The sequence below is a fragment of the Pseudorca crassidens genome, chromosome 18, assembly GCF_039906515.1.
Source record: "Pseudorca crassidens isolate mPseCra1 chromosome 18, mPseCra1.hap1, whole genome shotgun sequence".
Taxonomy (NCBI): domain Eukaryota; kingdom Metazoa; phylum Chordata; class Mammalia; order Artiodactyla; family Delphinidae; genus Pseudorca; species Pseudorca crassidens.
In genome coordinates this window covers 1267499-1335726 of record NC_090313.1, presented here as the reverse complement: position 1 = coordinate 1335726, position 68228 = coordinate 1267499, and the positions used below count along the sequence as shown (strand labels likewise).

General features: G+C 56.8%; 1 protein-coding gene across 2 annotated transcripts; it reads right to left on the bottom strand.

Annotated features, from left to right (window-relative positions):
* Positions 1 to 10042: 10042 nt before the first annotated feature.
* GAS6 (growth arrest specific 6) lies at positions 10043 to 42694 on the bottom strand. Of its 2 annotated transcripts, none has more exons than XM_067713017.1 (15): positions 42467 to 42691; positions 42113 to 42279; positions 30036 to 30060; positions 28600 to 28662; positions 24295 to 24417; positions 23427 to 23549; positions 21098 to 21220; positions 20424 to 20545; positions 19677 to 19795; positions 19213 to 19402; positions 17304 to 17468; positions 16138 to 16306; positions 12733 to 12905; positions 11346 to 11574; positions 10043 to 10474 (listed from the first exon to the last, which is right to left on the bottom strand). In XM_067713017.1, the coding sequence occupies exons 1-15, from the start codon at positions 42537 to 42539 to the stop codon at positions 10323 to 10325; spliced, it is 2016 nt and encodes a 671-aa protein (XP_067569118.1). In that variant the 5' UTR covers positions 42540 to 42691; the 3' UTR covers positions 10043 to 10322. The 2 variants fall into 2 exon arrangements, with proteins under 2 accessions (XP_067569118.1, XP_067569119.1); XM_067713018.1 differs by lacking the exon at positions 10043 to 10474 and adding an exon at positions 10481 to 10774 and having other exon boundaries at positions 42467 to 42694.
* Between the last annotated feature and the right edge of the window lie 25534 nt (positions 42695 to 68228).

The following is a 68228-nucleotide window of genomic DNA, read 5'->3' as shown; positions in this document are numbered from 1 at the left end:
GTAGCATATGGCTAAAGAAACAACCCACGACCTTAAGTGAAAACACTTCATTCCTAAAAAATACCAAAACAGTAGGGGCTTCCCTGGTGGCACAGTGGTTGAGAGTCCGCCTGCCGATGCGGGGGACACGGGTTCGTGCCCCGGTCCGGGAAGATCCCACGTGCCGCGGACCGGCTGGGCCCGTGAGCCATGGCCGCTGAGCCTGCGCGTCCGGAGCCTGTGATCCGCAGCGGGAGAGGCCACAACAGTGAGAGGCCCGCGTACCGCAAAAAAACCCCCAAAAAACCCAAAACAGTGACAAGAGTAACATCAAAGACCACTGGTCACGAATCACCATGCAAATATAATAATAATGAAAGAGTCTGAAATATCATGAGAATTATGAAGATGTGACACAGAGACACGAAGTGAGCATACACTCCTGGGAAAATGTGCTAACAGACTTGTTTCGCACAGGGCTGCCCCAGACCTTAATTTGTAAAAAAAAAAAAAGCAGTATTTGTAAAGCAAGATGTGACTGTGTTTTGTTAAACGTGGGCTCGCAAGCCCAGTGTTTCCAGGCTGGCCTGATCCGATGGGCCCAGCGCAGCCCTGGCCTCTGTGGCCTCCGTGGCCAGGACGTGGCCCCACCTCCTGTTGTCCCGGAACTTCAGCTCCAAAAGCCACGAGCACAGCGAGGTCACTCCTCGTCGATTTGGAATTTTGGGTCAAACTCTTAAGTGGCCAATCCTCCCTAATTGTTTGACTTGCTTTGGGCATATCGTAAAAAATAGCAAAACTGGCAGAATTTAGGAGGAGTAATTCCATTGGCTGAGATGCAGCCCGTGGCCACACCGAGAAGCAGCGTGAAGTTAGTTTCTGAAGCATCCTTCGCCTCCCTTTTAGCCCGATTTTGACCCGATGGGCTTGCTGTCCCTCCGCCTGTCCGCCCCGTCACCAGACTCACTGGTCTGAGCCCCAGTTCCTCACGGCTTTGCTTGGTAGCCTCTGCGGCTAAGCTCTCCCTTTCAGGGCTTCGCCATCACAGTGGCAGGCCTGGGGGGCGCCTAGTGTGACCACAGGACCAGTGTCCCTGTGCCCAAAGCCAGCTCTTGCAGGACGAGTCCCACTCAGCTGTGCGACTTGGGGAGACCATCTTTCACCAAAGAAACCTAGTTTGAATGTCACGTAAAACAATGGTGTATGAAAGGAGAATTCACGCGACTGACTGTGCTCCCTGCCGGGATCGTGCGGAGAACAGGGAAGACGGTTCTTACTTCTGAGGCTCGTTAGACCCAGACGGTCTTGTTTTGCATAAGGAGGATGATCTCTTTCCTCCGGAGGCCCCTCTACAGCCCACTCGAGACCTCAGCTCTGCTAGAGGCCCAGCAGGCATCCCTGCGGCCTGGGTGTCAGGCAGGGGCAGGAAGGGGCCCCCCGGGCGGCAGCTGGAGCCGGGTAACGGGACGAGCTCCTGCACACTCCCCCTAAACACAGGCGGTCCTCTTCACAAAGGCAAACTCATTACTTTACAAAAGTTATGTGTATCAATGTAGGGACTTTCCATAAAATCTAAGAACTTACGAGTCACTGAGACGTTTACTTATGCTGAGAATCATGTTAGGATATTAGCACACAGATCACAAGCCATCAGGGACCAGAGTGGGGGGAGACCAGATCCCGGCTTCCCCCTTCCAGCCTGCCTGCCGGTGCGGCAAAGCCTGGGCCTGGCTTCAGGCCCATCCGGGTGAACTCCGCCAAGAGCTCCCTGTGTGGGCGCTCGACGCCAAACCTGCCTCTTCCCAGCCTCATCACATCATCATCTGTTCATTTTGCTGCATCCGATAAGGTCCTGCCAGTCCCGTTTCTCCCTCGCGGCGTCTGTTGGGAGATGCAAGCTCACTGGCACAGATGTTGTCAACATTTATTGGGGACACCTGCGTGGACCCTACAGGCACTTAGGGTTCCGCGTGTGAGGCGCCCAGCCCGGCCTGGTCGGGGCCAGCGCCTGCCCATCTGGCCGCCCTTCCCTGCATGCCCACCCCGAATGCGTCAAAAGATGACACGAGCCAAGCCGCACAGTATTGGATGGACAAGCGTCCCTTCCAGCCAGGGAAACCTCAGCCTAGTCTGATGGGCTCTAGGAGGGATTTTTCCTTCTCCGGGTGACTTTCCAGTGGATCCTTGGTTTTATGTTCTTGGTGTTTTCGGTTCAGTGGGCAAAGACACGTGACACTGAAATGCCCGCAGCCGTGTTGCTTGGGAACGACCTCCGGCAGCAGGGCCGTGGTTCTGACCGTGGGCTTTGCCCTCCGCCCGCAGCCACGTCAGCCCCCCTATCGCAGCATGGAAACACCTTCACTTGTTTTATTCTTTCCACCTTTGTTGCTCCTGGAAATGTCGGTCAAGGTGGAGATGCTGTCTGATCACAGGAGCCTCTGCGGCCCCTGGGCTGGAGCCTCGGGGGGAGGACGTGCCCTCCCCCGTGTCCGTGCCGGCTCTGCTGCTGCTCCGTGGGCTTCGGCGTCCTGCCCTGTAGGGGGCGTTTAACCCAGTGCAAACCGTACCAGGCAAAAGCAGGAGAGGAGAAAGGAACTGGGGCTGGGACTTGACCGGGGCGTAGGGGCTGAGCCCCAGAGCTGCTCGTGTGGGCACGCGGCTCGGAGCTACCAGCGGGAGGGGCTCCACGCTTGCCCAGAACCCCTGCCTCCACAAGGCTGGACCGTGCTCGGGAACAAGGAGGAAATCCTCTTTCCTCTACGTCTCTGGCGCCCCCTACGGTTTCTGCACTCAGATGCGAGCCCCGGGACGGGGCCGTCCTGGAGACAGAAGCCCCTTGTCCAGCAAAGGCTCGAGGTGCCCGGCCTCCGCTTTCCTCACGTGTCGGCAGGGCTCGAGGCTGCTGTCCGCTCGGTCCAAGGAGGGGAAACCAGACGCGGCCAGCAGGCACGAAGGGCCGACTGCACGCCCAACCCGCACCCCGGCCCACTGACCCGCCTGGGGTCCTGCAGCAAGTCCCTCTTCTGCCCAGAGTTTAAGAACCGTAGCGTCCAACCGAGCCAGGGGTCTGTGGTCCGAGACGTCGATCCCCTCGGTGGCTCCGGACCCACGAGCGCCCGGGTGGGGAGGGACCTTGGCTCCGGGCTGCAGGGAGTGAAGCCACAGTCCCTGGTCCCAGCAGGCCCGTGGCTGCCTTTGGAGCAAGTGGCAGGGAAGCCGGTCGCGGGCCTGGACGCGGGATGACTTTCGACCTCCGAGCACAACCCAGGGTGGGGTCTGCAGGGGCTCAGGGTTTCCCCGGACCGTCCACACCCGCGTGGCCCAACCCAGACTGTCTGCCCTGCCAGGTCGTTTCATCTCGCTGAGTGCCGGGAGTTGATAAAAAATGTTAGACTCCAAGGCCAGCAATTTTGCTCTTGCGCACAAAAATGTCTTTATCCCTCAGCCCAGCCACAAAGAATGTGAACGATTCAATTCCCAGACTGGTGGCGGCTTCCAGGCACCCCCATCCCCATCCCCAGGACCCCCCAAGTCCGGCTGGCCTCAGTGTGCTCTGGGCGCCGTTCCCTGGGGACCCCTCTCTGTCATGCCCTCCCCACGGCAGAACCCGGCCAGGCTCCGCCTGCGTCCTGACGTATGTGAGACCCGGCCCTGCAGCTCTGACGGGCACCACCAAGGGGTGGGGCTTGGTGGGGCCTCTCCCCTGGCCCCTCCCTCTGCTGAGCGGCCCCGCCTCTTCCTCAATCACAGACTGAGGCTGGTTGGGCGGAGGGGGTCAGGGAGGCTGCTGATGGGAACAGGGCTCCCTGCTGCCGTGGTGGAATGTTCTGGAACTGACAGTGGTGATGTTGCACAGCGCTGTGAAGGTGCTGAAACCCGCTGAGCTGCGCACTGTTAAGGGGTGAACGTTATGGTATGTTACTGGATCTCATTGGAAAAGCACTCAGGGCAGGGCCGGGCGATAGTACACGCTTGGTTAACAAGCACGACCTTCAGCAGCAGTCTGGTCCGGTCCGAGCAGCCTGTGGCCACCCGCACTGCCCCCCCCCCCCCACTCCTGGCTTCTCAGTCCTTCTGCATCCAATTCCGCCACCTCTGGGTGTAGGGAGAGAACACAAAGCCGGTGGGAGCACAGGCGCCCCCTGGATGAAGGGGACGTGCCCAGCCGAGCGTCGTCCAGCCCAGACGACAGGAGCAGGGCCAGGCCTCGCGCTGCCAGCGGCTCGTGCGTGGCACCATTACATGCCTACTTCCGTTTCCCATTTGCTAAAACTTTTTAGTTATGAAAGTTAATACACCTGCAGAAAGCCTGCTGGAGACCGAGGTGTAACGTGGTGACTCTTTGCAAAGCGAGGCAGTCACCTGGCCCCGGGGCTGGCCTTCCCTCCGCCCGGGGCCCACTCTCCCACTGTTCTGTCCTCTGTAGGGACAGGTGCCCAGCCTCCGCTGAGCTTCCTGCCTGTGAGATGCACGTGTGGGGTTCTGCCGCCGAGCCCAGGACCCGTGACAGCCCCTTTGGCTGTGGGCAGGCCTCGGCTGACCTCGGTGTCCCTGTGTGTATGCGGGGCCCCTGGCTTGGATTTGGGGCACATGGCAGACCTTGACTTTGGAGGACGACGCCCGGCCAGCGTCCGTGGGGTTGGCCCAGCGCAGTCTCAGCTGCGGACCTGGCGTCCTGACCCACCGAGATCTGGTCCTGCGCGATCCGGGAACCTTTCATAGCTGTGGGTGCGGGGGACACTCCTTGTAAGTTTCTTCTCGTGGTGTCTGTGACCCCATTTCCTCCTTGTTAATGAAGTGGGGCCCTTTGGACAGACAAACTGACCGCTGCTGTTTCCTGTTCTGTGCAGCGCCCGCCTGGTCTTCTGCCCGTTCTTCTGTTGGGTCGTTACTTTCTCTCACTGATCTGCAGGAAGAACTCGTTCTCCCTTCTGGGCTAGCCCACGTTAGCGGGTTCACGTGGTTCCCAGTATCTTCTGTTCGGAGCTGGTCTCGTCACCCTCTTTATGGTACCTCGGTGAACAGATGTTCTTGATGTATCTACTGACGGATATGCTTGTTTATTTTTAATAGACTTTACTTTTTATAGCAGGTGTAGATTCACAGCAAAATGGAGAGGAAGGGCCACAGAGTTCCCACAGGCCCCCTGCCCCACGCAGGCGCAGCCTCCCCCCCATCACCGTCCCCCACCCGAGGGGCCGGCCGTTACCATCCGTCCCCGTCACCCAGAGTCCGTCGGCTCTATTCGGGGTCACTCAGTGTTGTACATTGTGTGGATCTGGACAAATGTTTACCGTCCCGTGTCCGCCATTACCGTCTCATGTGGAGCACCTTCACTGCCCTAAAAACCCCCCATGCTCCACACTCTCACGCCTCCTCCCGTAACCCTCGTTAACCGCTGGTCTTTTTATCGTACTAGCTCCATAGTTTTGTCTTTGCCAGAGTGTCACGTAGCTGGAATCATACACTACGTAGCCTTTTCAGATTGGCTTCTTTCACTGAGCAAATGTGCATTTAAGTTTCTTCTACGTCTTTCCATGACTGGATAGCTCATTCTTTTTATCACTGACTAATGGTCCGTCGTCTGAGTGTAACACAGTTTGTTTATCCGTTCACCTACTGAAGGGCATCTTAGTTGCTTCCAAGTTTTGGTAATTATGAATAAAGTTGCTATAAACATTTGCGTGTACATTTTTATGTGGACATTAGTTTTCAGTGCCTTTGGGGAAGTACCCTGGAGCACGATTGCTGGATCACGTGGCGAGAGTATGTTTAGTTTTGTAAGAAACTGTCTCCCATGGTGGCTACACCATCCTGCGTTCCCACCAGCAGTGCTGAGAGTTCCTGCCGTCCCATGTCCTCACCAGCACTTGGTGTCTGTGTTCAGGATTCTGGCTGTTCTAATAGGTGTGCCGTGGCATCTTACTATTGTTTTAATTTGCGTTCGCCCTGATGACATATGACATATGAGCACGTTTTCATGTGCTTATTTGCTATCTGTGTATCTTTGGCAAGGTGTCTGTTAAGGTCTTTGATCCATTTTTTAATTAGGTTGTTTATTTTCTTATAGTTGAGTTTTAAGAGTTCTTTGTATATTTGGGGTAACAGTGCTTCATCAGATATGTCTTCTGCAAATTTCTTCTTCATCTGTGGCTTGTTTTTTCATCCCCTTGATGGTGTCTTTGCGGAGCAGAAAGTTTTCATTTTAATGAAGCCCAACTTATCCATTATTTCTTTCATGGATTTTGCCTTTGGTGTTGTATCTAAAAGGTTATCCCAAATCCAAGGCCATTTAGATTTTCTCCTGTGCCGTCTTCTAGTTTTATAGTTTTGTGTCTTACTTTAGATCTGTGATCCATTTTGAGTTGCCTTTGTGAAGGGTGTGAGGTCTGTGTCTAGACTCGTTTATTTGCACGTGGAGTCCAGGTGTTCCAGCCTTCTTTGTGAGGAGACTGTCTTTGCTCCATTGTGTTACCTTTGATCCTTTGTTGAAGATCAGGCGACTATTTTTGTGGGTCTGTTTCTGGGCTCTCTGTTCTGTTCATTTATCTCTTTGTTTATTCTTTTGGCAACACCAGGCTGTACTGACCGCTGGAGCTTCATAGCAAGACTTGAAGTCGGGTAGCTTCCTCCAACTTTGTTTTCTTGAAGTTCTTAATTTTAATGCAGCCCAATTTTTAAATATTTTTCTTTATCATGAGAGCATTTTGTTTTATTTTCTATTTTAAAGCAATATTTCTTTACCCTAGTTCATGAAAATACTCTTCTATCACAGGGGTCAGCAAAGTTTCTCTATGAAGGAACAGATAGTACATGGTTCAGGTTTTGAGGGTCCGTAGCTGTGAAGCTACCGCTCAGCCCTGCCATTGTAGCAGGAGAGAAGCTGTAGAGAATCATAAGTTAACGGGTGTGACCGTGTGTCAATAAAGCTTTATTAACAAGAACAGGGGTGCATCACCTTAGGCCCACAGCCTACAGTTTTACATTATCTTCTAAATGCTTTATAGATTACCTTTAGATTTAAATATATGCTCTACATAGAGTTAATTTTTTCTGTCATATGAGCTGGGGTCAAATTTCCTATTTCTTTAATGCAGAGATTTCAACAGGGATGATTTGCTCCAGGGGACGTGTGGCAGTGTCTGAAGATGTTTTGACTGTCTCAAGTGTGTGTGTCTATGTGTGTGTATTTGGGGGAGTACTGGCAGCAAGGACGGAGGTTGCAGGCATGCCGCCAAATACCCTAAGGGCACAGAACGGCCCTTCACACAAAAAGCCGTTATCAATCAATCGATAGTATCTGAAAAACAAACAAAAGAATGAAATACAAACAAATATTACAGCTCTTCTATTTAAAACAAAAAAAGCAAAACTCTGAGATCAATGCAGACCACAAGTGTCAGCAGCATAATCCACCTGAGTTCCTCCTTCCTGGCGCACAGTCAGACCCATCCCAGCTCCATCTCCATGGCGCACAGTCAGACCCATCCCGGCTCCACGTCCATGGCGCACAGTCAGACCCATCCCGGCTCCACCTCCATGGCGCACAGTCAGACCCATCCCGGCTCCACCTCCATGGCGCACAGTCAGACCCATCCCGGCTCCACCTCCATGGCGCACAGTCAGACCCATCCCGGCTCCATCTCCATGGCGCACAGTCAGACCCATCCCGGCTCCATCTCCATGGCGCACAGTCAGACTCATCCCGGCTCCATCTCCATGGCACATAGTCAGAAGACGTGCAACTCTCTGTCTGCCCCAGCCTCGTGTGCAGTCTGGCCCGGACTGGGTAGCAGCAAGGACGCCAATCTGGCCAGTACAGCTGGGGAATGTCTTGCAGATTTTGGCTCTCCACTGGCCATAAACTTTTTCTTGGCAGTAGTTAGAATAACCCCTGGCGCCCAGTGGAAGTCTATGGAAACCTCAGTAGGAAACAGATGTGGCCCTCGCTCTCCCCGGAGAGAAGATGAACCCAAGGTGGTCAGAAAGCCCCTGAGAGCTGGCCTCGGCTCCGTGTGTCTGTGAGGCCAGAGTTTCCAGTCCCAGAGCTCAGCATGTGTCTTGTCTGCTCTCTGGCCATCCTGGCCTTTGTGAGCGGGTGGGGGCTGGCCTGGGGAGCATTCCGTAAGAACATTCCAGAGCTGCCTCCGGAGTGGACAAAAACCAGAGAGGATGGCGGGAATGCTGTGGTGACTGGGCTGAGAGCAGGCCCCAGGGTGGCTTTGGGCTCCTGAGGCCACATGGGGCCAGAGGGTGGGCAGCAGGGGGTCTCCTGGGGTCGTGGGCGGGACTGCGTGCCCCCATTTCTCAGAGTGGTGCTCAGCGGCTCTGGGAGATCACGGGCAGCAGGGGAGACCCCTGCTCCCTGAGCTGATGGCAACCGTGCCTGGTCCTCCTGGTCAACATCAGAGTCCCCAGGAACTGGGCTCTCAAGCCCCCAACGGACAGTGTGAGGCACGTCCTACAGCTCCAGGCCGCAGCCTGACCAGTTCAGCCCACCAGGCCAGCCCCCAACCCGGAGCTGGCACAGGGGCCTGGGCTGGGGTCCACTTAGGCTGTGAGCCAGACCACACGTCCACTCCGGTCACGGATGGAGGAGGGGGCTCCACGGTGCTCTGGGAAGAGGCTGGCTGGAGGCGGACTTTGCACGAGGACCAGGGCTCGCCGAGTCCCCTGACTGACCTCCCTGCCAGCCCTTCTGTGCAAATCACTTGAAGAACTCTCGGGCTAGTTTCCTGAAGTCCTGAGTCAGCAGAACTCTCACCCACAGCCCAGTGAGGTTCAGGGACGCCTGAAGGAGTGCACCGAGCCCACGGCTGGCCTGGCAGAGGAGGGGCCCAGACACATACATGCACGCTCATGCACACACACACAGACACACACACAGAGACACACGGTTTGAGGCAGGCCGGGGAGCAGACAAGTGGGTTCAGGCTGGCAGGAGGACATGGGTGGCCCTGGGAGGGGCTGACCCTGGCTGCACGTGCCAGCCCTGCTGGGCCCTGGGGTCCGAGCGCCTCTGCCTCTGGGGTCCTGGCCGTCACCTTGTACCTTCGGGCCTCAGTCTGGTCGTCTTAGGTGAGCTCGGCCCACGGGTCCCGCCTGATGGGCATCTGTGGTTGCCAACCCCTCCCCTGTGTCATGGAGACCCCGTCCCTTCCAGGGCACGCCAGCTGCCTCTGCCCACGGTCCCCGGGGTCACTCCACTTGCCAGTCCCGCCAGCCAGGATCGAGAGGGAGCTTCTCCACCTGAGGTGCCGCGGCCACTCTGCGTCCCACGGGCTCCGCACGTGGCTGGGCTGGGGTCCTCGGCCCCCGCCCCTCCTTCCGCCCCTGCTTGTCTCTGGGTCAGGTTGTGACTGTAAACTCACGTTCAGCAGCGGGGTGGGGGGAAGGCGGGCGGGTGCAGAGACCCCGAAGCCGCTTTGAGGGATTAAAGCCATGAAGCTGAAATGGGGCCGTGGGACCCTGGGCTGCCTGCCTGAGAACACACTTCAGGGTTTAGTATTTAAAAAAATAGAACCTCAGTCTTGGGGTGGAGGGAAGCCCCACCGGATGCCGGAAACTCCCCTGGGACCCTCTGCTGCGACAGCGCCCACAGCCCCAGACGTGTCCGCAGCAGCTGCAAACGCTGGGCTTGCTCTCCCCCGTGACCTGGGCTGGCGTCGTGGTGTCGTTACTGCCCCCCATGCTCCTGGAGCCAGAGCGAAAGGCCCGTGCGCTCGACCCCCGGCAGACCCGGCTCGCTCTACAACGAGCAGGTGCCTTCCGGCACCGCGCACGGCCTCCCGAAACGAGAAGGTGGGAGAACCGAGGCTGCGGGTTTGCACGGGGAGCCGGCGGTGCTGACCTGTGGCGCCTGCCCGTGGCCGCGCAGGCAGGCGACCGGCACTGCCGCCTCCCGGAAAGCGGCTCATCCCCGTCTCGGGGACGCCGGCGGCAGGCGGAAGGGATGCCGCCTGGAGTTAAAGCCGATGGGCCTGGCGGACCGCTCTCGGCCTCGGACCCCACGACGGCTGCGCCGCTGAGTGCCAAGGGGCAGAAAGCGCCGACACAGAGCTCGGAAGTTTCCGTAAACGTTTTATTTTTCCATAGTTTTAGGTCAGAGAGAAGCATCTGGTAATAAAAATAACAGAATTCTCTTCCCGGGTCCGCTCGGGTGGTGCTGAGGTGAGTCCGCTATTTACACATATGTTACACACGGGCAGGGAGGCCGTGAGGGGAGCTGGCGGGCGAGGGATCAGTGTCTCGGGCAGGGGTGCGGGGGCCTCCCGCTGTCCTTCCTGGTCTGGGAAGAAAGCTAAGCGCACGTGGCTGTGCGGGAGTCCGGCGGCAGCAGAAGCCTAGGCGGCCGGCTCAGCTGGGGGGCAGGAGTGGGCCATGATGTCGCTGTGCTTGTAGATGGCCTCGTCCAGGTCCAGGACCTTCCGGTTGACCTCCAGCGTCATGCAGCCGCGGTAGAAGGCTGTGACCGGGGCCGAGGTCACTGGCACATCTGGGCCGCGGGGGAAGAACAAACACGTCTCAGGGGGCGAGATGCCCGGCGTCTGGGGCCTGGGCTCCCCGCTCTGCGTCTCCGGCCGCCTCGAGGGCACGGTTTCCCATCCCTGCGGAACCCCTCCGTCTGGCTCGGGCACACGCCCTAGGCAGGTGGTGAACCGCTGCCGCCAGGCTTGACGCCGCACCCCGGCCCCCAGGAGCGCACACAGATAGTCAGATCAATTAAATATTATCTTCTCGGCCCGAATGAGTCATGCCCAGGGCTTCCAGGCTTTCTCTCGTCCTCTTCAAAGCTCTGCTTATTAAAACCAAATGCACTCTGAGTCTGCCAGCCAAGATAGAGATGCCGCCGTCTGTGGCAAGTGGACACCCACCCTGAGGGGTGGGAGCGGACGGGGCCTTACGTGAGGCCCTGGCCTCATCCTCCTGCCACCACTTCGCCCCGATTCCTGGCTCCACCTGACCAGACCTGAGGCCCGGACGCAGGAGGGGCCGGGGTCACTCTGCCTGCTGCCATGGCAACTGGACACCAGGCCTCAGGGGCGAGGCTGGCTGGGGCGCTGGGGCACCCAGCCCCCAGCGTGGCCCAGTGGGCTGAACCCTCCTCACTAGCCTTGGCCGGAGCCACCGTCTGATGCCCATGGTTGGGGGTGGGGCTCCTGGAGGGTGCGGGAGCCGGGGAGGGGAAGCTTCAGGCTGCCACTTGGCCCTGCAAGCGTGTTCTTAGCCTGAACGCCACACACAATGGCAGGCCGGGGCCGACACCCAGCGAGCACCCGAAGCAGCCACGGGCCGGCTGCTTCCCTCCTCCTTTTAGTACAGAGCAGCCCAGTTCTGCTTGGGGCGAGCAAGTTGGGGCACCCTACCTGGCAGCCCCCCGACGAAGGTGAGCACGGAGCCCTGCAGGTGCCTCCCGAGGACGGCCAGCCTCTCCTGCAGCCCTGCTGGGCTCACTTCACTCTGGCCCTTCGTGCCGTCCACCTCCAGGGTGGCCTCGTCCTTGTTCACAGAAACGGTCACAACGTGCTCCTGGCCGTCACAGACCTTGATCTCCATCAGGACCAGGGTGACGCTCTCCACGGCCAGGACGACCAGCTGTGGGGAGAAGCACGCCTGAGCAGGGGCAGGGCAGGTGGGGTGGTGGCCAAGTGCCCGCGGGCCCTGTTGTCCTGCCCTGTCCTGCGGGCCTCCTGCGGGCAGGGTCGCCTGCGGCCGGGGTGTGACAGGGACTCAGTCTCTATTCGGGTGAAGGAGGGGGCCACCTGGACCCTGCAACGTGATGGAGGACGAACAAATAAAACCACACACCCTCGGGCGGGAGCTGGGGGGAAACACGCTCCAGAAACGGGAATGCACATGCATCGGCCTGGGCAGAGGTGACCCCAGTCACCAGCGTGTCCACAGCCGGGACACAGGCTAGGGCTGCCCCTCCATGTGGAGCTGCCACAAAGCACCACAGAGGGGCCCGGGCAGCAAATGCACACGCCAGGCAGAACACGCCTCTGACAACACAGGGCAGAGGCGCTGTGATGACCGATGGCCCTCCCCTCCCTCCCTCTCCCCGCCCGGGGAGGTGGTCTCAGCTGGGTGGGCCTCGGGGCCGTTTGTCCCAAGTACCGGGACGGGGGAAAGCCGGCCTGGGCAGGGCGCGGATCCGCGCCCATCAGCTTGCAGACCCGCTAAGAGGGGAGCTGGGTGGCCCCCGCGGGCAGGCTGACTTGGTGAACACACCCCTCTTAGGACAGAGGTGAGAAAATAAACCTATTTCCGCCACCTCTTAGCTGTTCTCTGAGAAAACAGTGAGTCCAGTCAGCACGGTGTTGGCGTGGTGTTGGGAGAGTCGGGAGAGGGGGGCTGCGTGGAGGTGATGAAAAGCGTGTCCAGGGGCATGTGCCCAGAGCTCCGCCTGCGTCCCCAGGGGGCCGCGTGACAAGGGTCTGGGGCACGTTTGCACATCTTTTTCAAAAGGAAGATCTGATCTATGAGCAAAGTCCTTTGGCTTACATACGAGCAATTAATTCAAACTGCTACACCACTGAGCGGGTGGGAAAGTCTCCCCACCGCACAACTGGCTTTCGGGAACGCAACACTGTCCCCGAGCCACGCGCGGCTGCTCTGACCCTGGAGAGAGACGGGGAGGGTGGGCTGGAACCTCGAGGGCCACGGTGCGGGCCGCAGCCTGGCTGGGCACTGGGCGCTGGGGCAGCAGTTTGTCCTCAGGGGTCGGGGGTGGGGTGGGGCAGTGAGTGGTACCTGCTTTTTGAGCTTCTTGGTGGAGTGGTAGTCGACCAGGGCCACGGAGAGGGCCACGGCCTGGTCATCGCCCACCAGCGCAAGCAGCATCCCCGTGTCGGCAGCGGGGCGGATCCGAGCCACGGCCTCTACTTCCCAGGTGGTCTCGGTCCCGACGTCCGGCGATGTCCGAGCTGCAATGAAGGCGGCACATCACAGGGCGATCCAGACCCGAGAGGCGGGGAGCGAGACGCGGCGAGCTCAGCTCCCCCGCGGCCCCGGGCAGCAGAGGACGCCGGGCGGCGGAGGAGGTGGGAAGCCGGTAACAGCCTCCCAGAACCCGCGGTTCGCGCCAACAGCTGGGAAGTGACGGGGGCCGGGCTCTGGACTCAGGTCTGGGCCGCAGTCCAGAGGCCCCAGGCCGCCTGAGGATGGCCATGCCGCCCGCTCCCCCGAGGGCCCCTTCGCGTGACCACCGGGCCACCTAGTCCCGCCGGGACCTCAGACGCACCACTTGGGCCGTGCTCAGCCCCCGGGCGCCCCCGACTCCCTCCCCGCAGGTCAGTTGAATGGGGCAGGCATCTCAGCCTTCGACCCTCTGCACCTCAGCTGCGGCCTTGTGCAGCCCCGCAAGCTGAAGGACTTTGCAAAATTAAAGACGCGAAGAAAATGGACGCTTCCACGAGCCCCACTCAACAGCACATACGATCCTACATCCTGAGCTGCGCTTTTCTACCGTCACAGTCGACGCGTCCGCGGGTGAGGTTTTGTTCGGGTGTGTTAGACGGGCCGCAGTAGGTACCGCGTGTGGATTAAACCATACGGTGCGTGTCACGTACACGACGCATCGGAATGAGTATACATGGTGCACGCCTCTTGCACAAACTGCTCCAAAGCACTTGTGGTAGCAGGGCTGCATTCTGGTTCTCGGAGGGCGAACGCCACCTCACGTTTCCTCCCCACGTGTGATCACCTGCTGCTGAAGAGGCCAGACAACCTCCGCCCTCTTGGTTTTTAAGTGTTTCTACCTCGTGAGGATGTCAGGCAGGGGCTGCTTCGGCAGAAGGATGCTGAGGCCACGTCTGCGAACATTTGGGCTCGGACCTCGCCGTGGGCCGGTCTCTCCCCCCAGTGGACTGTGTGCCCCTCAAGTCGTGTGTGCGTCCGCATCCCAGAGGGGCCTGTTACGGCCAGTCCCCATAATTGTTCATCGAATCGAACGCACACAGAATTGGAAAAAGGAACCGACCCAGCCTTCTCCTCTGCTGCCGAGCTCCCCCTGCACCCCTGCGGCGGGGGGAGTATGTTCCCTGCTGAGTCCCCGGACAGAGGAGGCCCGCGGCCTGGTTGCCAGCAGTGTGCTTAAGGCACCGACGCCTCGGCTCCCCTGGGGAGTTTTCTCGGGTGCACAGTGGGGTCAACCACACGCCCCTCACGGAGGGCTTCTCAGGCTTTGAGACCCAGTGAGTCCAGATCCACTGGGACCTGCTGCTGAGGACAGTATCTGTCATTTCCTAATGTGTCCTTTCTGTGTTGTAACGTGAGAACGTTGACGGTATAGTTCAAGGCACATTAAAAAAGCATAGAGTTCTAACTACCATTTGGCCTTTGTTGTCACAGAACTTGAAGATCAAAACCATGCAGCAAAGCGGCGAGCAGACCGCAGCAGGCACGGTGACGGGCGCAGGGACAGCACTGCAGCCAGTGGAGACCGTGCCTGCGGTGTCTGCGTTACCACAGTGTTAGTGAAAAAGGAATGAAACATTTATGCTCCATGATGTGATATTAAACATCATAGGATGCTCTAGGGTTGCACGTACAAAAGCAAAGACTGAAAGAGTGACGTGTTTTGTATGAGGTGGTGCGATTAGGGGTCAATGGTTCTTTTCTAAAAACCCTTCAGTGACGTGGTGATGCTTTTGACAATTAAAGACAGAAAGGGGACAGTGACACAAGGTCTTGAGAGGATGGCCCGACTTGCTAAGGAGGAGGGAGCAGGCCCCACGTCCTCCGAGCTGGACGGGCCCTCCTTGAACTTGCAGGCCACCGGGGCAGTGAGGTCTGAAGGAGGCAGCAGGCCACCTGCCCTCCTGGGCTGACAAGCAGGGCCGGGGTGGGGTGGGGGGTCACGTGTGCGCCTTCAACCACGAAAGGCTCAGAGTCTAGGAACAGAGAGGGGTGGGGGTACCCCGGGGACTCTCTCAGGGTGAGAGTGTGGAGGGGGGAGCAGAGCCGGGAGCGGGGGCCTTCACAGCAATGCCAGGAGCCTGGCAGGAGGAGTGGGCTGCGGAGAAGGGGAGGGGGGCGACCCTGGACCCTCCCTGGACCAGGTGTCCACCTGGGACTGCCGGGCAGCCCGGGCTCTGGATGCCTTCCCGACCCTCGGAAAGAGGCGCACGGTTCTGTGCGAGCTGTCCCTGGGCCGGGACCCAGGGCTCTCCCAACATCCTCAACCTGGAAGTCACTAAGGCCCGTGAGCCCAGGCACGGTGACACCTCGGGGCTGCAGCTGGTGCCCCCTGGGAAACAGAGGCTAACTTCAACCCTGTCAGAGGGGAAGTCGGGGAAATCCTGGGTCCAGACTCAAATGGAACCGCCACCGTCCCCGCCCCCCGCCCCCGACGTCCGCACCGTCCGGGTTGACATCCCCAGAGCGGAGGTGGCAATGGTACCGCCAGGATTTGGAACATTCACTCATTTCACATAAAGCTGACATCTAAGTGCTCACTTATCAGCACGGGAGGATTATTTGTCTTTACTGTAAAAGTTGTCACTGATGGATAATAAAAGGGAAGAGATAGTTGTGGTTTGTTCCAGGAATGAAGGGCCCTGCTTCACAGAAGCCAGAGGGACTCCGGGCCGACCCTGTGTCCCCTGCGGCAGCACGCTGGCCCCCAGCTGCCCACCCCGCCCGCTACGAGGCCTGCTCCTGTCTCCCCGGGCGTGAAGGAGAAGCTCCTTTGCTGCCTCCGTAGCGGCTGGAAAAGCCCGGCTCCTTGGGGCCTCTCTCCTTCTCGTCCTTCTGAAGCTCGAGCTCAGGGACTCCTTGAGCCGTTGCCCCCTCCCCACGGCCCACGGCGCTGTGACTGCAGTGCTGGGCGTTCCCGAGGGGCTCCGTCTACATCTACCTGGATGAGGCTGAGCCTGTCTTGTCTCAGAACCTTCTGGGAAGCTCCCCTTAGAGCCCTGCATCCGCCTGCCCGTCTCGGCCACCAAGCACCGGCACCCTCCTCCGTCCCTTTTTTCCCAGCCCTGCACCCTGGGAGTGGGCCTGTGCCCCGCCCGTAGCCCGGGGGCCGTGAGGCCGTCCCTTCTGCCGTCTTCCCGGTAGGAAACTGCTTCCTGCTTCTCTGGTTTTTAGTGTATTTCGGCGTATTTTGGCTGCAAGGACAAGCACAGCCATCCCGATGCAGCAGCCAGGACTCACCATAATCCAGGCTGTAGGAGGCAAACCCTCTCCCAGGGAAGAAGGAGCCTCTTTCGGTCAAGGAGAAGCACTGCATGTTCACGTTCGCCTTGACCGTCTCCTGGACGGTGGTGTCCTCACCGTCCAGCCAGTGCCAACTCCTCAGGCAGCCGTCCAGACGGGGGTTCATCTGGAAAGACAGAGACCCCCGGTGGCTTCCTGGTGCTGCCCGCTCCCACAGTGCCCTCCCGGCGCAGGCACGTGGAAATCCACCACTAACGTGGATGAATCCTGCGGGGGGAGGTGTTTCCACTACAGGCTCCGCGCTCACAGAGGGATTCGCTGCCCGACTCCAGGTACACGGCACACGCAGCAGCACATCTGCGCCCCACCCGTCCTCCTCTGCCTGCACCCGGTCCCCACTCATCTAACAGACACAGGGCGCTGACCACCACCTGGAAGGATGAGGGCGAGGGGCCCCTTCCACAGAAGCTGTGCCTGTGCTCCTGCCAGGCGCCCAAAGCACCTGGGGTGTGTAGGGCGGGGGCTGGGGACCCGCAGCTGTGCACTTGCCGCGTGGCTCTGTGCACATCAGGTCGCCCCAGCCTTTGTCTGTAAAACGAGGAGGCATGAGGCACACGGATGGGACTCTGGGGTGTGGGCCAGCCCTCTGGAGGGAAGGTGCTGCCGCCACCACCCTCTACTCAGAACCTCAGTGTGCTGGACTCACGTCTCGTGTTCAGTGTGGAAATCAGACCCGGAACACCAGGGATTCTGGCCGTGGACATCAGCACACCGGGGGAGTGGGGTGATGAGATGGGACAGGACTTTGGGAAATGACCAATGCCAACCTCCCGTTAGGTCTTGTTTCCCCTGTGGGAATCCCGGCAGGGTTTACAACCCAAATGTACTTGGGAACTGCCCAAAAGAGTTGAGTGTTCCTTTTGTTAAAGGATAAGTTCTTTGTGATTTATCTCCTCTGCAAAATAGATATTTTTATCATGAATTTAGACGAGAACACGAATGAGTTGCGTAGAGAGATGGTGCGGTGCGTGACGTAGCCGCACTGCGGCTTGTTAGGGTCTAGAGATGCTTGCCTCCCTCCGGTCCTCTCCCGGGGCCCTCAGGGTTAAACCCTGCGCTCAGCCACCTGGGCTCCGACCTCAGGGGCTAAGGACAGTACTTACAGGCTGGACGAGGTCTTTCTCCTTGAAGGGAACGCCTCCCACGGTCAGGTTCAGATGGTACAGTCCTCTGTCCAGCTGGAACAGGTCACCGGCCACGGCGATCTTCATGACAGCATCCTTGTTCACCTTGATCACCAGGTTCCGTTCGAGCTCCTCAACAGAGATCTGAACAGCACAAGTGCTGTGAGGGTGGATGTGCACCTTCTGAAGGGGCCCCCAGCCTCGGGGGGGCCACGTTCCCATCACCACCCAGGGCCGAGAGACCCCCAGCCTCGGGGGGTCCATGCTCATCACCTGTACTGCTTCCCTGGCATCTATGGTGTGGCTCCGACCCTGCCGGTTTTGGTTTCCCTCCCAATGCTACTCCCTCCCCCTGCAGGTGAGCCCACCTGGAGCCCCTTCCCCATCTCTGGACCCTAAATGAAGCCTCAGTCAGGGAGCTGCCTTCCGGGGCCTGAGGTCACTGCCCCCTTGGGTCAGCCCTGACACCTCTGGCCCTTAGCTTCTCCTACCCCTCACTGGGCACTTTGAATACACGAGGACACGTGTTGCCTCGGGATCTCCAGCAACAGCGCCTGGCACGGACTGAATGCTGACTGAACGTATGAATTCTTTCTAAAACTTGGCACTCTTTCCTGCTTTCCTTGTAGGAAAATTAAAAAATCTGTCACTCTATACACGATGCATCTTCCTAATGACCCAGAAGCCCCTCAATTTCCTTTCTGGCTCAGGTGGAGAAACATTTAGGTACTGGGTCTGAATTTGGTCAGGAGACAGCAGTGTGCACATGTGGGGAGCCTCAGGGGCAGGGAGAGTGGGCAGAGGTCGTTGTGGAACTGGCCCTGCACCTCAAGGACCAGTTTGTGCCTTGGGTGGGCTGGCAGCCACGTGCATCCACTGGTCATGCCTCCTCTAGCCCCTTCCCCTCGGGCAGTGTCCCAGCCCCGCTCGGGACCCTCCTGCCCTCAACCGCGGGGCAGCGGGTTCCCACGTGTGGAGCTCCCTCAACCCCGAGACGGCTTCCCTCTAGATCGACTGTTTTATCTGTAACTTTGCGGAAGGCATCCCTCCTGCTGCTTTGGAGATGCTCGTGCTTTAAGAGTCCAGGAAAGGAGGAGCTAGACGCCACCGACAGGATGGAAATATTAGCAAACGTCTACACTGTTTTTATTCGCAGAGACCAGGGCAAATTTTTCCATTTAATCTTCACTTCTAGAGGAAAAAAGAATGCTTTTCCCATTTCTCTTTCAAGCACTTACTTCTAAAAGCCCAGTTCCAACTAAGGTTGCCTCCAAGTTTGGGGAGGGAGCCTGCGTGTCACAGGCTGCTTTGCGCCAGGCATCATGATGGAGGACACAGCAGCAGCTCCAAAGCCACCGGCTGCAGTTCAGGCTCTGGGCGGTCACGGCACCTCCCTCGAGAGGCTGGAGGTCAGCGTGAACGGAGCAGGCCAGGGGGGCAGAGCCTGGGACGGCGTCACGAGTCACGTCTGGCCCTGCCCCACACCGAGAGCTGGGCCCCGGGACCTTGGCCGGTTCTCAGCCTCGACGCGACTGGCAGTCTGAACCGGCGGGTCCTCGAGGTGGGGAGTCCCGAGCCCCCCTGGCCTCAATCCAGCTGCCAGGGGACCCCCATGCCCCCTCACAGCTGTGATAAGCAGAAGTGTCTCCAGACACAGCCAGGTGTCCTCAGAGGAGTCACCCCACTGAGAATCACGGCCGCTGCGGTGGAAGCCCTGCTCTGCTTCTGTGAGGACATAATGCCCATCTGAGCGCAGGCTTTCTGGCGCGGGGCCGTCCTGCCGCGGCTGCACCCACTAACTGCTGAGTGAGCGAGTGCAAGTAGATGCTGGGTCCTCGGCCCAGGAGCCCCGGGCCGGCCCAGGCGGCGCAGAGGGGGCCACGCTCACCGTCTGCCACGAGCCGTGGTTGATGACGGGTCCGCTGCTGGTGACGCGGCCCACGCCCTGGTAGCGGAGCTGCAGCTCCAGTCGGCCGGCCCGCAGGCCCAGGACGATCCAGGTGCTGTCCCGATGGCCTCCGGCGAAAAACAGGACGCCCTCAGGATCGAAGGTCCTGAAGTCGAACTCAGCCACCAGTCTGAGCGCGGGCAGAAACGAGTGGGTTACACGCGGGTCGTGGTGCGTGACCCCTCCCGGCGGGGCTCGCCTGGCCTCGGGAAGAGCCCAGGTGAGCGGGCCGAATGCCACCCACACCCCAATGCCAGCATCGAGTCCCCAGGGAGGCGTACAGCTGGCACCAGCCCTGAGGCCCCCGCGGCTGTGCTGGACTGCAGGCTCCCCGGCCGGGACGCGAGCACGGGGCTGATTTTGCCCCCCGCCGCCAGGCCCAGACGCTCGGGCCGTCCTCTCACCTCGTGGGCTGCAGCCGTTTGAAGCGCAGCCTGATCACGGGCGTCCCGCTAAACATGCGGCCCAGGTACAGCGACTTCACACTCTTGGCCACGTTGAAGGGCACGCAGGGCAGGATGTCCTTCAGGAGCGGGGAGCTGGCCTCAGGTGGGGGCCCTCGGCCGGGCTCCCACTGGAACCCCCAGGGACCCTGCTGCCCCCAGCCCAGCCCACCACGGGGGCTCCCAGGGGAGGCTGGTCTCCGATGTTTTCAGAGGCCCCCACTCCCTCCTGGCAGCTTCTCCAGCACCCTCCTTCCCTGTGCATTTCCCTTCTGCTTTCATATTTTAATTATGGAATATTTCAAACGTACGGAGAATAATAAAAACAACTATAAAATGTTGTAAAACAAGCAAAAAATGGAGACCTTGAAGTTGTTTCTAGAATGTTCCCTGCTCTACGATGCGGCTTCTCCACTACCTGGAGGGCCACACGGTGGGAGCCCCGGGGGGGTCACAGGGCAGCCAGGGCAGGCCTGCCCTCACGGTCAGGGGGCGCCTTGCTGCCCACGCATCGCAGAGCCCGGGTGGGGGCTGCGGTCACGCGTGTGTGAGTGAGTCACACTGGGGAGGAGCTGAGGTGGCCACAACCACACATCGGATGGCACGGCCACGCCTCCCACCCCGCCTCTCCCCACAGGCCCGAGGACGCGCTCCCAGCCAGCCCCACGCGGGGCCACAGCACAGCCGGGAGGCCGGGCCAGGCACTACCTCGCAGGTGTTCATGTCCCGGGACAGCTTGAGGCCCCCGCGCCCGTCACAGTGGCAGGTGTAGCTCCCAGGGGAGTTGACACAGGCCTGCTCGCAGCGCCCCTCCGCGCACTCGTCCACATCTGCCAGCCACAAGGAAGCGCCTGAGTCCACTGACGCCACCACGCACCCTGCTGCCCCATCACACCGCCACGGACGTGAGTCCCCAGCCCGAGACCCGGGAGCTCCAGGCCCGTGGCTCCCGCCCAGCTGGCCGGCTCCTTCCTGGGGACGCGGGACGGAGGCCGTCAGCATGGCCAGGTCAGCATGGGGCACAGGGACAGCCTGGTGGGCGGGCAGGGCCAGGACTACCCCATCCCCTCCCTGGTGGAGGGGGCAGCCGCTGGCCCCAGGCAGGAAGGCGGTGGGAGGGAGCAGGGCTCTCGGCGCCCCCGGACTCGGCTGGGCTAGGCCGCACCGACGGCAGGAGAGAAGCCCGTTGCCCAGAAGCACAGGGGCCCCGCCTGGTCGGTCTCCCTGTGTCTCTGGGGAAGAGGCCCAGGTGCACAAGGGGCGCGCGCCATGTCGCAGGTGTGCAGGACCCACACGAGCGCTCAAGCATGCTGTGCTCCTGGGAGAGCAGTGCCCTGCGCACGCGTGTGTGTGCGTGTCCTGTGTGGTGTCGGGGCGGGTACCTCGGCAGGACTTCTCCTGGGAGCTGAACGCGTAGCCCTCGTCGCAGAGGCAGGAGTAGGAGCCCGGCAGGTTCTGGCACTGAGCCTCCCCGCAGGCGCCTGCGTCCGCACATTCATCCAAGTCTGCAGGAAAACCCAGCTGTGTTTCAGGTCCACCAGGCCTGCTGGCAGCCGGCCCGAAATGAGACGCCGCCAGCCAGGCTGGGAACCGCCGCTGAGAGGCATCCAGCTCTGCAGAGTGAGCACAGCCTGGCCTGGCGGTGTCATCACTGCACCCCGGGCAACGCAGGCCTCCTCCCCTCCCCTCCCCCATTCCCTCTCCCCTCCCTCCCCTTCCCTCCCCCTCCCCCTCCCTCCTCTCCCCCTCCCCTCCCCGCTCCTCTCCAGCCTCCTCCCTTCCTTCCATCCACTGGGCTTTCCAGCCCCAACCCAGGAGCAGGGGTTGCGGGGGGCACTGCTGATCAGGGGTCTGGTTGAGAAGGCTGATTCCAGACGGTGTACAGGGCACCACCTGGCCGGGCTGCACACAATTGGTGCTTAATTCCAATGACTGCAGTCCAGGAAGGTAAAAAAGTAACTCCTGGGGCCCTTTGACTAGAAGTCCCAGCCTGCGCCCTGGAGCCCTGAGCTGACCACGGAGCCCACCACTGCCTGCCAGGCCTCACTCAGGCTCCCTGGTTCCAACCCCCTCCCCTCGCACCGGGGGCTGCCCGTGGGAAGCCAACGCCACAGTCGCTGTAACTGACAATCAAGGGTCAGTCCTGAGGTTCCAACCCCTCTGCCCCTCTGGCAAACAAGTACAGAAAGTCTGCAGTTAAGAACTGGTTCCTAAAGTGACAGAGGGACTTTCTAGAAAGCGCAACCGTTACTTCAAATAACATCGATTCCTCAGAAGGCACACAGGACCGCATGCCGCAAAGACTCATGACCTCATTACAAGGGCAGTTGAGCGAACACAGGCTTTCAGATGTGGAAACTAAGATTTCTCCCCGCGATCAGTCGTGGGAAGGAGACAACACAAAGGGCACCTGCTCCCCGCAGGGAGCCTGTAAACCTACACGGTTCCACATCGTCAGGACCCACCTGCACAAGGACCAGACTGCAGCCGTGACGCGGGCTGCTCCGTCCTGAGCAGAACTGAATCTCTAACTTCACAATTCCAAGAACTGGCCTCACGAGAATGGAATTAACACTATTGTTCATAATAATCTATATGTTTGTGGGCATCAAAATAATTGTAGCTGGCTCTGCCCCTATATGTAAGCGGACAACTAAAACCGTCAGCAGAGAGACGCTACAGACCCACGTCAACGTCTTCCACTCTGAGCATACGGCGCCTATGTCAGCACGAAGAAGACAGAAGACGGACCTTCACCCCTAACCCCACAGAAATGGAACGATGTCTGACGGGGGATTCGTAAGCAGCTCTCCACAGGGAACTGCCCTCAGGAAGCCCCCTTCCTTGTCACTTTAGCAGAGCCATATTGCAGCTGGCTTTCGACCAGGCACCCCCACGCTCTACTCATCTCAGCCCAGGCACTCCTCTCAGATCTCTTGATCACACAATACCTCGCCTAACCTGTCTCTTCTTTCTGTAGATCAAAGGAGTAGAAATGAACAGATGACCAGATCTCCCCCCAGCTTCCCGTCCAGTAATCTCCCGAACGAACCGTGACTAAGATCGCATCTAGAGGGAGGCCGTGAGGAGTCGACACGCCCGCACACAGTGGGGGACGGCAAGGACTCTGACCCCCCGTCTCAGGGATTAACTCAGATTCCTTCTCTGTCTCCCTTTAGAAGCTTTCAGGGCCGGGCGGAATCTTCGGAGGTGGTTTCTGGGGGACTCTGAGGACGCCATCTCCCCAGATCGCTGGCCTTTTCTGCCGGCTGTGAGCGCTGGTTTTGTAAGCAGTGAGCAGTGGGACCCTGGGCTCCCTGCCCACCCCCCCACCCCCGCCCCAGATGTCCTGGGCCCCGACTGGCACAGAAGCCTCTGCTGGCTCTGTGGCCTGGAAGGAGGCCTGGCAGCCGCCTCCCGTCCTGGGGCAGTAGGCACGGCCTCCCCCGCTGGGCCGGCCCTGTCCACAGGTCCTGGTGCCTCAGCCCGTGTGGAGGTGCTGGGGCAGCTCCCCGTGGCCGTGGACATGCCCGGGCATGTGCTGTGTCTGCAGGACGCCCACAGCCTCCAGAGCCTGAGGGACCAGCCACGGCCTGCAGCCTCTCGCAGAGGAGCAAAGCGACTGTGGCTTCAGCCAACCGGCAACTTGGCAATCGCAGAAGAAAATGGGGGAGGAGGAGAGAGGACGGCAACCAGGACCCAGGGCCTCACCGTGGCAGGTCCGGCCGTCCAGGGAGAGTGCGTAGCCGCTGTAGCAGCCACACTGGAAGCTGCCCGGCTTGTTGTAGCAAATCTGGCTGCAGATCCCGCTCTCCTGGCTGCACTCATTGACATCTGGGAACAGGACACAGGGACGGAGAGAGCCAGAGGTGACCCACAACCCGCCTGGAGCACGTCGCAGCGCCTGCATCTCCGACCCCATGGGATCCACCCTCAGATCCTGGGTGGGAGGGCACAGGGGCCCAGGGCTCCCACTGCAGCCAAGGGGCCGCCTGAGGGTTCTAACCACGTCCTGGGGGTTTTCTGCAGCTCTCCGCTGACCCTGCGCACTGCAGACTCAGAGAGTCTCTTGACTCCTTTCTGACAGCTGGGGGCTGCGCCGGGCGGGGCAGCTACAGGGCACTCTTACTGCCCTGCTCTCAGGAGGGGTCAGCGCCCTCCCCGCCACCCCCCCCCCACCCAAGGAGGTGGCCTGGCCAGAGCACAGTTCAGGGCTCAGCACGGTGGGTTTTCAAGCTGGGTGGCGCCCCGCCCGGGGGGGGAGAGGCAAGACCTCCCGCGCTGTGCAAACATTCGCGCTCTTGGGAGGACCCCGCCCGCCCATCTTCTCCCGGGAGCTGGGAGGGGGCCGGCCAGTGAGGGGCCTGGACCCCTGGCCTGCCGCCCTCCCACTTCTCCTCTCTCTGCTCTCAGCCAGACGGGCCGGTGCGGCTGTGTCCCCGGCGGGGTGGCAGGCGGCCCGGCGGGGAGAGGCGGAAGAGAGAAGGACTCAGGGCCCCACCAGCCCGGGGCCCTCGGGTGGCCCTGCAGGGAGGGCCTGACGCCTATGCCCAGGCCCGCCCCCAGGCCGTGGCCTTACCTCTGTTGCAGAGCCGTCCCGCCCAGCCGTCTCTGCACTGGCAGTAGAAGGTGCCCATGAGGTCCTGGCAGACCTGGGTCCCCCCCTTATCGCAGGGGTCTGGGTAGCACTGATCCGGCAGCTCTGAGTTGGAAGGAAGGAGAAGGCGGCCCTGAGCTGTCCCTGGTCGGCTGGGAGGAAACCGAGGCAGGTCTGGGGCACTAACGTCCCCTCCACTGGCCCCGGTGGGCCGCACAGGACACCCACCTCTGGGAGGGAGGGCGTCACAGACCAGGCTGGCCAGGCCCCGCCGATCCCAGGAAACCCAGGTCAGCTCGGAAGGAGTGGCCGCCCACCCCCTGGGCCCGAGGTCAGGGCCGCGGCCCCGGGGCAGCAGAGGAGAGGAGTGGGCCTGGCTGGGCCCCAGGAGCTTGGACCTCCCAGGGAGCAGGTCCACAGGGCCCTGGCCGGTCCACGGGCCAGCCCGGCAGACACAGAACATCCCCTGCCCCGGCGGCTGTGTCCACCCTGCCAGGCCAGGACCCCTGGCCTGTGGGGTCCAGTTCGCACAGAGGGCGCCCACAGCCTCCCCGCCCGCCCCTCGGGTGGGCCTGCTGCCTCTGCCTCCGCTTGAACACGGTCCAGGCCGTCCAGGCCCCGGACTCCGCTGCTCCCCTTTCTCTCCGACACACGCCGGCCCCACGGCCTGTCGGCTTCAGCGATGCCGGTGACCAATGGCCATCCTGCTTCTCTGATCGTCCTGCTTTCAGTGGAGGGGAACGGGGCACATTTCCCGGGGCCCTGGAGACGGCAGGGCAGCCACCCGGCCAGGCTCAGCCCTGCGATGCCGCCTTTCTGTGTGCCAGCGGCCACTACCTTCTCATACCCGGGCGTCCACCTGCAGCACCTGAGCCAGGCACTGTCGTGCGTCTATTCACCGAGCGACGGGCCCGTCTGAGCGCTGGGAAGCCCACGACAGGTGGCCACGGTGCTTCCGCCCTCCCTCTGCCCCGCCCCGTGTGGAGCTGAGGTCACCACTCACTCCACAGCCTGGTCACTAGGAAGAGGCCAAGCCAGCAGGTGACCATTGAGAGCGCCAGGCGGGCACTCACCCCCGCCTCTTCACCTCTTTCTCAGGACGCTGACGTCTCCAGCCGGACGCTGGTCTGGGGACAGTGTTTCCACCGTGGGCTTGCTCCTGGTCCCAGGAGGGCAGTGGGCCCCTGTCCCCCGGCTCAGCAGGCCTCGCGCCAGCCCCTGTCCTTGGCATGGACCCAAAGCCGTGCTTTGCCCACTGCGTCCCTGTGGGTCTGGGGGCCCGGTCACCGGGGAGCCCCTCAGGGAGGGCCCAGCATAACTGTTTGTGTATGCAACCCTGGAACCCACGTCTCTCACTGGGCTCTCCTTGTGGCCTTTCCACGGGACCCCCCAAAGCTTGCTTGTTCTGCACAATTACAGCCAACGAAACCCTCGCAAGTGTGCCGCGAACACAGCACCCCCGGGTGTTTGGAGACCCACGCACAGCTGTCCTCGGTGGACTCGGTGAGTGCCTTCCGCCCCCAGCAAGTAGGAACTGGGTCTGGCGCTCGGAGAGTGAGGAAGGGGGTCCAGCGGTCAGCCCTGTGGCCCCCGTGCCGCTGTAACGAGGGCTCCCCCGGGGCGGCGGGGGTCAAGCCCAGTGCCAGGGCTGAGATGACGGACGGGTCTGCTTCCTGACACTGTCTCCGCAGGACGGGGCTCTGAGGGGGGCAGGGAGACCGGGGCGGTCGGGGGGACGTGTGCTGGGGCCCAAGGGTCCGGCTGTTCCCCCAGCAGCACTTGGCACGTCAGAGGCCCTGCAGGAGGGACGGGGAAGATGGGGTGCGTCTCCACTCGACATATTTGGTGAAAGACTTAAAGTTATTTCAGAAGGACACACCTGGCCTCATTACCTTTGTCTGGAATTTGCCTAGAATGCCTACCCGCCGCCCCCCCACCTTTAAAAATCAGCCTCCCCTGGGGTGGGACAGCCCCAGGAGATCCCCACAGGGAACCTAGCTGGAGAGCAGCTCTTATCTGTTGCCCTGTTGGGAAGCTTATCTGTAGGGCAGAGGAAGGAGAGTGTTTGCAGGTGCCCCTGAGCTTCTAGGAATTCGGTGGACGCAGGCAGCCTGCAGAGGGGCTCGGGGCTGAGTCAGACCTGAGCCCCAACCCGGGCCCCCGACAGGCGGGAGGCGAGGGCCACGACGGCTGAGAGAGGATGGAGGGAGAAGCAGCTGCTATGTGGACGGGGGTGTGAGGCACCTGCTGAGGCCAGCAGAGGCCTGTCTCAGTGGCTTTTGCTCCCACTTCCAGAAATGTGTGGGTGTGACGAGTTATAAGCTGGGAAATACATGCAAATGCGGGCCGTCGTCCTCACGGAGGAGAAAAGGCACGGAGACCCTTCCTCGTGGAGACAGTTGGCCAGGACTCCGCAGACGGCATCGCCCAAACCCTCTGGGACCCAAAGGCAGAGCCTCAGAAACCGATCCCGGACCCCCGGGGGAGGCACATCTAGAATAAATGACCTCCTCACTGCATCAGAGACGCCGAGGCAGGTTATAAGCTTAAACATGAAATATCAGACAACTTCTTATAGTCTCAGGAAAAGGACAGCCTGAACCCCAGGAAGTAAAACAAACTCATCAGTTCGAACATAATTTAAAAAGAAGGGACGGGTATGGTAAGTTGACAGCACCAAAAATCTGCTACAAGTGAAGCGCAATGACAGGAAGCTGAGCTGCTGTGATGCTCCCATGTCTGCCTAAGGCCGGTGAGGCCCCGCTCAGCCTGGGGGGCCGAGGGGCGGGCTTTGCTCACGTCAGCCGGGGTGTGTGGGCGTGGGCTCTGTTCCCTGAGTGCACACCGGCCTCTGCCCCTCACTTGCTCTTGGGAGGCTGCTGAAGGGTCCGTGGGGAGCCCGGGCCTCACAGCAGGGCCCCTGCCCTCCTTCAGTCTCTCACTTCCTTTGTGCGCCTGGGCCGGGCTGGGGTCTGTGACCCGGGGCGAGACAGGCAAGGCCAGCGGCTGGTACGTAGGAGGCTGGGTGACGGGTCACAGCCGCCGAGCCCTGCCCACCAGGCCCTGGTGCCAGTCCCGGTCTTCCACCCGCCCTGGGCGACCCCGCAGTGCAGGCCCGCGTGCAGCGCAGGGCTCCCCGTGCGGGGCTGGCTGTGCGCTCAGAGCCCGTCTCCTCACCGGTGGAGCCGGTGCAATAAGGCAGCTGACAGCCGGGCCTGGCGGGGATGAAGCGGTCACATCACAGAGCTCTCCGGCCACAGCCGGGCCTGGAGTCAGGCTCGGCTGAGACGGGCCTGGGGGTCTACGTGTGGATTAAAGTTCGTGCAAAGTGTCAGTGTTACGTATGATAACTTAAAATAATAATAAAGACGCACGATGAGCTGAAGAAAAATTTTGCTACCTTTAGTACACATGGCTAATTTGCAAAATATATCAACAGCTCCTACAAATTGAGGCAAGTAGGCAAAGACTCTGAACAAACTACCCACAGAAAAAGAAACCCAAGGCGCCTCACATATGAAGCTCAGCTTTACTCATGAGTAAGAAAAAAGAAACTGAATTGACTGGGGGTCGTTTTTCACTTTTTCTACTGAAAGATATAAAAAAGTAAGAAGCAATACACTGGGCTGGTGCAGGTACTGGGAGAGGCACTCCCGCCCTCCACCGGGGTGGGGGGTAACGGGGCCGGGTCTGCAGCAGAACTGAAAAAGAACACAGCTTTCCCTCTGCAAGTCCACTCTATTCTGCAGATATTCAGACAAGGAGGTCACTCTGGCTTTGCTTGTTACAGTATAAAAACTGGAAACGGCCCAGGTGTCCGCCAGTGCACACTGGTTAACAAGCACGCTGCCCACCAAGCGTGAGTGTGGACGCAGCCCCACGTGCTGGCCGTGCTCGTGCTGACACAGGAAGCGTCTGCGAAACGTGGAGGGGAAAGGGCGGTGGAGTCATGGGTTCAGGGAGCTGCCACCTGTGTGGAAATAACAGACTCCGAGCACATTCCTACGGGTCTGAGAATATTCTTAGAACCGGTGGCCGTGGCGAAAGGGCCCCTGACTGACCAGGAGGCAGGGCCGGATGCACCTTCTCTCCACCTGTGAAAGGTTTACACTTCATACCGTGCGAATTTCCTGCCTGTTCGAAAAGCCAACACGTACTCGCTTAGAAAAGGAAGTTCAGGGCAAAGGAGAGGACCTCAGGCAGGTGCCGTGGCTCCAAAGACAATGGAAATATAGCAAAGCCCCAAGACCCCAAACGCAGGGGCTTCGAGGAAGGAGACAGACTTACTTTGCACGCAGGCGATGAAATCTGTGTTCCTCTTGTACGGAGATCCATGTTTACTGATGCATTCTGCAAAACAGAGAGGGCAGGGCGCCACCTTCCGGCACGGGGCCAGCAGACGTGACACTCTGGAGGGAGACTAGTCACGCTGACACGGAACATGGAACACCGTCAGACGAGAAGACGTCTCCGCCCATGGGCAGAGCTCTGTCTCCAAGGAGCCTTGGGCCCCTGCAGCCTCCTGGTGGGGTTCTTTCTGTCGTACAGAAGGCTCTCCAGTGGCACTCAGGAAGCTTCTGACCGTGGTCAGAGGGCTGGCCTCCATTTCAACCTGACCCCCGCTTGGAAACAGTACCCTTGGCTTGATGGTCAATCTCTTTGGCGAACTAGCCCCCTCCTCCTCTGTGCTGTCTGACCGCGTGCTCCACACGGAGGCCAGGGGTGGGAGGGACCACAGCATCCGGATGATCTGAACTTGAGCTTGGGCATAATGGGTGTTGGTTGAGCCACTTCACTGGCCCTTTGGTGGGTCGCTGCTGCCCATCCGCGCCTCGGAGGATGTGGGCACAGGCAGTGGATAGCATTGGAGGCGGCCCGGGGGCCACTGTCGCCTTTGCCTCAGGATACAAAGCCATGCACCCGGGAGCAAGGCCGGCAGGGAGCCCGGATGGGGCTTCTCAAGGCCAATCACAGGTCCACTACGCTTGTTGCCAGATACACACCCACAGAAGGTACCTCTACGAGGCTATAAGGCCAATGGAAAATTTACCAAAATGCGCTTCACACAATTAAAGAGGAAAGCCCTGGAATACTTCTCTCTCATTATAAGTAGAGACATAAAAGAACCCTTGAAACAGTGTCGATTAAGGAACAGTTCGCAGGGGAACTTTCAGGTCTTCCTGAAAACACGGGACCGCCTTCGCCTTTTTCCTCTCGTTCTCCCCCAGTCCAGGCCCCCCCGCCTCCACACACAGACATGACTGGCGCTCGGGGAGCGCCATGACTGCTCGACGGCCAAGGCTGTTAGCCTGCCCGTTCCTGTTGTCCAAGTTAAACAAAAGCACGTTTTAATGTTCTCAGCTTTAATTAATAACATGGTATCAACAACCAGAGTCCGCATAAGCAAAAGCTCTCTGGGGTCTTCAGTGATTTCACAAGGGCAGAGTCCTGAGACCAAACAGCCCGAGAACCACGAAAGCAATCATATTTCCAGTTAACGAGCTGAGCCTGGAATCAGAGTGGGGCAGAGGTCTGCAAACAATGGCATCGGCTGGAGGTGACACTAACGCGGTCACTATGGTATAAAAGACACAAACTAGGGCTTTGTCCCGTGAGCCCTGGAGAGCTCCCAACTCACTGTGCGATTAAGCAGGTCCTTCCGGGAACAACTCGGTGATGAGGTGTGAGGCCCCAAACAAAAGGAGGAAATGAGTCCAACTTACCTAAGTACCTTGGATAAAAGTACTCCTGCGGAAAAAGAAAAAGAAAAGGCAGCGGTTAACCGGCAGAGTGCCCGGCGTCTGGGCACCACCCCCTGGCGGCTGGTCCACCAAACCTCACCCCTCTCCTCCAACAGGAACGGCCAGGCCCGGGAGGCAGGTGCTTGAGGGAGGACGGCTGCCCAGAAAGCCACTTTCTGCCCTTGAGAGGGCTGGGGGAGGGGACGGAGGGAGGGGGTGTCCCTGGGGCCACGCAGCTTCTGCAGAGTGATGTCTGCACACTGACACCAGACCTGCGGTAACCAGCAATGCTGTGCGGGTGAAGCATCTTTCAGGAAGACAGGAAACATGCCAAGAAAAAGGCAAGCCTTGGACCCCGGTGGCCGCAGGGGCCCCTCGGGAGATGGGAGGCCTCTGTAGGACTCCCAGCAGCTACGGTACTTGTAAAACAAACAGCTGGATGAGGGATGGAGGGTGTAGACGGGGAGTGCTTTTATCCATGACTGCAAATTAAGAGATGGGCGCTGGGCAGTGAACGTCAGGTGAGAGAACACCTGCCTGTGCCCATCCCGGCAGCAGCTCCGGGACCCACACGCTCTGATGTCCCGCTCAGGGCCGATCGCTCAGGGCCGGTCGCGGAGCAGTTTGGCCCTGTGTCCCCTCCCTGACGGAACCAAGGGGCCGGATGCTGGGTGTCACCTGCTTGCTCACGACCACCCTCCCAGGAGGGTCTTGCTAATCAGCCCCATTATCACAGATGAGTAAACTGAGGCTCCAGGCCGGCTGTGGAGTCTGACGAGTCCCGTCCCAGGGAGGGCGGGGGCGCCGGACCCCACGGGGCCCGTGCTCCACGCCCGCCGGTCCCCCACCGCCTCACTTGTCCCCTCCGCTCGTGCTTGGCCGGGGCGTCCCGCGAAGACGCGTTCAGATGTGCTTTTATGAAGTAGCGTTCTGGTAAAGATGCTTCTGTAAAACTCAGCTTGTTTCAAAGAAAAGTAAGGACCAGAGCAAGCTGGGGACTCATGCAACCCTTGCGAGGGTGACATTCACGCGAATGTCAGAGGCAGGCAGGAGGCGACTGCCCTCCTCTGCGCTCCCAGGCCCCGACAAGGCTGGCTGCGCTTCTTTCTCCTGCTTTCAGTCCCACACCGGCTGGCGCTGGGGACGGAGAGACAGACCAGTCTGGGGCCCTGTGACGAGAGCTCTCAGGGTCCCGGGGGTTGTGGCATCTTTCGGGGTTAGAGGGAGAACAGAGGCCACTGGGCTTTGCAAAGGGAGGGAATTTGGTTCTGAAATAAGATTCAGGATGGACGCAGGAAGTTCCGCTCAGGCTTAGGAAGCCGAGGATTAGACCAGGCTTGAACGTGGTGAAGAACTGCGGGGCAAGCACCCGATCACACACACGGTTACACACTGCAGCCTTCCGGAAAGGCAGGTTCCATTCTTCAAGATCGTGACTAGCTAACAGTAATGTGTAATATGTTTTAATACTGAGCCCTGCTGTTGTGAGAACTCAGGCTCCGCAGCCCTCCGTGCCGCCCTGCTTCCCGCAGGTCTGTGCACGGGAACGTGTGGCCCGAAGCTCCTTCAGGGAGCTGCGCCCAAGGGCAGCTGCGTCCACCGGGATCTACAGTGAGGCTGCACGTGCTCCGGAGCCACAGGAGAAACTTCCCTGTGAGCCCCTCCTCTGTCTCTGCTACTTGTGACCTGCCCCCCGCACAGGAAAGGAGAGCAAATCTGCTTTACCCCTGAGCTCCTCAGAGGCCGGCCACGTCCCTGCGGGGACCAGTGAGGCGTGAGAATCCAGCCCTGATGCTGTCCCACTGTTCACCCGATGGCCTCGCTTCCTGGCCCTGCGCATGGATGGGCTGGGGACTCCCGCTCCCGGCTCTGCTGGCCAGCGTGGATGTTACCCTGCAGACACGCCCGTGTCGGTGGTGCGTGGATCTTTGTCGTGGAATGTCTGGGCTTTTATCTGGATTACACAACGTGGCCAGAGTCGCACCTCACACCACAGTGTGGTTACTTCTCAACAGTAAACTGAGAACTCATTACTTCCTTTAGGACATAACAGCGCTAAGTCGTTTCCAAACATCTCTACTCTGACAAACTAGGCTGGGACTTGGCTGTCAGGACAACTTTGCTTCCTGACGTGAAACGTGTCAAGGTGTTTGCCCTGGGGAACAGTCGGGAGGGCTGGCCAACCCTTTCGCCACAGCCTTGCTAGCAAATCTGTCTTCTGGCAGAAGACCGTCAAGGTCACGGCAGCCTGAACTGCCCTTGCCGAGGCTTCAGTTTCCTAAGAGCATGAAGCTCACAGCGGCTGAAGACGCCCTCCTGCAGCTGGGTGCCCCGGCTCCATTGGTCCCGCCCGGGGACCCGGAAGGGCTCCTAACCCCTGGGGCTGGCGTTACACGGCTCCCCACGTGTTCTCCTAGCACGGTTCATACAAAACCCTTTCTTCCTTCCTTTCTCCCCAATTCAGCTAAGATTCTCCAAACCAGGTGCAAAAGACTCCACAAGACAGAAGGAAACACAGACACCACTTCTCAGAACACGGACCTCTGGGATCCCCCAGGCCCTGCTCCACCCAGAGAACCCAGGGCAGACCCTGCAAGGGGGGCAGTCCCCAGAGACACCCCGCGAGGGCACTGGGTCCTCTCCTTCCTCAGACACTGAAGCGCACGTTGCAGGGAGGTCCTGGAACAAAGTCCTGGGTATGACCACCCAGTGGCAGGGGTGACGCTGGGATCAGCCCCGGCCCTGACCCTGAGGCCCTGCTGCAGCTCTGCACGTCTGTGTGTGTGGTTCCCTCGGCTGCACGTACACCCTCCATCCCCATGGCTGTCCCCTCCCACCCCACCTGCACGCATGTGACAGGGACAGCGGCCCGAGCGGGGGGGCCCAGTTCTCCGGGTCCTCTTCACATCAGTGTTAGGATGATACGCGCTGCTCCAGATGCTCAGGGCCCTGGTACGGGCAGCAGCGGCTCTCGGGGGCATGGAGACCCTGGTCCCCTTACCACCGGCCCCTCCCTGCAACCTGCACCTGCCCACGGCACATCCCTCTGCACGTGCTTCCCACCTGCTCTGGGCACCCGCTGCACCCCAGCTGCTGGCGGAGCACGTGCACACAGGCCCTGGGCACCCCCGCACCCCGCCAGGGTCAGCAGGGCCGCAAGGCAGGGGGTGGCAGCCTCCGCTCACCACTCAGCTGCGGGCTGACAGGCTCAGGGGGCTGGGTGACTGCCGAGGCCCAGCGTGCGGCAAGAACCAGGGCAGCAGAGCGGGGCTGGTCCCTCCAAGCACAGGTTGTATGAGTGCAGCTAAAAAGACCCATGTGAGAGGCGTGTTGTGCAAAAACTCCGTGACGTGGCTAAGTACAGTGTCTCCGGCCAGGCATGAACATACTCTTGGAAATGAACCTCGTAAAACAGGTTTGCTTCCAAACACCTCCCCCCACAGCAGAGATCTGCAGTTGCCATCCAGCATCCGCAATCCTCCCTCCAGCCTCAGTAACAGAACTCTGGATCTAGTTAGAGCTGCAATGCACCCAGCTACAGGACTGCACTTCCCAGCCTCCCTTGCAACTAGGGGTGGGCATGTGACTGAATTCTGGCCAATGAGATACACACAGAGAGTGAAATTGAGTAAAGAGAGTGGAGCACTTTGGTTCTCTGGCCTCCTTGCTGGAATGTAGATGTGATGGCTGGTACTCCAGCAACTTGCCCAGTGTATGAGGAGGCCTGGCAGACAAAGGCCATGCACCAGTACAGTGGAGCACAAATAGGTCATGGAGGCCCCTGGGCCCCCACGACTGAGCAGCCCCGGGCAGCCTGCCTCCCACCTTTTACATGAGAGATAAATAAAACTGTCTTGTTTAAACCACTGTTGCTTGCAGTTTCCAAATTTATGAGGCAAAAATCCCAGGCTAGCTGAATTTGAAAAGTGAGTGCAATTTTCACATTTGTAATGACCTGCAAAGTAAAGTTATAAATCTACCGTGAGTCAAGATTTCATGAGTCAGTGAGAATGTTTTGGGAAGTAACCAATGCAAAGGCACTGATAAATCAGGGTTTAGGCCAGTTAACAACGACAGAAGAGAAAGTTCGCAAGTATCACAGACTGACTGCTTCAAGACAGAATAACCTGATTGCCTAGGATTAGCAAAGGCTCGTGGGACTGTGGGTGAAGCTGTCAAACGCTTTTTGCAAAAATGTCTCCATTTATGGTAAGGAGAAAGTAGGCTTTCTAAAAATCATTATTATTTCGAAAAAATGTGCCCTGCCTCTCCCCGAAGTCTTACTTCAATCTTTCTTTGTTCTGAAAATTTAGTGCCTAATTACATTTACAATACAATTTTGTAAAGCATGAAACGGAATAAATTTGTTTTTATAATTTATGGCTTCATTCCTCAAGATGGATCGGTGCCCTCACTGTGTAATCTGATCAGTCTTCAGTGGCTCACTCGAAGTGGCCCTTCTTCCCGTCTAATGTGCTCTCCTGGCGGAGGCTTCTTGGGGCTGCTGGGCTCTCACCTTCACAGCACTGGCTGGTCATCCACAGCTTTGCCCGGAAACCCTTTGTTCTCAAGGCCAAATGCAGCGATGCTGCTCACTTGAGTGGCTGGGGTGCTCACAGGCAGGAGAGGAAACGACTAAGCCACACTGGGTACTACTAAGCCTCACCGGGTACTAAGCCTCACCAGGTACTAAGCCTTCCCTGCCAGGCCTGCCACGTTCTCTCTGGGAAATGTGATTCACGAAGGTGAACCAGCAAAACTTTATTCAAACCATGGCTATGCCGCACTGAGGGATTTCTAAGCACCGGACCCCATGCTAAGTCCTTCCTACACCTTTGTGGTGGCACAACAATGACCCCAAAGACGTCCAGGTCCACCTCCCGGCAGCTGTGAATATGGTGGGCTCCACAGCGAAGGTCAGTGAGGTTGCTGACCGGCTGACCTTGGGAGGAGGTGATTCCCCTGGGCCATCGGGGGCTCAGGGGACCACAGGGTGTGCAAACAAGGAACAGCAAAGGCAGCAACAGATCCAGAAATGGCAACGTAGAAAGAACGCCCACCTGCCGGCCAGGAGGATGGAGGAGGGGCCCGAGCCAGGGACGCGGCGCCTGCAGAATCTGGAATAGGCAGGCATGGGCTCCCTACTGGGGCCTCCAGAAGGGAGCGGCCCCAAGAGACGCATTTCAGACTCTGGCCTCCGGAAGGGTAAGCTTGTGCTGAAGTGTCACAGCAGTGAGGAAACGACATCTTCCCTGGAGTCAGGCAGGGACGCTCCTGTCCCCTCCGACCTGTCCCTGCCGACACGTGGCGGCTGGCCTTGCGGAGCTCAGGCAGCGCGGGACCAGGCGGAGGGACGACGCTGTCTGCCTCCCACCCGCAAAGCCATGCCCACCAGCCCCTAGAGGGATGCCAGCCCCTAGCAGGGCGCCAGCGAGCAGAGTGTGTCCCCCAGGACCTGTGGAGCAAAGGGGCAGAGCGGGAACCAGGGGGCTCTGGGCAGGGACGCGGCCCTCGTGGTCTCCAGCGCCAGGAAGGGGCTTGCTGGGCAGCCTGGCTGGGGGCTCAGGCGTCATCCCAAAGCCACAGGGAGAGACCGTACGCGGCTGCTTGGCAGTGTGAATGGGGACCGAGGCCCAGCAGGTGGGACGGAACGTCGGCCTGTCCTGGGAGGGCCCCGAGGAGGCAGAAGTGGTAGCACCAGAGATGCTCCACGGAGGCCGCAGGACGTGTGCTGCGGGGGGGTGGGGGGAAGCGGGGGGCCGCAGGCTTTGTCCAGAGGCTGAGAGGCCGCAGCGGCACCGACAGGAGAGGGGAAGGAGGTGAGAAGCCAGAGAGAGTGAGTAGGAGGGACGAGGAAAGTGGACATCGCCCGGGGATCAGGGAGGAGCTGGCGACCACCCGTCCCTTCGCAGGGACCCACACAGGCTGGGCTGCAGAGGACTCGTGCTGCGGGTGAGATGGGCAGGCGAGGGTGGCATGGTCAGGTCAGAAACTCAATGTTATGCTTCCCTGTTTATGTGAATTCAGGAAAACAAAAATGATGTATTTTCCCATCATGCAAAACCCCCAAATAAAATGCTGGACAGAGTACAGGGTGACAAGTTATCAGGGCAAACAGCGCAGCTCCAACACAGCCTTTGTGCAAAGGTAGTGTGTCCAGGAGGCCCTGAGAGCAGGCTGTGCAGACGGGACCCAGGCTCGCCCTGGAGGCCACAGACACCTGGGCTCAGGGGTCAGCCCTGAGTTCCCCCTGGTCCTCCCACTAATGACCTGACTCCCTTGAGTCTGTCGATCCCCGGGCTGCAGCTCAGGGGCGCCTCCACGGGATGGCTCAGGCTCTCGCCCGAAGCAGCATTCTGAGGTCCCGTGACAGATTCTGTGAGTGCGCAGCTCCAGCCCGTTCCTGGCCTCTGGAAGGGGATGGAAGGGCACCTCGGCCCCTTCGGGTCCCTGCTGAACCACGGCCCCGCACACGTGAGCGTTCAATTCTGAGCAGCACAGGATGGGCTGGTGTGAACGAGGAGAGACTCAGAGGAGGCATGTGGTGGGTGCAGACCTGGGTCAGGGGTCAGGGGTCAGAGTTTGCCACACCCCACGGGAGAAGGCGCCCTGCCCCCGACAACTGCCAACAGCCACCTCCTAACACGTTTTCCATTTCAACCCGAAGCATCGCACTAAAGAAACGTGTGTCCAAACCACAGAGGCCCCTGGGGGCTGTACCTGTGGCTGTGCTGGGCAGGCGGCCCCAGCCTGGCCTCCGGCCCCGTGGCTGCAGCAGTGACCTTCCCGGACGCCCTGGGAGCTGGTCCAGCCCAGCTGTGGGATTTCCACAGGGCACAGCATTCCCAGAAGAGGTCCTCAGAGAACTGGGTTTAGGTGGTAGGGTTTGGGGACAGATGTGGAAAGAATGTATTTTATTATCATGGGCACTAACTGGAAGGAGACAAATTTCACCTAGAATTTTGGAAGAAAAACAGAAAGTCCAAGAAAATAACAAGTGTGATGGAAACACATCACTACCTCCTTTGAAGGACGTGTTTTTAATTGGTGCAAAAGTGCCTTTCTCAGAGGCAGATAAAGAACTCCGTCCACTTCCAACACCTCCTTAAAACTGACTTTAAAACTTAATAAACTGCACTCTCTCAGGGTCAAAATTTACAGGTGTACACGCACCAGGATCGCAACGAAATCACTGGACTAAAACAACCACCCAAGGGGCAGAGTATTCCCAACATCAAATATCAAACCACAGCCAAGTCTGCATCACAGAAGCAGCAGCACGAAGACGCCAGACACCTGCCAGTGCAGCCAGGGCAAAGTAACCGCCTGGCCGGGTTCGCGACGTCCTGGCCCAGCACCTCAGAACCTCGAGAAACAGGCCAGAAGCATCAGCTTCTCAAAGGGCGTGTTCTTCCTAAGTCCCATAGGCAGACCTGCGGTGACTTTCAAAACGTCTTGAATTGGTTTTCCAGACGTTAAGCCCGCAGGCTGGGACGAGGTGTCTTGTAGGGGGCTGCCCTGTCATTACACTGCAGGGCCAGCTCCGGGCCGGGCAGACCCCCGGGACTAAAACAAGCACATCTGTAGGCACAGGGGCAGCCAAGGGGGTCCAGACGGAGCCTGTCTCTCCCTCAAGGCCACCCGGGGGGCGGCAGGCCCCGCGCTGGGGGCCTGAATGCGGGCCCGTCTAACCAGCCGTCCGCGGGCCTCTGAGCCGTGCCGAGCCAGCTCTGGAGAAAACATTACGACTCGGAGACCCTGCCCTGCCTGGCCAGCTTCCTTGGGCCTCCAGGGGAGGAAGCCCTGGAGGGACGGGGCCCAGTGGGGAGGCCTGAGCAGCCCCGGGGCAAGGGGCCGCCCAGGCGCACAGGAGCTGGGGCTGGATCTGCACAGGGAGGGCGCCTGGTCACACTCCTCGACGGACCCCGGTGAGGCACGGAGGAGCGGGGCGTGTGCAAGTGCGTGTCTGAGCGTCCAAGTGAGTGTTAGGGGCTGCTGTCCAGGCATGGGGGGCAGGGGGCCCGAGGCTGTCCTGGAGGTCACTGGGGGTGACGAGGGCCCCCTCCCCGCTCCTGTTGGGACCCCTGAGACCCCTTAGGCCACCCCAACAGGGGAGACTTGAGGGAGGGGCTTCCACCTCCCTCGGGGTTGCCCCTCCCCAAGCTGTCCCCAGAGACTCTGGGGTCTCAGGAAGACAGGTGTCCCTGGAGGGCAGACGCAGTTCAAGACAAGGCGGCAGCCCTGCAGGGCTCTGAAACTGACTGCACCCCGAAAACCCTCCTGGGTAGGGAAGTATCACCACCACTGGGCCCCCATGTCTGAGATAGCGGGGGTGGGGTGGGGGGAGAGAGACAGAGACAGACAGAGAGACAAGTAGACACCACCAGACAGAGACAGAGAGAGACACGGGGTGTGGGGTGAACATGCGAGGTCAGAGGTCAGGCTTGGGCTGCACTGGAGGCAGAGGGGCCCTGTGGGTGGGATGCCGGCCGAGCTGCAAACACTGTGAATATTGTTGTTTGCATCTCAAACTAACCAAGGTGATGGCGTCAAGGCCCAGGACCTGGAATTCCTCCCGACCCACAGGCCTCGGGCGGCACTGGTGCTGGGAGGTGGTGACCCATGCGGGGCCGCAGGTCGGGCTGGGTAAGTCTTTCGTCCAGAATCCTTTCTGGAGGCCACGGGCAATGGTATCGGTGTCTGGAACCCACTGGTCTTAAAGGACTTAAGCGGGAAGGTGACTGCTGGGCTGGCCCGGTGAGCTTCTGGGAGAGCTCCGGAGACCCAGCAGGGGTGCCTGGGGGCCTGGCACCCAGAGTCCTCTGGACAAGAGGCCAGAACGAGGGAAATGCCAGGAAGAGAGGGTAACAATGCGAAAGGAAAACGAGATAAGGATGGAATCTAATCGCAGGCTCTGGGGGGAGGGCAGGGCGGGGACACTCCCCCCGCGGCCCCAAAGAATGTGGAGGAGACCCTGGTCAGCAGGAGGGAGGCAGGCGACACCTGCATCAGGAAGGCCCCCAGGCTCCCGTAACCCCAGGAGTCGGGAAGGTGCCCACAGCTACCTGCTCAAAGGAGAGCTCTACCCGTCAGACGCCTCCATCCCCAAAGAGGAAGACGGCCCAGGCCCAGGGTGGAACAACCCGCCCGGCAGGAAGAGCCTAGAACACACCCAGCACAGAGGGCACAGCCTCCGGATTCCAGGGGCGGCTTGCCGTCCAGAGGGCCGGCTCCAGGTGCCCCAGCCCCCAGCTCAGGGGGCAGGGCGTCCTCCCCCTCCCCCCCCCCGGCCCCCAGAGCCCCAGGAACTGAACAGGAAAGACAGTGCGGCCTCCTCTGCTCCAACAGGTGCGTGTGGCTGCAACGGCCAGACACACAGAGGACAGGCCAGCCCCAGAGGTGACCCTGGCAGGTAAGGACTGGCTTCTCCTACAAGCACCCCCCTGAGCAGGCGAGCGGATCACAGCCCAGCGGATGCTGTGATCACATCACACATCGGGACGCTGGCGGGAGGTCCCGTGACGGTCACAGAACCAGGTCCTGGTGACTTTTGAACTAAGGTCAGGGCGCTCATCCTGGGTCACCCCCGCGAACACTCACAAGGAACAACATTTGAAGGCGAGGAATTGATGTTTCTCAAGAGAGCCCCAAACTGTGTGGGGCAGAGGGACCCACTGGTAATGTCACAGGACGGCCTCATTCAAAAGCACTGTTTCTCCAAAGGTGTATTAGCAGTGAGCTGTGTTTGGAGGGTTTCCCAGGGATCCCAGGTCCCTGGAATCTGGGACCTCCCCAAAGTGAGGGAAAGGATGGTGTGGACACCTGGAGGGGCAGCTGGTCGACCAGAGCGGGGCCGGACATGCAGGAGCCCCTCACCACCAGCCTCAACCCACGCCTAGCTGGGCTCCTCCCAGCCCTCCACAGCACCTCCTGAGGAAAAGGACAACAAGCCAAGGGCCAGACCAGACAGAGCAAGCAGCCTGCACAGCGGTCTACACAGGGGGCAAGGTGCGGGCTGAGATGCGGGGGTTTGCATTGACTGCAAGGGAAGCTGGTAAATAAAGGGAAAGATGTGATTACGATTTGGGGGTGGGGGTCAGAAAGGAGGACAGAAGTCTGGAAAGTTACAGATGGCTTTGATATGAAAGGAGTTCACAAATTCCCGATGGGGTAGACGGGGTGAATGTGAGAGAGGACGCCCCCAGCGTCACAGCAACTCCACCTCGGCAGGGAGGGAAGTCAGGACGCTGAGGGAAGTACAAAGTCCCTGCACAGAAATGGCGGCGTCTCATTAAAGTCATGGGCTGTGAGCACGGCTTCCTTGTCTCGTCTTCATTTCATCCATTGTAGACAAAGTTATAATTAAAACGTAAGTCACAGGGGGGATGGCTCTGGGAAGGGTGGCGCAGCGATTAGTGTGCAGTGTGCCCAGGCCCAAGGCCTTTCCATCCTGGAAAGCAGGGACGGGGGCAGGGCAGGGGCAGGCCGGCGTGGGTGGTGGCCTTGTTGCCCTCAAGTCTCGTCACCCGCAAGCCCATCCCACACTCTGTACAAGCCAGCGCTCCAGGCTGGGCCTGGGGCTGGCGGGACTGCAGCCGGCACACAATCCTGCAGCAGGGCAGGGACACAGCCCACTGCGGGACCTTCAGAACTCCTCCGCAGGTGCCATGCCAGCTCCTCTGGGCCACCGGGACTCACCATCAAAGAAACGGGCAAACAGGCCAGAAGAGACCGGTGGCAAAACAAACGGCGGGGCTGCGGACACTGAGGACAGAGTCGCAGCAGAAGCGCCTGTCACGGCTCAGCCACCGCCGCCGCGCGCTGGGCCAGAGGGAAGGTGGGCACAGCTGGGCCATCCCTGTATAAAGCTTGTTTCGGAAAGGGGACTGAAGGGATGGTCAAACCAACCGATCAGAAACGGGAGTCAAAGTAAAAGCCCACGGGCCTCACAGCCATTTGTTTATTACACGAGACTTATTTCATCCCAGAAGAATCCTTTAGAAGAAAACTTCCCGTAGAACCAAAACCAGCTGTGAAATCACCCTGACCTCTCGGTGTGAAGCGACGCAGTGTAAGCCCACCCCATCTCCATCAGTCCTACTTCCCAAAGACAGGCGCGCGCCAGGTCCCCCAGGGCACCGCCACCCCCTCTCCCCTCCCCGAAGATGGTACAGCTCCTGCGCTGACGCGGAGGCCACACCGGGGCTGCTCCCTGCGGTCGGGTGCCAGCCACCCCGCATTCTCCGAGGACATTATTAATAGAAATCTGTCCTGAGCCAGCCCGTCGGGCTCCTGAAGGCACCAGCTGCTTCGGCGAGTGCAGCTTTCCGCAGGGGCTGCGCACCGGCGGCGGGACCTGGGCCCGTCCCTGCTGTCCACTCGGACCGCCCCCGACCCTCCACGGTACGTGTTCCAGCTCTACTCCCGTCCTCCTGCCGCGGGAGCCGCTGCTGCCAGCAATTCCAGCCCTCACGCCTTTGAAGCTAAAGCTCTGTCCCTCCTGCTGCGGATCAGGGCGCTGTGAGCAGCTCCCCCCGCTCCAGTCTAGCTAAGGGGGCGGGGAGGTAGGAAACTGATCTTCTTTTTAAACCATTTATTTCTTTTACATTTTAAAACGGACCCTGCGGCATCCCGGTTGAGCTGTCATATCACTGCACGGTTCTTTCAAAGCGGCTGCTTTCACAGGCTTGCCGAGGGAAGAGGACTGCAGGGCGTCCGCAGGACCTCCCGCCGACATCCGCCACCCCCCTCCAGCTAAGGCGGCACCTGGCGTCACCAGCAGAACTGGGCCTCGGAAGGAGGAGTCTTGAGGGTGGGCCCGGGTCCCGGCGCCTAAGACCCTGCCCTTCCGCCGCGCCGACCGCCCCCCTAATAAGGGTCTGGATGTGCCCTGCAGCCGAAGGACTTGCCGCAGACGCCGAGGCTCCCAGCCGTGCGCGCACGGACGGTGTCCCCGGAAATGCGGCGCCGCAGGGACGGCGCTCGAGGGGACCCGGCTGCCCTGCTCCACCTCGCGGTCCCAGGCGCCGGGCGCACACCTCCCCCGCCCGCGCGCTCACCGTCTCGGGGTCGTTCTCGAACACTTCCCGGGCCTCCTCCTGGCTGCACAGCTCCTCGATGCACTCCCTCTCCAGGTGGCCCTGCTTGGCCTCCTCGAAGACCTGGTAGGCGCGGCGCTGCCTGGGCCTCAGGAACTGCGCCGCCTCGCGCGCCCGCAGGATCACAGCTTCCCGGGCGCGGGCGGGAGAGAGCGGGGACACGCCGTCAGCGCGGCGGGGCCAGGGCGCACGGGGTCGGCGTGCACGGGGCCGGGTCTGGGCGCGGGCACCGGGGCTCCCCTCGCCCCCGGGGTGGCGGGGTGTTGGGACGGGTACCCCGGCCCAGCCCGCGCCGCGGCCTCGCGCGGTACTCACTGTGCGCGGACTCGGAGGCCAGCAGCAGCAGCAGCAGCGCAGTGCCCAGGGTGGCGGCGGGCCCGGGCGGCATGGCGGGCGGGGACGGGGACGACGGCCGGGACTGAGACCGGGGCCGGCAGCCGGGCGCGAGCGGTCAGAGCGCCCGCGGGGCCGTGGCGAGGCGCGGGCGCCGCGGGGCGATGGCTCCGGTCATCCCGTGCGGGCGGCTCTGAAGGTCACATCCCGGCGGCTGCACCGCGGCGCTCGCGCGGGGCTGGGCGGGGGCGGCGGCGGGGGCGGGGCGCGCGGGCAGGACCGGCCTCCGGGCCGCGCGGTGCGGGCGGGGCGCGCGGGCCGCCGCCGCCGCCGCCGCCGCCGCCGGGCCGAGCCGGTTTTCTCCGGGAAGATCAAAGCCCGGAGGGGAAGCGGGTCGTCGGGACGAGGGAGGGGACCCGCCCCACCGCCGCCGCCGCCGCCGCCCTTGTGCAGGAGCCTCTCCCCAGTCAGTGGTTAAGTGTCTGTAATCGGGATGTAGACGCGACGAAGTCACACGGGTCCAACCTGACAGGTACAGTTTGACCATTTACCGGATTCAAACCTCTTTCCGCCGCCCCCCCCGACCCCACCCCAAATCTACTACATCCTTTTTGGAGTCTTCATTCTGGGGCACATTTTCTCAAGACTTAAAACCCACCAAAGAAAAGATGAACTGAAGTCAAACCGAGTCCCAGTGGGGTCCGGGGAGCCAGATTGAATGATGTCCATTTGTAATCTCTGTTTTCATAGTGATGACATTGGAAACCTTGAGGGTTCCCAGTAGATATTTCAGCTGAAAGCAGCATTCTGTTAGTTCTCGGAGACCAAGACTTTCTGTCTCTCGTCCCAGAATATTTCGCAAAGTCACAGGCAAAAAAAACCACACACACAAACAAGCAAAACCAAAACATAGCGGACCACTCGGGGGACCGAAGCGGACAGCGAGCCCGGCACCGCGGGGAGGGGGCCTGCGCCGCCCCCTGGGGAATCCTGCCGCGGAAACCGCGCCCCAAGGGGAAGGTGAAAGGGCAGCCTCCCCCAACTGGGCGGCCGGTGGGCTCAGCGCGGGGTCCGCACCGGTTCTTCCGCCTTCCCTTGTGCGAGGATGAACTGGCGCTGCTGGTAGATGCTTTGACGTCACAGGTTTGAAGGTGGGGTAGTGAGCATTAATATGTTAAATTCAAGGAGAAGGATGTTCTCCAGAAGGCTCTGCAAAGAGAATTAACAATTTAATAGCTGGGTCGTCTGCACCTGTGCCTGAACTAGTTCCGGGGCCTTCCTTGTCAGCCGGCGATTCCAACGCCTAGTGACTCAAAGGCTGCTTAAACACGGAGGTGCTCACACAGAATACTGACCACATTAATCTTCCTGCTCGTCCTTCTTAAGGAGAAGCCCTGGCTTCAGAAATCTGGGTGGGGTGGAAAATTCTTCAGTACGGATTTCCGCCAGATCTTTAATTAATTAGTGACACTTCTGTTGTTGGAGATCATTGAGCTTCTTGGATCTGTGAATTTACAGTTTTCATCAAATTTGGAAAAAAAAATTGGCCATTTGTTTTTCAAATATTGCTTTATGTCTCTCCGACCTTTCCTCCCTTTTGGGAACTCCAGTGGCCCCTGCGTACAGCCACTTGAAGTTTTCCCAGAGCTCACTGAACGCTCCGGTTTACATTTTTACATCTTTTCCCGCCTCTGTATTATTTTGATAGTTTCTATTGTTATGCTTTCTTTTGCTGATCTCTAGAGGTTTGCCTGAAACCTTTTTGGGCAGAAGCAGAGCAAAATGGTTTCAGCTCAGGGCTGAAGCTCCACGGCAGAGTCCTTGTCAGTTTCTCCAATGCCCATGAGTGTAAGGTCCCGCTCTGGCGGAAGAGACTGCAACTGTTCCCCGCCCGTGAGAACCGCGGGCTTGGGCCCTCTAACCATTTCCCAGCCTTGGGAGTCTCTGCCCAACCTTGTGATCGTTCAGCCGAAGAGCTGAGGGGCCTCCGCAGATCCCACAAGTCCCTTCTCGGGCAGCACTCTCCTCTCGTGCTCTGCAGGGAGTCAGCAGACTGCGGTGCCCTCCACCCAAGGTAGCCGCAGCGGGAGAGATCCCGGTGGGAGCCGGGCAGTGCTAGGGCCCACCTTCACCTGTGTCCTGTCCCTCTGTTGCCTGATGTCACTGTCTGGAATACTGTCATTTCATAGATCTGTCTGTTTTTTTAGTAGTTTCAGACTCGGCCTGGTAAATCAGACAGGAAGTTGAATCTGGGCCGTGTGACTCTGTCTTGTCCGGAAGCAGAGGCCTCCAGTCATATTTTAACGAAGTTTTTAAAAGTTCAAACCATGTTTTGTACCCACTGGTAGGTGCTTAGTATTTTGTTAACCTGCAGTTTTTACTGATGCAGGATAGAGGGTGGCAGAGATCTGTCAGATGGGAGTTCTTACCTCCACGGTAGTTCTCTGAGGACACACTGGGCCACGGTGTGAAATGTATTTGTTACCGAGGGTTATGGTCTGAGAGTCTGAGAAACACTGCTGACCACCGTGAACCGGGTGGTCAGACCCCACTGAGGTGAAAGTTCTTTTGTGGAAAAGCCCTTCAGGGCCTTCCTGCGGGGGAACCAACTGGTCCCGGTTTTCTAGGGATGTTCCCAGTTTAGCCCTGGGTCCCAGGACCCCCCTCAGCCCAGGGCAGATCAGGGCGGTCGCTCCCCCTCCTCTGCCCGGTTGGGGGCCCCTTGGCGGCCTGTGACTTACAAGCGTTTTTGTGCCAAGTGTCCACGTGTAAGTGGTTTTGTGGAATGCTCTAGGGGCCCTGCTGGAGAAGCAACACCCATCTCCAGGCAGGGCTGGCTACCCAGCCTGGTTAAGCCCTCCTTGTCTGAAACGTAGAGCCTCAGCCTAGCCTGAGGCCTGGGTACCAGTCCTGGGCCCGGTGAGGTTGCAGAGCTGATGGAGGGAAGGGCCGAGATGTGGTTCACCGCCCCCGGGTAGCGTGGCCTTTGGCAGCCACCTTTCTCCATGCCCAGGTTCCTAATCTATGACGTAGTGCCACACAGGTCCCGCCTCCTGGTATGTGGGACAGTAAGACGAGGTGGTGACTGGGGACTCCGTGGAGGCACGAAGGGAGCAGGGCTGTGGCTTCCGACACGGTCTTTGTCGGGTGTGTCTATTGCTGGAGGGGCTTCCCCTGACCAGGTATTGGTTCAATCTGGAAACGTCCCCACACTCAGGCCTAGCACAGGAGGGACCTCGTGGGACTGAGAATCACGCAGAGGCTGGGGCTCCTGGACGACGGCCCCGTGCCTGGGACAGGGTCAGCTCCCTGATCTGCAGGGCTAGGGGCCGAGACAGGGGTGACGGTGTAGCGGGCTAGAGCACGGACGCTTTGCACCTGCATTTGGGACGCAGCGTGAGCCCTGGGCCGTCTCCCGGCGTAACCTCTGGGACACTTGCGGATTTCAGAGGTGTGTCCATCTGGGCCGGTGCGGCTGCACGTGGAGCCCATTGGTCCAGGCCTGCGCTGACCGCAGGGCTCCGGCGATGCCGGGACTCGCTGGCTTTCCCGCAGGTAACATGTCCTCTGGCAGTGGCAGGGATGGCACAGCTGCTCCGGGCTTGTGCTGTCCCCGCCCCCAGAGGACTCCACGCGTGTTTCTGCAGGGCCCCTGCTGGAATTCCAGGGATGAGTCCGGTCAGCCTGGCGTGGGCGGCGCGCACGCCCGGGAGCGGGGGCCCTTCTCCCCCACACTGTCCTGCGCAGTCTGCTCGGCAGCCCTGCCGGCAGGGCAGCGCCCCCTCCAAAAAGGGAAAGTTGCTGGGCAGACAAAATGCAACAGATGCTCGTTATCTGGAAGAACTTTCGTGCTGGAGGTGTAGATGGATGTACCACGACAGGAAAGTTTACATTTTTAGAATTTCTAGATCAGTAGCTTTTTTTCAGAACATTTTTTCCCTTCTGGCTGATAAAATGTTTGTTTGAAAACTATGTAAGTTGGCTTAGACTATATTCTAAAGATCTGAAACCCTGACTCGATTTGCAGGGTTTGGCCTCCTTTTGCTGCAGCGACCTTCAGATGGGGTCACAGTTCATGGGGCCCCTCCTCCTCCGGTGCCAGACACGACCTCTGGTGCCAGGAGATGTGGGACTCGGGGGTCAGGGCAGATCCCTGCTCATCACCCCACAAAGCTCCAGGCGGACTTTTAACTTTATCACTGTGACAAAGATAGGGCTTTTGCAAAGCCTGATAGAAAATGTCTTTTTTGTATCTACGGGCCTCCTGGGTAAATTTTGTTTTAGGTCTGAACACACTTGAAGCAGATTTTAAGTTGAGGCAAAATAACGATGAACGGATTTTTCTGGGTCCTCGTCAGCCTGGCTTCCGGGAGGGTCAGTGGTGTCTTCCCTCTGGTTAGAGGCAGCCCGGCGGGGAGGGCCTGGGCCTCGGCAGGAGGGGGCCGCGGGACACTGGGCGGTGGGCCCGGGAGCCGTGGCGGCGGTGGCAGGCGTGCAGCGGCCGAGAGCAGGGCTGGGCGCTGGCAGCCCAAAGGATCCAGCAGAGCCGGTGGATAGTAGCCTCGTCTATCACCGCGGAGTCGACAGCACCGAAGGTACCCCGGGACCCTGTCCCGCTGCGTGTGGGGATTTCTCCTCACCTTCGGTCTCCCACTCTGTTTTTGTGGTTCCCAATACCTCAGTGTGATACTGACCATCTGTTCAGTTGCCATTTGCCGAAACATCGAAGTTCTCGGGACTTTTCAGTGTGCTGGGAAATGGGACTTGAGGGTGGTGGCAGCCTAGAATGGGGGAGATGCATGGTTGCCAGACCTCTGCTTCCTGCCCCAGGTCCCGGACGCACCCCCGGATCCACGGCTGCCCGAGAGCCCGCCTGTGCGGGATGCAGTCTCCGCGCGGTCCGTGGGCTGTCACGGGTGTCTGGGGACACGCTGTTTACAGTGGCTACCTGTGGAAGGGGGAGGGGATGGTCCCTTTTTACTGTATTGTTGCATCTCTGCACCTGTTCTGTCTTTTACAACGAGCATGTGTTACTGATATAACAAGTCCACAAACACTGGACGTCGGCAAGCCCCTCTGAGGGGGAGGCCCTGTTGCAAAGAGGGGGGCTTTTATAGCAGCTCGGAAGGGAAGCTCTGAGCAGGTAACAGAGGACAGGCTGGCGGTGAGCCTGGGCCCCTCCGCTGGCACCAGGCTTTGCACGTGGACGAAGCACCTTCCTCGGAGCCTCTCCTGGCATCGGGGAGGCCGAGCGTGTGCGGTACGGCGTGAGCGGATGTCTGGGGCCAGACAGGCCTAGTCTCAAAGGTGATTAGGGCTGCTTGTTTGCTGGGCTGAATTATTGGATGACTTCTATCTGTAACAGCCATCAGGATCTTTGAAAAGTCATATAACTTAGTTTATTCGTATAGAAAACGATGTCGATGACCGTCTCGTCTGGCAGACTGTCTCTGAAGGCTGAGACGGCTCATTTAATTCCACACAAGGAGTTAGGAGAAGATTCAGGTTTCTCTGGGGAAAGCAGTGTGTGAGCACACAGCCAGGCGCATCAGGGGGCCCGGGGGGGCTGGAGGTGGGTGGTCACCTCCGAGGCTCTCCAGGGAGAGCAGGGCTGCTGTGCCCCGGCCTGGGCCGCTGAGACAGGGGCGGGCGCCCGGTGGGCTACCAGCTGTGTCATTTGTGGCTCAGCTGACGAAGGACGGAAGTCATGATGCTGAGGCAGCTGTGAAGTCCCTGAGGCTCGTCCTCTTTGGTGACGGGGACACACGTGTCAGGGACCAGGAAGATGGGCCTGGGCCTCCTTCATGCGTCACCCCGGCTGCTCTTCTCGTGGGGCTCCAGGCCGGTCCTCTGCGGACCAGGATTTGGCACGGCCCTGCAGGGCAGCGGTGAGAGTGGCGCGCCAGCATCTGGGTCTGATCTGCCTTCCGAGGCTGGTCTCACACAGGGGGATGGGGAAGGCGGTCTGAGGGCGGCAGAGTAGGGCACAGCCTCAGGTTTGAACCCACCCACCCGCCGACAGAAACTGAATCTGAGATTGTGAACTCCGGTGAAATGTAGAAGTGCTGGCCTGAGTCCTGACCTTGAAACGGACTGAAGAGCTTTGCTTTAGTTAGTGCAGAAAACCTGGCTTGGCATGAGCTTGACGAGGCCTAGAAATATTCCTCTGGGGGGATCCAAAGCGTTTACAGCAGCTGCAGGAGCGTGGAGCTGACCCGCTATTGTAACGCGCGCACAGCCAGTTTCTAACCTTCAGGGACAGGCCAGGCGAGAGGTGGCGGTCACAGTGCCCTCGGGAGACCTGTCAGGCCGTCCCAGCGCCGCCGAGACTGCAACACATGACCTTGGGGTACATTTCCTGAGGCCCGCAGAGCCAGGTGGACTGTCTTCCCCAGGCTCCTGCCCAGAGCTGCCTTAAGTGATGGTCTGTCCTTCTGTCTGTGGGTGTGACAAAGTGTAGTTTTTAAAATTTCAAAACCTGACTGTCGTGCAGATATGGAACGAACAAGTGTCAAATATTTATTAGGTGATTAACAAGGGAACCGGAAAGTTAAGTTGGTTCAAAGAGCATCTTAAGGATCTGGATGTCCACAGCCATTGAGGGATGTGTGCGCAGGGCTGCTGGGGTGAGTGCAAAACTGGTGAGTGTCCTTCAAGGTCACTAGTATATGTAATTGCATACTGTCTACAGAACATGTCATTAAAATGTACATACAGATTCTGAAGTTACCCTTTCTGGTGGGAGGAAACTGTGTGCCCCTTCGCCCAGAAAGATCTGAGTTCACATATGACCCTGGAGCCCGACCCCGTAATCCACAGGAGGCTGGGCTCAGGTGGAGAGGCCGGCCTGGTGCGCTGGGAAAGGGGACAGAGGTCGGGATGTTCTGGGGTGAGGATGAGCTAGTGATGTCCAGGGGTTTAACTTAGGCTCAGCACACGTGTGGCTCGCCAAGTGTGACACAGGCAGCCCTGGGAGCAGCTGTGATTTGGGGGCAGGGTGGCAGCGGCCGGGTGCAGGCGAGGGGCTGCTGCCCTCCAGGCCCCGGCCGAGCCCAGCTCCCCTCCCGCCGCCCAGAAAGCTCACCACGAGCGGCGGACACCCCTGCTTCCTGCCCATTTGTCGAGGACCACGGCAACGCGGAGGGGTTTTACGGGCTGCAGAACTCTGCCTGTAAATCGAGTGCGTCTTTGTAAAATGGGGGAGCTCCAAGCTCTGTACGTTGCTCTAATTTTTTATGAAACTCAGGCCGAAGACGTAGTCTAGTTGTTACTGTCACTGCCATTCACACGTAAGAACCCAGTCAATGCACCTCTGTGTCAGAAAAAGATTTGTTTTGCAGAGGAAAATCTTTGAGGACTTAACTGAGCCCCAGGCATCGTGTACGTGCTGGAAACCCGAGATCCGCGGGTGTCCGAGGACTGCGGTGTCACTGACGGAGGTGGTGGGACGCAGCTGCGTCTTAAGGTCGATTTCTGCATTTTGAGCACTTTCATTACATTATTTTGCTTTTATTCCCATTTTACAGACGAGGGGCGTGAGGCTCAGAGAGGGCAAGCGTCTTGCCTGGTGTCAGAGGCAGAAGCACTTGAACTGAGTTTGAATCCAGTTCTGCGGAGTTCAGTGTGTCTACGGTCTTTCAGGGCTTCCAGCCCTTCCTGCCATCCACGGAAGGTGGGGATGCTGCTGTCATCTTTCACATTAAGAGACATCTCCACGTCGCCGCTGGGAAACGCGTCCCATCTGACTGATCCAGGTCATCCCATCAGTGTTAACTTCATGCATTCTCTGTGTGTCACACCTTTAGGGAAAGAATCATGCATTGAGGTGAAATCCACAAGGACTTAGGCGTTTCAGTGTGGCGTGTAGTGGATTCACAGTGTTGCACCACCACCCCCCCCCGTGGAGTTCTAGGACATCCCATCACTACAGGGAAACCCTCCCCCAGCCCCTGGCAGCCACAACCTTCTCTCCGTCCCCATGGATGGGCCCCTCTGGAGGTTCCACGTAGCGCGCGCGTGCGACCTGTGTCTTGTGTGACGGGCCTCTTAACACTCAGCTGGCGTTTCCAAGGTTCATCCCGCTTCGGCGCACGCTGGAGCGTCGATGGTTTCTTTGGCTGGAGAATGTTCCATTGTGTGGATGGACCACATTTTGTTTGTCTCTTCATCAGTTGAGAGATTTTGGGGTTGTTTCCACTTTTTGGCTGCTGTGAACACTGGTGTGTGTTCACTGTATTTTCTTGATTTCCACACGTGTCCCCATACGTGTGGCTTTGTCTTTTTTCAGTTAATGGTTATTTTTTTTTCAGAAGTGCATTTTGAAAATATTATCAATGCCTTTATTTCCATTCCATTAAATCCAATAAAGTTAAATTATAATAACTATTCTTTTTGGTATAAATAAAATATTTAAACTTAAAATAACATTGTGAGTTTTAATGTGCCTACTTTTCAATTTTTCAACATCTTTCTCAAATACTTTTAATGTTCCAGAAAAACGATTAAAAACACCCATAAGCACGTGTACCCAGAGGCGTGCGTTCTTCCTTTTGTCTCAGGCCCCTGTGTGCCTCGGCTGGCGCTGGGCACTGCCTGGTGCTAGGGGCACCGGGGGGGTTTGGAGGAAGTAAAAAGTCATCGTCACCATCGTAATTGATAATAATCGGTGTCTGCTAAGGACGCCGGTGTTTTCTCAATTCTGATTGAAGCACCTGCAGGAAGCTTCACTGCTCGAATGCGGTGCCCGCTGGGCCAGCGGCTTTAAGCTGACGCCGCGACGATGCCCGGTTTCTGCGTCCTTCGTCTCCTCCCTCCTCGGGGCACGTGCTCCACCCATGCCTTCCAGCCACGTGGCCAAGTTTTCAGCACGACCCCAGGCCTCACACACCTTCGAACCCCGGGAAGTGGCGGGGCAGCGGGAGCTGAGGGCCCAGGTCCCTGTCCCCTGCCGGCCTCTGTGCATGTTGGCCTCCCCACTGCAGCTCAGCCTGAACGCCAGACCACACGGTGACATCGAGGTCCATGCTCTCTGGCGGTGGGGACCTCAGCAGCTCCCAGGCTGCCCACGAGGGCACGTGGCCTCCGTCCCCGTCAACAGCCCTGGCCCACGTCCAGCCACGTCTCAGGCGATCACGGCCCCTCCGGTCTCCTAGGCCCTGCGCCTCTCACCAGCCTCACCCCTGGGCCGACCTCACAGCTCAGGGGCTCTGTTTGGGGAGCTGCTGCTGGTGTTTATCTGAGGTCATGCCCGCCGTCTGGGGCTGCAGAAGTCAGGGTACCTCTACCTCACCTAAGTCTCTACTTGACGCTTCCGGTGTCTGTTTCTGAGATTTGGACCAAAGGCAACAGAGCGAGTGGATAAAGGGACCGTTTGACCTTTACTGACACTTCGGGGACTTGGGAGAGGAAACGCTGCAATGGTGTTTAGAGCCAGGAAAATGGCTGCAAAGTCCCTCAGCCTGTCTGGCACGTGGCTGCTTCTCCTGACGGTGATGGAGCCCCCGGACCGTCACAGGCCGCCAGTGCAGCCTCCGACGTTTCGAGGTCGCCCTGGGCTCCCCTAACCTTTCCAAAACGAGACCAGGCTCCTGGGCCTGGAATGCGGCAAAGGAAACGCTTTTGTCCAGCCCAGCTTATCTGATTTCCCAGCTTGTAGCTCTGTCTTATCAAAACAGGCTGCTTCCTGTGTTACACAAGGCGGGGAGGCAGTGAGCGTGGCGGCTGCCAGCTTTAGCAAAAGCCCGGTGTCGGTAGAGGTGACCCTCTGTCCCTGGCGTGGCCCGGGGTTTGGGTTGTGAAGACTCCACACGAGGGACACAGGTGAGCCAGGCGAATGGAGGCCTTCCACCTGCCGGCCTTTCCCCTCCGAGTTGTTTGGGGTACGCCGTGCCCCTTTGCCTGCCCCTAAACTCCCCAGCGGGAAGGCCGTCCTGGAGAGGAAAGCGAAGGAAGGTGACGGCAAGGCTGGGACAGTCGTAGAGAAGATCCCCGACACGTGTGTCCCTGAGGCCCGAGGGGTCGACAGCAGATCATTGCAAGTGAGATGCCCCGTGGGTCCCCTTGTTCTCCACTTGGTGGAGGGTGTGCACCCAGCCCAGCCTCTTGGCTCAGGGGTCAGAGAGGGCCCTGCGGGGGAAGGTAAGGCACGGGGCAGTTCACGCTCATCGTGGAAGTTTCTCATGCTCGTCAGGGACCGTGCAAACCAGCCCCCGGCCCGTCACCACCGCAAGGATGCAGCCCGCAGCTGGCCTTGTTTTGTCTACACCCCACCCATTTCCTCATGGGGCTATTTTAAGCCAGTCCCAGACGTCATATTACTTTATCCATAAATTTTTCAGAAAGTATTTCTAAAAGTTAGATAAGAACTAAAAAAATCCTCATGAAACCACAATTCCATGTTTACAACGAAAATAATTGACAGTGATTCCTTAAAGTCATCAGATATCGGTGTTCAGGTTTCCCTGGTGGCTTCTCCCTGTTTTTTGTCATGATCTGGTCTCCAGGCCAGGCTCTGGACTGGGCACACAAGACATAGGTGGCACAATCCTGCCACGTGGGGCTGGAGTACAGGCGCCCAAGGGCAGCCCCAAACCGCCAGGGACTTGTTCACCCTCCAAGTGAGTGCCCGGAGGGGTCTGTGCGCCCAGGAGTTGAGGTGGGGAGTGGAGAGGGCGCAGAGGCCAGGGGGAGAGGTGGGCTGAGACCCACACGGGGGTGGTGACCGCTCTGCCGGAATTCCAACTAGATTGAGCCACAGGCGTGTGAAGCGTTCTGATGGGAGCTGGCCGCCCAGAAGCCCTCCTTCCCCGGGGTCTGCGCGAGCACCAACACACCCCTCCCCCACAGCGCCGGCCCCCTCGGCCCAACCTGCTCTCGAGCGAGCGTCTGAAAGTGTGCGCCCGGCTGTGACCTCCACTCCGCGCGCCGAGTCCCCCGCCCGCCACCCCCAGCCCCGGCCCGGCACGCAGTCCTCGTCCAGGATGGACTGGCCTTTCCAGGGTGGGGTACTCTCTGCGGCTCTGGAGGTCAGAGTCTACCGTAGGTAAAGGTGTCCCAGGCGCATCCGTCCGGGCTCCTTCCCCGCCTGCAGCCCCCCCTCCTCCCGGGGTCTCTCTGACTCGGACCCTCCCGCTTCCCTCCTTCCCTTATCACCCATCTCAACATCCCACTTCTTCTCATCCGCAGAGTCCCCGCTGCCACCAGGGGGCACATTCCCGGATCCTGGGGGGTCAGTGTGAGGGCCCCTGGAGACGCGATCCCTCAAGCACACGAACCCTGTACAGCCCTGCACCACGTGAGCAGAGACATGTCCCCAAGGTGCCCGCGGGTTCAGGGCCCTCCCAGGCCTCCCTCCCGTCAGACGGCTTGGCTGGAATTCTGTGCCAGATGGGCGTCCAGATAGATCGCTGCGTCACCAACCGTAGATAAGATCCAGGGTGATGAACCCTGCAAGTCCCTGTGAGAAGCGGCTTTTCAGACACAGACATGTGGGCGCTGGGGCTGCCTCGGCGTCTGTGGTCTGTCTCTCCAGAAACGGCGCTTTGCTTCAGTTCCTCAGGTCTGGGCCGTGGGAAGCTGCCCAGGGTGGGGGAACATTGGGGCTCAGGGTCACAGCGCGGCTGCCATCACCGCTCCCTGAGGGTGGGGAACACGTGTGAGAGAGTCTCGCTGTCAGCTGTGCACCGCGCTGCCCCTCCCCTTCCCCCCACTTCTCACATTCGTTCGTTGATTTTTTTTAACATCTTCAGTGGAGTATAATTGCTTTACAATGGTGTCTTAGTTTCTGCTTCATAACAAAGTGAATCAGTTATACATATACATATATTCCCCTATCTCTTCCTTCTCGCATCTCCCTCCCTCCCACCCTCCCTATCCCACCCCTCTAGGTGGTCACAAAGCACTGAGCTGATCTCCCTGTGCTATGCGGCCGCTTCCCACTAGCTATCTACCTTACGTTTGGTAGTGTATATATGTCCATGCCATCTCTCACTTAGTCACAGCTTACCCTTACCCCTCCCCGTATCCTCAAGTCCATTCTCTAGTAGGTCTGTGTCTTTATTTCCGTCTTACCCCTAGGTTCTTCATGACCTTTTTTTTCTTTTTTCTTAGATTCCATATATATGTGTTAGCATATGGTATTTGGTTTTCTCTTTCTGATTTACTTCATTCTGTATGACAGACTCTAGGTCCATCCACCTCACTACAAATATCTCAATTCCGTTTCTTTTTATGGCTGAGTAATATTCCATTGTATATATGTGCCACATCTTCTTTATCCATTCATCCAATGATGGACACTTAGGTTGCTTCCATGTCCTGGCTATTGTAAATAGAGCTGCAATGAACATTTTGGTACATGACTCTTTTTGAATTATGTTTTTTTCAGGGTATATGCCCAGTAGTGGGATTGCTGGGTCATATGGTAGTTCTATTTGTAGTTTTTTAAGGAACCTCCATACTGTTCTCCATAGTGGCTGTAGCAATTTACATTCCCACAAACAGTGCAAGAGGTTCCCTTTTCTCCGCACCCTCTCCAGCATTTATTGTTTCTAAATTTTTTGATGATGGCCATTCTGACTGGTGTGAGGTGATACCTCATTGTAGTTTTGATTTGCATTTCTCTAATGATTAATGATGTTGAGCATTCTTTCGTGTGTTTGTTGGCAATCTGTATATCTTCTTTGGAGGAATGTCTAATTAGGTCTTCCGCCCATTTTTGGATTGGGTTGTTTGTTTTTTTGTTATTGAGCTGCATGAGCTGCTTGTAAATCTTGGAGATTAATCCTTTGTCAGTTGCTTCATTTGCAAATATTTTCTCCGATTCTGAGGGTTGTCTTTTGGTCTTGTTTATGGTTTCCTTTGCTGTGCAAAAGCTTTGAAGTTTCATTAGTTCCCATTTGTTTATTTTTGTTTTTATTTCCATTTCTCTAGGAGGTGGGTCAAAAAGGATCTTGCTGTGATTTATGTCATAGAGTGTTCTGCGTATGTTTCCCTCTAAGAGTTTGATAGTGTCTGGCCTTACACTTAGGTCTTTAATCTATTTTGAGTTTATTTTTTTGTATGGTGTTAGGGAGTGTTCTAATTTCATGCTTTTACATGTACCTGTCCAGTTTTCCCAGCACCACTTATTGAAGAGGCTGTCTTTTCTCCACTGTATATTCTTGCCTCCTTTATCAAAGATAAGGTGACCATATGTGCATGGGTTTATCTCTGGGCTTTCTATCCTGTTCTATTGATCTATATTTCTGTTTTTGTGCCAGTACCATACTTTCTTGATTACTGTAGCTTTGTAGTATAGTCTGAAGTCTGGGAGCCTGATTCCTCCAGCTCCATTTTTCATCCTCAAGATTGCTTTGGCTATTCGGGGTCTTTTGTGTTTCCATACAAATTGTGAAATTTTTTGTTCTAGTTCTGTGAAAAATGCCAGTGGTAGTTTTATAGGGATTGCATTGAATCTGGAGATTGCTTTGGGTAGTAGAGTCATTTTCACAATATTGATTCTTCCAATCCAAGAACATGGTATATCTCTCCATCTATTTGTGTCATCTTTAATTTCTTTCATCAGTGTCTTATAATTTTCTGCATACAGGTCTTTTGTCTCCTTAGGTAGGTTTATTCCTAGATATTTTATCCTTTTTGTTGCAGTGGTAAATGGGAGTGTTTTCTTGATTTCACTTTCAGATTTTTCATCCTTAGTGTATAGGAATGCCAGAGATTTCTGTGCATTAATCTTGTATCCTGCAACCTTACCGAATTCATTGATTAGCTTTAGTAGTTTTCTGGTAGCATCTTTAGGATTCTCTATGTAGAGTATCATGTATCTGCAAACAGTGACAGCTTTACTTCTTTTCCAATTTGGATTCCTTTTATTTCTTTTTCTTCTCTGATTGCTATGGCTAAAACTTCCAAAACTATGTTGAATAATAGTGGTGAGAGTGGGCAACCTTGTCTTGTTCCTTATTTTAGTGGAAGTAGTTTCAGTTTTTCACCATTGAGGATGATGTTGGCTGTGGGGTTGTCATATATGGCCTTTATTATGTTGAGGAAAGTTCCCTCTATGCCTACTTTCTGCAGGGTTTTTATCATAAATGGGTGTTGAATTTTGTCGAAAGCTTTCTCTGCATCTATTGAGATGATCATATGGTTTTTCTCCTTCAATTTGTTTATATGGTGTAACAGGTTGATTGATTTGCATATATTGAAGAATTCTTGCATTCCTGGAATAAACCCCACTTGATCATGGTGTATGATCCTTTTAATGTGCTGTTGGATTCTGTCTGCTAGTATTTTGTTGAGGATTTTTGCATCTATGTTCATCAGTGATATTGGCCTGTAGTTTTCTTTCTTTGTGACATCTTTGTCTGGTTTTGGTATCAGGGTGATGGTGGCCTCGTAGAATGAGTTTGGGAGTGTTCCTCCCTCTGCTATATTTTGGAAGAGTCTGAGAAGGATAGGTGTTAGCTCTTCTCTAAATGTTTGATAGAATTCGCCTGTGAAGCCATCTGGTCCTGGGCTTTTGTTTGTTGGAAGATTTTTTTTTTTTTTTTTTTTTTGCGTTACGCGGGCGTCTCACTGTTGTGGCCTCTCCCATTGCGGAGCACGGGCTCCGGACGCGCAGGCTCAGCGGCCATGGCTCACGGGCCCAGCCGCTCCGCGGCACGTGGGATCCTCCCGGACCGGGGCACGAACCTGTGTCCCCTGCATCGGCAGGCGGACTCTCAACCACTGCACCACCAGGGAAGCCCTGTTGGAAGATTTTTAATCACAGTTTCAACTTCAGTGCTTGTGACTGATCTGTTCATATTTTCTATTTCTTCCTGGTTCAGTCTCGGCATGTTGTGCATTTCTAAGAATTTGTCCATTTCTTCCAGGTTGTCCATTTTATTGGCATAGAGTTGCTTGTAGTAATCTCTCATGATCCTTTGTATTTCTGCAGTATCAGTTGTTACTTCTCCTTTTCCATTTCTAACTCTATTGATTTGAGTCTTCTCCCTTTTCTTCTTGATGAGTCTGGCTAATGGTTTATCAATTTTGTTTATCTTCTCAAAGAACCAGCTTTTAGTTTTATTGATCTTTGCTATCGTTTCCTTCATTTCTTTTTCATTTATTTCTGATCTGATCTTTATGATTTCTTTCCTTCTGCTAACTTTAGGGTTTTTTTGTTCTTCTTTCTCTAATTGCTTTAGGTGCAAGGTTAGGTTGTTTATTTGAGATGTTTCCTGTTTCTTAAGGTAGGATTGTATTGCTATAAACTTCCCTCTTAGAACTGCTTTTGCTGCATCCCATAGGTTTTGGGTCGTCGTGTCTCCATTGTCATTTGTTTCTAGGTATTTTTTGATTTCCTCTTTGATTTCTTCAGTGATCACTTCGTTATTAAGTAGTGTATTGTTTAGCCTCCATGTGTTTGTATTTTTTACAGATCTTTTCCTGTAATTGATATCTAGTCTCATTGCATTGTGGTCGGAAAAGATACTTGATACAATTTCAATTTTCTTAAATTTACCAAAGCTTGATTTGTGATGCAAGATATGATCTATCCTGGAGAATGTTCCATGAGCACTTGAGAAAAATGTGTATTCTGTTGTTTTTGGATGGAATGTCCTATAAATATCAATTAAGTCCATCTTGTTTAATGTATCATTTAAAGCTTGTGTTTCCCTATTTATTTTAATTTTGGATAATCTGTCCATTGGTGAAAGTGGGATGTTAAACTCCCCTACCATGAATGTGTTACTGTCGATTTCCCCTTTTATGGCTGTCAGTATTTGCCTTATGTATTGAGGTGCTCCTATGTTGGGTGCATAAAAAATTACAATTTTTATGTCTTCTTCTTGGATCCATCCCTTGATCATTATGTAGTGTCCTTCTTTGTCTCTTCTAATAGTCTTTATTTTAAAGTCTATTTTATCTGATATGAGAATTGCTACTCCAGCTTTCTTTTGATTTCCATTTGCATGGAATATATTTTTCCATCCCCTCACTTTCAGTCTGTATGTGTCTCTAGGTCTGAATTGGGTGTCTTGTAGACAGCATATATAGGGGTCTTGTTTTTGTATCCATTCAGCCAATCTGTGCCTTTTGGTGGGAGCATTTAATCCATTTACATTTAAGGTAATTATCAATATGTATGTTCCTATTCCCATTTTCTTAATTGTTTTGGGTTTGTTATTGTAAGTCTTTTCCTTCTCTTGTGTTTCTTGCCTAGAGAAGTTCCTTTAGCATTTATTGTAAAGCTGGTTTGGTGATGCTGAACTCTCTCAGCTTTTGCTTGTCTGTAAAGGTCTTAATTTCTCCATCAAATCTGAATGAGATCCTTGCTGGGTAGAGTAATCTTGGTTGTAGGTTTTTCTCCTTCATCACTTTAAATATGTTCTGCCACTCCCTTCTGGCTTGCAGAGTTTCTGCTGAAAGATCAGCTGTTAACCTTATGGGGATTCCCTTGTGTGTTATTTTTCCCTTGCTGCTTTTAATATGTTTTCTTTGTATTTAATTTTTGATAGTTTGATTAATATGTGTCTTGGCGTGTTTCTCCTTCGATTTATCCTGTGTGGGACTCTCTGTGTTTCCTGGACTTGATTAACTATTTCCTTTCCTATATTAGGGAAGTTTTCAACTATAATCTCTTCAAATATTTTCTCAGTCCCTTTCTTTTTCTCTTCTTCTTCTTCTGGGACCCCTATAATTCGAATGTTGGTGTGTTTAATGTTGTCTCAGCGGTCTCTGAGACTGTCCTCAGTTCTTTTCATTCTTTTTTCTTTATTCTGCTCTGCAGTAGTTATTTCCACTATTTTATCTTTCAGGCCACTTATCCGTTCTTCTGCCTCAGTTATTCTGTTATTGATCCCTTCTAGAGTATTTTTAATTTCATTTATTGTGTTGTTCATCGTTGCTTGTTTCCTCTTTAGTTCTTCTAGGTCCTTGGTAAATGTTTCTTGCATTTTCTCTATTCTATTTTCAAGATTTTGGATATCTTTACTATCATTATTCTGAGTTATTTTTCAGGTAGACTGTCTATTTCCTCTTCATTTGTTAGGTCTGGTGGGTTTTTACCTTGCTCCTTCATCTACTGTGTGTTTTTCTGTCTTCTCATTTTGCTTATCTTACTGTGTGTGGGGTCTCCTTTTTGCAGGCTGCGGGTTCGTAGTTCCCGTTGTTTTTGGTGTCTGTCCCCAGTGGCTAAGGTTGGTTCAGTGGGTTGTGTAGGCTTCCTGGTGGAGGGGACTAGTGCCTGTGTTCTGGTGGATGAGGCTGGATTTTTTCTTTCTGGTGGGCAGGTCCACGTCTGGTGGTGTGTTTTGGGGTGTCTGTGGCCTTATTATGATTTTAGGCAGCCTCTCTGCTAACGGATGGGGTTGTGTTCCTGTCTTGCTAGTTGTTTGGTGTAGAGTGTCCAGCACTGTAACTTGCTGGTCGTTGAGTGAAGCTGGGTCTTGGTGTTGAGATGGAGATCTCTGGCAGATTTTCACTGTTTGATATTACGTGGAGCTGGGAGGTCTCTCGTGGTCCAGTGTCCTGAAGTTGGCTCTCCCACCTCAGAGGCACAGCACTGACTCCTGGCTGCAGCACCAAGAGCCTTTCATCCACATGGCTCAGAATAAAAGGGAGAAAAAGTAGAAAGAAAGAAAGAGGATAAAATAAAATAAAGATAAAATAAAATAAAGTTATTAAAATAAAAAATAATTATTAAGAAAAACTTTTTTTAAAAAGAAAAACAAACAAAAATACGGACGGACAGAACCCTAGGACAAATGGTGGAAGCAAAGCTATACAGACAAAATCTCACACAGAAGCATACACATACACACTCTCCAAAAGAGGAAAAGGGGAAAAAAATCATAAATCTTGCTCTCAAAGTCCACCTCCTTAATTTGGGATGATTCATTGTCTATTCATGTAGTACACAGATGCAGGGAACATCAAGTTGATTGTGGAGCTTTAATCCGCTGCTCCTGAGGCTGCTGGGAGAGATTTCCCTTTCTCTTCTTTGTTCTCACAGCTCCCGGGTTCGGCTTTGGATGTGGCCCCGCCTCTGCGTGTAGGTCGCTGGAGGGCGTCTGTTTTTTTGGTCAGACAGGATGGGGTTAAAGGAGCCGCTGATTCGGGGAGGGAGGGGCGCGGAGTGTGGGGCGGGCCTGCGGCGGCAGAGGCCAGCGAGACGTTGCGCCGCCGTGACGTTGCACCAGCCTGAGGCGCGCCGCGCGTTCTCCCTGGAAAGTTGTCCCTGGATCCCGGGAACCTGGCAGTGGCGGCCTGCACAGGCTCCCTGGAAGGGGGTGTGGAGAGTGACCTGTGCTCGCACACAGGCTTCCTGGTGGCGGCAGCAGCAGCCTTAGCGTCTCATGCCCGTCTCTGGGGTCCGCGCTTTAAGCCGCAGCTCGCGCCCGTCTCTGGAGCTCCTTTAAGCAGCGCTCTCAATCCCCTCTCCTCGCGCACCAGGAAACAAAGAGGGAAGAAAAAGTCTCTTGGCTCTTCGGCAGCTCCAGACTTTTCCCCGGACTCCCTCCTGGCTAGCCGTGGCGCACTAGCCCCCTGCAGGCTGTGTTCACGCCGCCAACCCCAGTCCTCTCCCTGCGCTCCGACCGAAGCCCGAGCCTCAGCTCCCAGCCCCGCCCGCCCCGGCGGGCGAGCAGACAAGCCTCTCGGACTGGTGAGTGCTGGTCGGCACCGATCCTCTGTGCGGGAATCTCCCCGCTTTGCCCTCCGCACCCCTGTTGCTGCTCTGTCCTCCGCGGCTCCAAAGCTCCCCCCCTCCGACCCCCGCAGTCTCCGCCCGCGAAGGGGCTCCTAGTGTGTGGAAACCTTTCCTCCTTCACAGCTCCCTCCCGCTGGTGCTGGTCCCGTCCCTATTCTTTTGTCTCTGTTTATTCTTTTTCCTTTTGCCCTACCCAGGTACGTGGGGGGTTCTTGCCTTTTGGGAGGTCTGCGGTCTTCTGCCAGCCTTCAGTAGGTGTTCTGTAGGAGCTGTTCCACGTGTAGATGTATTTCTGATGTATTTGTGGGGAGGAAGGTGATCTCCGCGTCTTACTCCTCCGCCATCTTCTCCGACTCCCATTCATTGATTTGATGATTATTTACCAAGTGCACTTTATCCCCCAAGAACCGTGGAGATGAGGGGCACACAATAAATTAAAAATGTACACATAGCGCCTTTCTCAAAGAGCTCACCTTGTTTAATGGGGCAAATCTTAACCAATAAATTGTACAAATAAACGTGAAGGCACAGCTGGAATGCAGGCCCTGACTGTGGTGTGAGATCTGCACTCAGGGAGGTGTCCTTCCTCCCACGGGGGGGGGGCGGAGAAGATCCTGGGGAAGGAGGGACTCCAACCTTCATAGGCGGGGGAGGGCGAGTGGGGGGAGGGCCTGTGCGCCGCCGCCGTGCGTGGGAACCGAGCCCCGGGGAGGCGCGTGGGCCCCGGGACGTGCTTCCTGCCCAGCGGCAGAGGGAGGCCCCTGGGTGCTGCGTGTGTGAGCGGGGAGTGGAGGGCCCCCCAGCAGGGTGGGGAGCGGGCCTCGGCTGCATGGGTGGGGGATGGACTTGGGGGCGGCACTGGCCACGGGCGGGGCCACACAGCTTCAAGGCCACCTGGGGGGTAAACCCTCGCGGTCGGTGGGGTGGAGTCCGCGAGAAGCAGGAGGGCCTCTGGCCTGAGCGAGGGGAGGCAGGTTTGGGGGAGGACCAGGGAGGTTCGGGTGTGCTTATTCTGATGGGCGTCCGGTGTTCATCGTGTTTGGGGAGGGTCCTTTAAGCCCTGGGGAGCCGTTGAGGGAGCCCTCTGGTCCGGGAATGTAGAGGTGGGGGTCACCACGTGCCTACCTCTGCTGAGCACTAGGGCACAAACAGAACCCACTCTTGAGCTCTGGACTCGGTGGGAGCTCAACATCATGGCCTGGATGTTTGTGACCCTCCCCCCCCCCCAGTCATATGTTGAAGCCCTTCCCCTCCCCGAGTGAAGCGTCAGGAGGGGGCCTTTGGGAGGGGACTAGGATTATCTGAGGGCATGAGGGTGGGGCCCCCCAGGGTGGGATCAGTGCCCTCAGAGCGAGCTTGCTTCCCCCCCTGCTCTCTGCCGTGTATGGGCACCACGAGAGGGTCCCCACCGAGCCCAACCCTGCTGGCTCCCCGACCTCAGGCTTCCAGCCCCCAGGACGGTGAGAAACAAATGTCTTGTCTGTAAGCCACCAGTCTTGGTGTTCGGCTGCAGCAGCCCAGACAGACTAAGACAGGCCACAGGCATCTCCAAAGTGACTCACCCCAAACGAGGCCCCCAAGGTCCTGAGTCTGAGCCGCTCACACTGGTGAGCGGCAGACCCCCAGCCACGCCCGAGGACGCCCCTCTCATGTGGCTGAAGTAAAGGCAGCAGTGGACGACGGTCTCCTGGGCCTGAGGGCTTCAGCGGAGGACAAGGGGAGTGTCGGCAGGACACGCTTGCTGCCGGCCACTAACCAAAGGGCCAGGTTGGCACTCGGGGAGCTCTGCTCAACGAATCCTTTTACTTGTGGGGGAAAAGAAGACGGAGGAAGAGTGTTCACCGCGTTCTTCTGGCTCAATGGAGGCCATGTTCGTCTTCTGCCCCCCTCACTATCTGTCTTTTCAACAGCCAATGTTTATTTATTATTATTATTATGGATACAACTATTTTTACCTTTGAGTTGGTAATGTACTCACATGGTTCAGGGTTCAAAAACTAAGACAACATAAAACCTCCACTTTTGGTCCCGTCTGCTCTGTTAGCTTCCAACCACTTTTATTATCATCAAGAATCTTTCCAAATTCTTTTACGCAGACAGATGTGAATACATAAGTTTCCACCTCTGACGTTAAGTGCAGCTTACTGAACACATCTCTTCATAACAGCACCTAAGAGTTCTTCACTTTTGAAAGATTGATTTCTTTTTCAATCAATTTTTGAAAGAAAATTCAATTTCTTTCAACAGAGCTTTGTCGTTTTCCTCATATAGATGTTATACATCTATATATTTTGTTTATGTCTTTCTTTATATTTTGTTAGATTGTACCTACATATGTCTCCCTTTTATTGGTGCTAATGTAAGTGGTTTGGGTTTTTTAAAAATTAATTAATTAATTATTATTATTATTTTTTTGGCTGTATGCAGGCCTCTCACTGCTGTGGCCTCTCCCGCTGCAGGGCACAGGCTCCGGACGCGCAGGCCCAGCGGCCATGGCTCACGGGCGCAGCCGCTCCGCGGCCTGTGGGATCCTCCCGGACCGGGGCACGAACCCGCATCCCCTGCATCGGCAGGTGGACTCTCAACCACTGCGCCACCAGGGAAACCCTGTTGTTGTTTTTTTTTAATCATGAATGTTTGTTGAATTTTGTCAATGCTTTCTATACATATGTTGAGATAATCATATGAATTAAGCTTTTATTCTGTAATCCTGTAAATGACAAAAAATGATTTTTAATTAATTTTTTAAAATTTTGAGATAATTGAAGATTCACACTCAATTGTAAAAAGTAAAGCAGAGAGATTCCTGTACGCTTTACCCAGTTTCCCTCCAATGGTAAAACTATGGAGCAATGTTGCAGCTAGGATACAGAGATCAGCACAGCCAGAACACGGAACCTCCACCGTCACAAGGATCCCAGCCTTTCCCTGCTTTTAGTCACACTCTGGTACCTTCAAATAGTAGTTTTTTATACTGTGTTCAGAATTTATACTTGTTATCTTTGGAAAGACTGGTTCATGGGGAGCTATTGCCATGAAGGGGAGCCTGCTCTTTTCTTTATCTTTTGTATGTTATGGAAATTACTGCTTTGTCAAGTGTACAGAAAACTTTCCTCAGTTTTTCTTTATTTATTATGTTTATTTCAAAAAAAAAAAATCCATTTGCGCGGGAGAATGTTCTGTTCCTACGTACAATCCCAAACGCCAATCATTATTGTTGGGCTAGACGGATATCATCTGACAAATAGAGTTTAAAAAGCATTATACCGTTAATTTTATCAGTCTTTTTCTCAGTCCTCAGGATTTTGCATCCAGAAAGGTGACCAGATTTTCCTTAGAGCAGCCTTTTCATTTCAAGATTGTAAAATTGTAAAAATATAAACAGAAAAATCTTGTTTTCATCTCTTGCTTTTCTTCCTTCCATCCTTCCTTCCTTCCTCCCTCCCTCTCTCTCTCCTTCTTTCTTTCTTTCTTCCTTCCTTTCTTTCTTCCTTCCTTCCTTTTTTCTTTCAAATTTAAATACTTGCTTCATCTGAAATGTATTTTAATACATGAGATGAAGAATAAAGTCTAGGAATTTTCTTTTACTCAAATGGATAGTTGGTTGTCTTAATATCATTTATTGAATAATTTATCACTTAAATATTTTCATTTTGACTCTTCAGTGTTAACCGTTATTTGTAAGTGTTGCTGTACTTATTTCACAGATGCGATATCTGAGATCAAGTTAAGTAAGTTATTCAAGGTTGCAGGGCTAAACTTTGTAAAGCCAGAGTCCAATCAGGTTTGCAGGCTCCAGGGCCCATCCTCTTCCCCGTTTCCGGCTAAAAACCCCCGTCTGATGTCAGAGCTCCGAGGGTCCTCGGGAACCATGTCTCCCAGGTGACTGTGGTTTAGAGGAGCTGCCGGCAGCACAGAGTCTTTGGTTTTGGGTCTCGAGCTGCCTTGTAGGAGGCATTGCTCTTATAGGAGTGTCCTCGCGGCACCAAGACAGCTCAGCTCCCTTGGGTGATCTAAGGCAGCTCAACCTACACCAAAGTTGCTTCAGGCCACGCTGACGAGCATCTGTTGTTAATTTTGGAATCATGTGTTCCTATTTGGGAAAAGTTGGAGGAAGTAGGAAGGTTTCTGCTTCAGAGAGGGGAGAGATGGAGTTCCTTCCCTTTATCCCGCACTTTTGTGGTGGGAAAAGTATGCTTTGCTGAGAGGTGAGAAGGAGTGAAAGCAGCCCATTTGGCAGGTGGACCGGGAGGGATTCCTCCCGCCTGAGCCCGGAGGGAAGCCTGCTCCGCACGCCGCCCATCACGTCCACAGAGCGGCCAGCAGGGAGGGGTGATGTCACGTCCATGTCTACGGGCAGCTGACCGACTGTGGTTCCTGACCCGTGCACAGAGCATGTAGTTAACTGGGAGGTGCAGGACCCACTGCCCGCCGCACGGGGAGCAGTCAGCCCCCAGCCCCCTCACAGGTCCCGACACGGTTGAGGCGGGAATGGCCGGGCTGTGATGCGGAATCCATTGCTGTCCACTCAGCGAAGGACCGCAAAGATGACACTAGTGGGTCTTTGCAGTGCGGGGGATGAGCCTGTCGGTTCAGTGGAGCTCGGGGTTCCGGGCTGCTGGGGCCTGGCTGCTGGGACAAAGCCAAACGGGGTCCCAGCAGGACACAAACACCCCACCCCAGTGTGCCCTGCGGGGTCCTCGCCACCGAGAGATTGTCTTCAAACAAGCAAACAACAACACTTGAAGGGTCAGAGATTTATTTGCCTGGAAAAGTTATTTTTGAGGTTGTCAGACATTTCAATTATTAAAAGCCGGGGCTAAGTAGACCTCAGAGGCGGAGGAAAGCTGTGTGGAGGGAAATTGCCCGAAGAACAAGGCTGACGATACAGAGCTTTAAGCAGAAGCTAGTTTTGGATGAGAGAAGCCAACACCAGAGAAGAGAGTCCAGAGACCTTACCGGGTCCTCCTGGTGGTTTGGTTAAACCGCGCCACAGTCCCACTCCTGGACCGTCCGTCCTGACGGGCGTGGGGACTTGGAGATAAAACTTACATGTAACGGATTATAAGGTGTTGATAAACTGAGCGTCCTATGTAACCTTCACCCCCTTTTCAGTGGCTGCCTTCTGCCCACCGGGGAGCCAGTGTCCTGATGCCTCCTTCGCCTGTTTGGGGCTGCCCTCGAGCCTGCTGGACGCGGACGCGTGCTGCGCGAGCACCCCTGTCTGTGGGGCCATCCCCCTTCTGTCTCGGGAGGGAGGTAGCGCCATCAGGTGGCTGAGTCCCTGTCACTGTCCTCGCATTTCAGAGCATCTGGAAGGAGATACTGTGCTTCTGCAGTTTGGCCACGTGTGGATGAGTCCCTGATTCCCTGGGAAGGGGCTGGCGTTGGGGGTGGGAGACCCCAGCAGTGCTTGCAGAAAGGGCCCCCGGTGGTTCCCAACGAATGCAGGACACGCAGGAGCCGGAAGCTTGTTCATGAGGTGCGCCTGCGGCTGGTGGTGACCAGCGCTGAGTCACCAGATTCACCTTAACAGAAAGGCGGGGGTGCTGGTGGTGGTATCAGTGCTGGGACGTCTCCAGAAATAAACAGCAGGATGTTCAGAATTCTCATGCATTGTAGAAATAGATTCTTGTTGCTGAGATGTCGTTTTCCCTGTGAGAAAGCAGGAATTTAGATGCTCTGAACTGTCAACAGACCGAAGGCTTTTGGCTCATGGGGGCCTGAGGTTCTTATTTCAAACTTGAAAGGGTCTGAATAAGAGTACATCATAGCTAATTGGACCTTGGGCTCCAACATGGCAAAAATAAGCTTTACCCTAACCACCCACAGGCTGGAGGAAGATGAAAGCCATTGCTCCGAGATGAGGGACCACAGGCGAAGCTGCACCCCTCCTGCAGCCGAATGGGCCCTGAGGGTCTCAGCATCTCCGGTGACGGTGGGGCTGCTGGGAGCGCTTGTGCCAGGTCGCCGCCACCACCTCGCACCCGCACCCTCGTCTGCAGCGCCTCCCTTTTCTCCTCTTGTGGAGCCTGCAGAGTCGTTTCAGGAAACGAAATATATCAAGCTGTCCTGGAAGCAATGAAAAACCGAAAATTGGAGCCAAGCTTCCAAGAAAGAGATGAGAACGTTGTCACGTGTCCTGCGAGTGCTTTGTTTTCTAGGCAGCGTGCGCTTTTCCCGCCCTGGGACCTTGGGCTTACAGGTCCCCCCACCTCCCCACCCAGCAGGTGCCTCCTCGGGATGGATGCCCTCCTCCCTCATCACCAGCCAGGACTTCCTGGAGGGGACTTCACACTCGCTGAGGATTCGGAGACTTCTGTGCATATGTTCCAGCACCCAGTACGTTGGCTGCAAATAATGGGTGCTCCATAAATATAGCGAAAAATTTTAACTCTCACGGTGGACTCTTCTTAAACATTAAGTAACTGTTTAACATTTTTTGCACAGCTCTTCAGGGTAGAAAAGCAAACTCCCAGAACTCTCCAGCAAAATGCCAGTGTTTCAGTATTTGAGTATATTTTATTTAATTAAAAGCACCAGCTTGGTGTAAGGTCAGCCAGGTAAGACACCCAAAGTCTTAAAGACATTCATTGCCCTTGTTTCAATATTCTGTTTCTGGGAGTTTGTCCAAAGGAAAGAATTCAAAATATGGAAAAATCTTTATGCCCCAAAATATTCATTATAGGATAGCATTATTTGTAATAGTGAAAAAATAAACAACTCAGTTGTCCAGAAGGGAGGTTATTAGGTGGACTACGGTGGGTTCTCTCTTTTTTTAATAAACTTATTTATTTATTTATTTTTGGCTGCGTTGGGTCTTTGTTGCTGCACGCGGGCTTTCTGTAGTTGCGGTGCGCGGGCTTCTCATTGCGGTGGCTTCTCTTGTTGTGGAGCACGGGCTCTAGGCACCTGGGCTCAGTAGTTGTGGCTCGCGGGCTCTAGAGCGCAGGCTCAGTGGTTGTGGCGCACGGGCTTAGTCGCTCCGCGGCATGTGGGATCTTCCTGGACCAGGGCTCGAACCCGTGTCCCCTGCATCGGCAGGCGGATGCT

Excerpts from the sequence above, each read along its gene's own strand:
- GAS6 (XM_067713017.1), bottom strand. The coding sequence starts at position 42,539 with ATGCCGCCCGGGCCCGCCGCCACCCTGGGCACTGCGCTGCTGCTGCTG. Across the intron at positions 23,550-24,294 it reads GGGACGGCTCTGCAACAGAG|ATGTCAATGAGTGCAGCCAG; the intron begins GTAAGGCCACGG and ends TCCTGTTCCCAG. Across the intron at positions 20,546-21,097 it reads CCAGGAGAAGTCCTGCCGAG|ATGTGGACGAGTGCGCGGAG; the intron begins GTACCCGCCCCG and ends TGTGGCTGGCAG.